Source organism: Brachycentrus maculatus, unplaced genomic scaffold (genome assembly GCF_059751285.1).
Source record: "Brachycentrus maculatus isolate JH-2025_06_01 unplaced genomic scaffold, ASM5975128v1 h1tg000798l, whole genome shotgun sequence".
Taxonomy (NCBI): domain Eukaryota; kingdom Metazoa; phylum Arthropoda; class Insecta; order Trichoptera; family Brachycentridae; genus Brachycentrus; species Brachycentrus maculatus.
This window is the reverse complement of record NW_028281526.1, coordinates 97,501-153,695: the sequence shown is the minus strand read 5'-3', so window position 1 is coordinate 153,695 and position 56,195 is coordinate 97,501. Positions and strand designations below refer to the sequence as shown.

At 33.9% G+C, this 56,195-nt stretch overlaps 1 protein-coding gene across 1 annotated transcript; it reads right to left on the bottom strand.

Annotated features, from left to right (window-relative positions):
- Positions 1-28,105: 28,105 nt before the first annotated feature.
- LOC148300186 (uncharacterized) lies at positions 28,106-33,523 on the bottom strand. Its single transcript, XM_088275133.1, has 2 exons — positions 33,323-33,523; positions 28,106-32,215 (listed from the first exon to the last, which is right to left on the bottom strand). The coding sequence occupies exons 1-2, from the start codon at positions 33,521-33,523 to the stop codon at positions 28,106-28,108; spliced, it is 4,311 nt and encodes a 1,436-aa protein (XP_088131259.1).
- Between the last annotated feature and the right edge of the window lie 22,672 nt (positions 33,524-56,195).

The following is a 56,195-nucleotide window of genomic DNA, read 5'->3' as shown; positions in this document are numbered from 1 at the left end:
TGACTTGGAAGAGCTATCATACATAAACAACCCTTATATTTACCATTCTGAATCATTTTATCCTGATCTCGCTTATTGTTCAATATTTCTGTTTGAATTTGCGGTGTTTATTCAGTATAACTCACATTAATTAGAAGTTACAATAATAATACCAGCAGAAAAAAATTACCATTGGATATTTCGTACTAATTTTAACATACAAAACTCAAAAGGAATCTGTAATAGATATCTATTTTCCAGTCATGTAGCAATATTTAAAATACACAATTAAATCAAATTTTCTCCTGACTTTTATCCAAACACTATGGTGCATAAGGCACTGGATTGAAATCAGTGTTCAAGATCAAGATGACCATACACAGGGTAGGATACACAGGGTTAGGATCGGTCTTTTTTTAAAAAAGGAATAACCTGCAAAGTCTCTACTTGTAAAACTTTGTCTGCAGGTAAGATAGTAAGGATAGGGAAGATCAATTTGAAAAATACATCACAAACACCTAGAACAATTGAAAATAAATCCGTTTCGCAGTCGAGCGTCTACCCAACTACGCTACGGCGCCTGTCAAATCTAGTCTGTTTATTGAAGTGCTTACTTTTCATTTCAAGTTCAAACATTAACAAAGTAATTGTGAATACCCACTTAAAACCAATATTTATGTATAAAATCTAAACACACCCACAATGTTGTTAAAATATGTTATTATTATGTAAAAGTTAAGGCGCTGTTAGAGCTGCCCGAGATAAGGAAAATTGCTCTCAAGAAGAAGAAGAAGAAATGTACTCGTTAAAGATGTACATTACTCCCAGCAAAAAGATGATACTTCTTTTCCCTATCCAGTTAATTTCTCGAACCTAAAATGTTTCATCTCGTCGGCAGTAAATAGTGCCCATGAAAACCCATAAACGTATATTGGTTTTATTCTACAAAGCTACGAGTACGTCTAACCGTAGAATAGATCGAGTTTCGACGAGGAAGGCCTGAAAACACGAAAAACCAACAATTACCTAGTTAAAATCTGAATCGGATTAAATTTCTTTACTCCGATGAGTTCCGAACTCGGGTAAATGAATCAGAAATTTACGGTTTGGATAATAAAAAGTAAAGGCTTGATTCAGCAGTTAGGATTCTATCTCACCTTTACCGATAGGTTCATGAATAGCAAATTGGCTAAATGATCTAGAATCCAGTGCGGCTCTTTTGTGGAGAATATGAATGTCGTTAGAGCATAAGGAGACCCTCAGGGGTGATATATAGGGGAAGCACTTGGCTTCGTGCATTACCTACACATTACACACGTACCGAGGTACTAGACTATTAGCCCGATTCTCCTACAACGAATATTAATTTTAATAGAATCATAAAAAAGCATTTCGATAGATTCTCCTAGTTATTTTTTTCCTAGCTTGTTCAACAGAGTAGAGTACCCTTCACTTAAATTTGAACGGATTCAATATGGCGCCCCTTTATAACAGCTGATTTCTTGTAAATATCTACAACTTGACAACATAATCTTCTTAACTATAAAGCGAAAAGCGGGGAATTTGTCTACGTCAAATATACAAGTGAACGGTGAGCTCTAGCGTCGCGAAATTTCGCGAGTTTACATACTACTTAAAAAGACTGCGGAGTGGAATGAAAAGAAGCAAATCAGTCCTCGGAATTTTGTTATAAGCTCCTTTAAATAGTATAAAAGAAAGTGTTTTATGAATGCATATACCTTTTGATTCATATTTTAAGATTTGAAACATTATTCTGAACTTAAAAAGCATTTGTCGGTAATTATGATATATTTAGTTATTTCAACTCAGTTAAATTATTTTTTAGAGTTAACCCGTGAATGGTACACCTCTTTTAACAAGGCATAAGTCATACAATTCCCACGTCGTTTCATGTGTGAGTTCTCGGAAGCATCTGTGATTGAAATGAGTTAGATTTTTAGAGTTAACCCGTGAATGGTACACCTCTTTTAACAAGGCATAAGTCATACAATTCCCACGTCGTTTCATGTGTGAGTTCTCGGAAGCATCTGTGATTGAAATGAGTTAGATTTTTGTGTAGAATTTATATTTTTTCCTCAATTAAAAAAAATCTTGTATGCTAAATTTTCGACGACATCTGTTATTTATCTCTCGATATTTTCTCGTTTTTTTTAAATAAAGTTAGGACATGAATATGACTTTTTTTCTTTATACACATTTTATTGATAAGTGGTCTTTTTAGTCATTACTTAAACGTTAATGTAGTGGAAAGAGAATCGCACTACATACCTGGTAGGTTAGCCAATATAAGGCTGGAAAATTTTCATCCGTGTACGGAAATTGGTCCCCCGCCCCGCGCCTCCTGCCCCGCAGCATCCGGCTACACGGCCGCTAGTTCGGGCTCCTTCCCTACACGTAACTACACGTGTAGGTAGGAGCATGTAGGCACCAGTGGCGTGCCTAGGGTTTACCAGTAAGGCAAGCCCATTATTTTTCACATTCGTGAATACATGATGTACCTATAATTTCTTCACCTCATATCATTCCCAGTATAGTAAGCACCCTGAAAGTATTATAAATATAAACAATGTATGCTAATCATTGTAAAAATGTGCATACATGTAACTTTTGTAAGGTTTAACCATCACCTTGAAATAAAGAAAAAGTTCACTATAATAAAATATCATCCTCAGATATCAACCATCACCAATAAGTACCATCACCATATAATGGCATGCATAGTGTTTAATAATCATCATCGGAATCCATAGATATGTATACATACAACAATAATGGTTGATAAAGTATATATGTTATGTTTATCAATTTTGATAGGATTTAAAAAAATAATAACCCTAAAAAACATATTTGCTCAAACCCTTTTATGAATTATGAATAAAAGCTTTCGAGAATTATTTATCATACAAATAAATTTGCTCAAATGTTATAGAATAGCAATATACACATATTTGAAATTAGTGAAAAATAGCCCCGCAACGTACTGAAACATTTTTATTTGTATTCTAAAGCGAACCGCCTATCTTTTTTCAAAAACGATTTTATAATATCCTCATAAAAAGTCACTGAATGTTTGAGATTTGCTAATAGTTTTTTTTCTATGGCAATCATAGAGAGTTCGGAAAGGCGATTTTGTCCTTGTGTATTTCTTAAGTACGTGTGTATTCGTTTTAATGCTGAAAATGCGCGTTCTGCTGAAGCACTTGTAGCTGGTATAGTGATCACCAAATGAGTTAACTTTAGCAACTCTGAAAATGCTTCTTCAAGACTATTTTCGTTGATAAAATCTATAAGCTGAAATATATTAAAATCCTTCAAGTCCGAAGAAGAGTACAAACATATTAATTTATTTTTTAATGATTGTTTATCAAAATGAATACCGTAGTGAAATTCTAAAGATTCTAATTCGTCAGTTGGAAAATTCAGTTTATATCTGTCGTAAAGCTTGTTGTTGAGCAATTGAAAAAAATGAAGTTTGAATATTTCAGAATATCTGTCATTAATTTCGGAAGATATGTTATCAATAATTTGGATGAAAATTCTTTTGTATTCCGTACGAGCACACGAAACATTTCGTCTTAAGCGAGGGGCAGTATTGTTTTGAGATGCAATGACATATATTTGATCAAATTGCGATTGAAAATCCGTACTCAACCAGTTATGAAATTCTTTTATCTTATTGCTGCAGTAACCCACGTCGATTTGCGATTTTTGTATGATATTATATAAACTATCGGTTTTTTCAAATATTATGTGAAATACTTGTAAAAAAAATTAAAATTAAAAGATTGTAAAGAATTATTAAAAGATTCCACCGACAAATTTGTATCGCCTTCCCATTGCTGAGGATTGTCAGCCATTTCACTAAATAAGCCAATTAGATTATTTTTTTGTTCAAATATAATATTTACAGTACGCGATGAGTACGCCCAACGAGTAGCAGAAATGTGTGGTATTTTTTTATTGCAAAATTTATCATAATGAGCGGATCTTTTTGTACTGTTGCTAAAAAAATGAACCAAAGCCTGAACAGCAGAAAAAAATGAACTTATTTCACCAATTCTGCTACAAGACTTGGATAAAACTAGATTTAATATATGGGCATTACACCAAATATAAATAGCCTGAGGACAAAACTCTTTAATTTTTTGTTGCACCCCGTTTCTTACCCCAGACATGACGTTCGCGCCATCGTAGCTTTGCGCGACTAATTTATTTTTGCAGTCATAAATATTTACGTAATGCATGATAATCTCGGCAAGTACATCTGAGGTTCGATTTTCGGATACATCAATAAATCCTAAAAATCGATCATGTATATCATTTTCAGAGAAATATCTAAATATCATACATAATTGTTCTTTATTACTAATATCTGGCGTCTCATCTATAATTACTGATACAAAAGTGGACATTTTTATTTCCGATTTTATTTGATTCCTCATTACTTCCGATACGCTGCAAATAATATCGTTTTGTATTTTATTAGAAAGGTAACTAGAACCCTGTTTGTCGCTTTGCTGCATATGTTTTTCTAAAACAAGATCATATTTAGACAACATTGAAATGAGCTCTAGGAAATTTCCTCTATTAAGTGATGTTTCGGATTCATCGTGTCCCCTAAAAGCGAGTTCTTGCTGAGCTAAATAGCAAACAACATCGACTAACCGCTGAAAAACACTTCGATTATGGTTTACTTTTAAATTATGTCTAGTTACCTCCTCAGATAATTGCCGAGATATGGATGTTTCTATTCTATGTTTACCGAAATTATGGAAACTTATTACAGCGTTCAAATGCTTCTGTGTATTTTGATGTCGTTTTATGGCGTTTGTTAAATTGTTTAAATCATCATAACCGGATGAATTCCACACATTTTTGTCATTAGAAAAAAAAACGCAATACCAACAAAATAATTTATTAATATGAGAGCAACCGGCAATCCATCGAGTTTTGTATACTGACCGATTAAACTTCCTGTTATGCGATTTAACAGTTTGCGATATATTTAAATTGGGAGTAGGTCTTAGAGATGTAATCATTTCTTTTTTTTAAATAAAATTCAAAGCGCTAACCTTTCCATTATGAAGTAACTCTTTTAGACACTTCAAATCACTACAAGGAACGACATCGGCCATTTCCGAACTCATTATGAAGTATGAATACGTAAGGAAATAATTAGATAATTTCCAATAATAAATAAATATGTACTAAGTGTAGATTAGGCAAATAATCAACGAATAATAATCGACTCAAATACAAAGGCATAAAAGTCGTTGAGAATAGTTTGACAGATAACCATTATGAAATACGTTCGATACGATTGCAAATTGTGCACCACGTGTGTGGCTAAGTTCAGGCCAATGGAAGCCGGCTTCCAAATTTCATACAAAATGCCATATATGTACCTACTATTTTATGGTTAGAGTTATATTTTTTAAGCAAAAATATAAGACATATTGCCGGAACCAGAAGCCCAAATTGAAGCCAATGAGAGCGAGCGAGATGGCTAATCTTGTGTCGCCTGCACTTGCAACAGACAGGGCGAAAGCCGAATGTTTACACTCGGCTATCTCGGGTAGTACGAAAAAGCGCGCGATAATTTAAAAACAGGCATGCATTAATTATGTATTTTTAATCAATTTAAAATTTAATGATTGTTGGAGTTGTTACGCATGCCGGGCTTTTGGGCTTCTAGGGAAGGTCCGCCACTGGTAGGCACCCAGTGCTACAAACTACACAGTTCAGTCTCGTTACGAGGCGATGAAAAATGAACAAGTTGGTAGACGTATATACTCGTACCTACTTTCTAATTATAAACGTATATGTAGGTACTTGCGTAGGTAGGTAGGTACTTCCCGCACGTACTTAGCTTAACTTCCACAGCTTCGGCGGGAATGCTAATCAAAATAATAAACAAAATTAAATTAAATTTTGATTATGAATTCGTACGTGTACATTTTATTTATGTGACACAAGCCTTCTCGTAAATTATTTTGATAAACTCTGAATTGATTTAAATCAGGAACGAATCCTCAAGAGATTCCAACATAAGAGTAGTGTCACAAAGTAAAACAAGTACTAATATGTTACCCCAAATACCCTAGTCATTTCTGTAACTCTCCTGTTTTTACTCTTTACTCCTCCTTCATGTTCTTTCCCATATAACAGAAGTGCATTTGAGATGGTATTGGAACCTGATCATATATTATTGCGATGGATCTTCCTCGAAAGACGTCTGGAGGAAGATCAATGGAATGGATGCTGCAAAAAGAAAACATGATTCGAAGGTATGGCCTAGGTGACGTTGTCCATGACAGCAGGGCCGACAGCTTAAGGACGAGGAGAGCTGACCCCAACAGTCTACAAAGATGATAAGTTGAGATGGAGCCAGGATAAAATGTAAAATAGGGTTGGAAGAGGTCTTTCGGTGATGAATTGACAAGTCGGATATCCGTTGTTCAACGCCTACATCCTCATGACTTATGAATGCCTGTTGTATCTATCTCCGTAGTGAATTGGTTACCGAATTTGGCTACTATTCCAAAGGTCCCGTGATCTATTCCTAGGGAAGTCAAAATAAACATATATTATATTTCACACTAAAATTAATTTTTGACTGTTACCTGAGACGTAATCACCTTACTTTCATATAATTAACCGTCAACATAACTTTGTATCAATTTGATGCAGTGCCCAATGCACCGTTAGGTAAGGATGAAGGAAAGAAGAAAAAAGTTTAAAAGCAGAGACGGCTTATTTTCGCATAATTTCAGTTCCAAGGTGTACAGACTATCGAATAGTCGCCGTCAAATATTGATACCTAAAATTGATCTCAATTTATATGTGTACCTTAAGATAATATTCCAGAAAAAAATATTTCGAAAGTATTATAAAGTTTTCTATAAAATATTTCGAAGCGACTTTAAGCACCACGGCATCGATTCCCAACGGATGATAACGCGTTATCTAGGTACTGTAGGTAACTTCAAATTTGCTTCTGGAGTTTTACTTTGTGAAACCGCTTAGTTGTCCGAAGTATCTAAAAATAAATGTTACAGAAATTGTTTTCTGCCAAATAAAATAACATAATCTTAGAGATTTAGTTTCACAGTTAACGCTTTATCTTTCCTTTGGAATACACCCTCTTGTATTGAAATATGCAACATTACTTCTTATCTTTTAAGATCTAAGTGATAATACATTTTACACTAGTCCCGGGGAAGAGGAAAGTAGATTAAGGCGTATTTTTATGTACCTACCTTTAATATTAACAAATCTTTTATTTTATTTACAACGAGTTTTTTGTTTGTTTATTTGACTGGATTTTATTGAACCTTTCACTAGTTTTGACTGGATCTCCAATTTTACTTCACTGGTCAAAAAAAATTAGAGTGAAAATTCATAAAAATTATATATATATATATATATATATATATATATATATATATATATATATATATATATATATATATATATATATATATATATATATATATATATATATATATATATATATATATATATATATATATATATATATATATATATATATATACAGTGGGTGGCCAAATTATTAGGGACACTTGTACTATTTTGTAATTTTCAAGTTTAAATGAATTTTTTGGTCAAATTAATTAGTTATAATTAATTAGTTTAAAAAAAGTATGCCCTGAAGTTTGGAGGTTGTAATCGCAGCAAAGGGTGTTATTACTAAAAATTAAGATTTTTTTGAAATTGTTGAATAATCACTTTTTATGATAAAAATGAATTGGTATTATTAAATCTATGATAATAAAGTTTCTAAATTCTAAATAAAGCACCCCAATCAATAAGAAAATATTCAAAAAACCAAATTATTTGCTCATTAAATTCATTTAATAATGAAAATTACAGGAAATTCGAAGTGTCCCTAATAATATGGCCACCCACTGTTTATATATATATATATATATATATATATATATATATATATATATATATATATATATATATATATATATATATATATATATATATATATATATATATATATATATATATATATATATATATATATATATATATATATATATATATATATATATATATATATATTTATGTGTAACTGTTTTTGTGTGTGTGCGTATGTATGTACATAAGTATACTCAATAACCTCATCGTTACAGCCTCTACAATTATATTGAGAAAATCAAAATACTGAGTTCACAAATACAACTTTAGTGTTGAAAACACATCTAGAAGTATGTTTTTCTTATAAATGTTATAATAATATGATGTCTGAGTGAGTTGTGGACGACGACAATATCAACAATCTGTCGACACGACACGCGACAAAGGTAGGATACGAAATAAATAAAAATGAGAAGGGTAGTAGAACGGAAGGAAATGAAAAGAATGAAGGGTATGAGCGTAAAGGAGTGTAATAATATGTAGGGATGTCCGTGCTATTCCCTTTTTCAGCGCATATTTTAAGGCTTTCACAATAAAATATATCAGACGTGTCTAGTGCCTGTCTATTTAATTAAGTGCAAAAATATGTCTCCATTTCTGCTTCATACAATGACGTCAAATATTTCCTTTTTATCGTGCCGGGGAGTTGAAGTGAAACTTACCGAAGATATTTCATAATAAAAATATGATACAAAAATACTAACTTTTTTATTATTTTCCGATGATCAGGTATTGTATCGGATATGTTTTGTAATAACGCGGATGAAATATTTATTATTTTATTTATCAATGACTATAAAGAAATGATATTGATTTTTTTTTCCTTAATATTACAGCAAATTTTAGCAATAATTTCGCCATTTTTGTAAATAAGTTAAGATTTTGATTATTGAATGATAATTAGTTTTTAGAAGATCTGAAATTATCATTTGCATTTTGTGATATTGATTCTCCTCAATGAATAATTTGCATATTGTGTATTATATTCATAACCTTACCATGTCTCATTTAAAAACCGTTAACTAATTGTTTTAACTGCTTTTTACCCGTATTCACAAATGCCGTTAATATTAACTTGTAAAACAATAGAAAAAATCCGTATGTACCGTACTCAACCATCACAAAATTAGATTCATCATATTCTGTAATGAATTCATGTTTTCAAGACCTTTGTGTCAACAAAAAAAAACAAAGCGAACATCAGTTGCCCGAAAAAGTTGTCGAAAATCGGACTTCACGATTGCGCTTCATTCGAGCTAGCCGTGGCGCTCATATGGCCAAAATCATATTTAAACAATGATGGCATTAAATGATCTATTAAACAAAACCAATATCAAAGACAAAGCAATATCAAAACATTATTTGAATTTTTTTTTCATTTTAATTTGTATACATCCAAAAAAAACACCCTATATATCCGGGATAACGATCCAACCTTACGATTTATTTTATGGTAACTACTTTTACATAACGAGTAAAACATATTTTCCCTATTTTGTTTCACAAAGTCCCATCAGAAAATATTTTTTAGACACTGTTATGTTTAAGCTCGAAGCACGTATTTGGTATTTGACGATAACATATTCGATTGAATTGTTTCTATGTAAATAAATTGGTACTTTAAATAAATTGAACTTGGTAATCTTAATTTTTTTAGTTTTTTTTTAAACGCAAGACCATAAATCAGAATTCTTACCTTCACTGAAAATGTTTTAAATAATTTTATTTTGAAACGAAACATTTGCTTAAAATAAGAATTTTTACACATTTTTTTTAATTAGGTGAGATGAATATGAATTTTATAGCAAGTATACATATATCCTCTAATTACGTTTCTCTAACAGTTTTTGGACCAGTTTTTGTATTTCAACACAGATGATTTTTCAAAAATCCACCTGGAACAAAGAATTAGCAATTTTAATCAGTATAACTTCTAAAGCTAGAGAAAGGACATGAATATTAAGAGGTGAGGAATAATTCATAAAAAGTTTTCGTAATGTCACTAAATAAGTTAAATTTCTCAACTAAGATTTTGAGAGTTTTGCGAAGAATTGACAAGTTTGAATATTCTCGACAAAGGAGAAAGGTGACCGTTATCTGTTAATTTCGATTAAGGCAGAATATTACATGATTTATAAGTCAAAGAAAGTTAAAATCGAAACAAATTAAATTAGGTGAAAAATACTTATTACTTAACGTTATCCAAAAATTTACATTTTGATGATGATATCGTCGATAATAAATAAAAAATAAGATTTTTTAATATTTTTATTGTTTTGAAAATACCACTCATTATATTCCTATTTAAGCTTTTTCGTCCACTATTCTCACTGAGGAATAAATTTTGTTTTTGTGTTTGACTTTTATCTTATTTCATCTCAAATCTTATTTGTGCCCTTTTAATATAGTTTAAAGTATCAATTTGTCTGAAGGAAGAAGTTGTTAACTTCGAAACCGTTTGATATTTTCAATTAAGTTATAATAAGATACAAAGTGACTTTAAACGCAGTTATTTTATAAGTAAAGTATGGTTTTTACTTAAGGATTGGGTATTTATTAATATTCGATTATTATTGATTGCTTTCTTAAAGTTTAAAATGAATATTAAACATCAAATTATTATGAAACTTGTAAAAAAAAACATAAAAAGGTGCTTTATGTATTAATTAAATAAACATCATACAACTTCTTGTCGTACGACCCCTGCTTTGAAGATCGGATGATTAAAAAATAACAATGTTGACACGAGATCTTAGGGTACATTGTTAGTAAATGTATTCAGCATTGAATACCTTTCTAATTAATATGGAAAGCTAAGTTGGCTTCCCGGAGTAGTGCCTTGTGATTAATAAGTTCAATAGCGGTTGTGTACCACGACGCCAGTCGCTCACAGAGAGTGCTTGTCCTTCTCTTACACTAGGGGAGGTGCATCGTCGGGTACCAGCGCATCTTCCCGGATTACAGGGAGGGATGGAGATTAAGGAGGAATATTTACATAATTATAACCGGATTATATAAGTTGATCCTAGATGCACGGCGCTTCCCAAACTCTATGACACAACAGAATACAATTCAGCTCTTGATAAAATAGTTTAAATACATAATGCTTTTATTGTTTTGTAGTCATGTTACTTAAAAGGCGTCGCAACGTAGTCTTGTTATAAATATTTCTTTGAAAATTAAATGATCAATTAAATTAAAATTTTGAAAAGAAAATTTATTCTTTGTAATGGTAGCACGTAAATTAATTTAAATTTACGATTATTTGATTATATCTATGAAAAAAATTACAATTTTTGTAATGATGATTTTTGTATGGATATAAATATGATTAAATAATCCAATCAAATTAAACGCGCAGCAGTTATTTTATAGGTAAAGTTTACCCAAAAAAAATCCAAAAATAACTCATCGATACAAGTAGTTTAATGTACATACTTATATGTATTATATAATTTTGTATTTTATTTATTGTTTCGGCATTAACTTTGTGGTAAGACATGTTACAATGATTAAAGAAAACACTTGTTTTTTACCACTTGAGTTTTATTATAGACTACATGTTTCAGAAGTTAAACTTCCATCATTCAGGTCTGTATAATAACTATAGTTGTCATACAGACCTGAATGATGGATGTTTAACTTCTGAAACATGTAGTCTATAATAAAACTCGAGTGGTAAAAAACATGTGTTTTCTTTAATCATTGTAATTTTGTATTGTTGTAAATCATCAAACATAATTTATGACAACATATTTTAACCAACAAAAATAATTATATTAAATAATATAAAGTAAATGTTGGGGAAGGCAGATTGATTAAATTCAACCATGTTCCGACCGCACCGAGAGAATGCCAAACTCCGGTTTGAATAGCTTCATCAGGAAACACTTCATCAGGTTCGTGCAAACTGCACCCCCTTTATATTCTTCCTCACTCGACTGCGTCAGAAACTAACTGACATAACTTTCGACAAATCCCACAAAACACTTTAAAATTTGAATAAATAACCTTATTTTTGTACACAATGAACTTTTATATCAGTTTAAGATACATATATAAACTTCCAAGCACTTTCTTATAAGTAGAATTCAGCTAGCAGAACACATTATATTTCTCGGTTGTGCCGTTATATTTTAGATATTCCATTTTATGAGTCTTTATTTTCTTGTTTATGTGGTATTGTCTTGCGGGAATTTTCCGCTTTGGAAGTTGAAGTGTTTTTCCCTAGATACAGTCAATATTATATCGCTCACTCCTTTCAAGAACGTCATAAATCAAAATTCGTCAATTTTCAGTTGTGCATGATTTCGGAATGCCCAGAAGATGTACTATATCCCAGCAAAAGAGGCATATTTTTAACTAAATATTTACCCGCTACAGGGCAAAAATGTTGTTTCTGTATTTTTAAGAAAATGTATTGTTTAATTATTTTTTAAATAAAGTAAATATTTTTCAAATGGAGAAAAAACCTTCAGGTTTTACTTAAAAAATCTGTTGCACAGTAAAACGTTCAATAAGAGGCTTGATATTTATTTTTAATACATTGTGTTATATTTTCATACTTTAAAAACGTTCTCCTGTAAAATCAAGTTTTTTGATTTATGACGTTCTTGAAAGGAGTGAGCGATATCAAGTCTACCACTCTATTTGTTATCACTTAAAAAGCTTTCTTAATTTAAATTTCAGTTTGATTCTACGCCTACATTACAGTGCCTGCATATACCCTGAATGGCGTGATGTAAGAAGAAAAGCGAAGTTTATGTAAGAAGTAACTAAATATTTTATTTTATTTTACAGGCAGGCTCGGATAGACGCTCGACTTCGTAACTGGTGTTGCGGATTCGATTCCCATCAATTGCAAAATGAATTCAAGAAATATTCATTTTCAATAGATCTGGGTGTTTGTAATGTATTTTTCACAAACACCTCCCTTTTCTAACTAACTTACCTGCATATAAGTCTCTAAAATACAGGTGGGTCATTCCTTCATAATTTATTTATTTAAATATTGAAATACAGAAATGAATATTACGATCGGTGCTTAAAAATAAAATTGGAAATTTTATATTTCTATGCATTATAAATATTGAAGAAGTCAACTATTAATAACCCGGTAATATGTAATCTATTTGGCTTACTAGGATGCTGAAAATAAATAATGAGGAAACAAACACGTTTTACCCCCACCCCTTTTTTACGTTTTTACACCTTTCGCACCCCGGTGGTGCATATGAAACTATAGGTGTTAACTTGATTATTTATTATGTGAAGGTAAGTTGATCCGTCTTGCACTCCAAGTTCTTGGATTCTTGGATTTTGTTTGAGGGAATAGAAATGATGAAAGTGAAAAACAGGATATAAAAAAGAGATTTTTGTTATATAGGAAACGAAAAGGATAGAAGATAGTAGATGGAAAAAAGAGATTCGCAATAATGGTAAGAGCACTCGTGGCTATATATATAATTGTACACGCTTATACTTATACGCTGCCAATGTGTACGAGTCTCACAAGATTAAAAACGAAAATATTGATAAACAAACATAAGAGGAAAGGTAGGATGAAAGAACACAATAAAATATAATTAGACGTCAACCAATGGTTGACAGAAAATATCAATAAATAATAAGTAGACGGAGAGAATAGAACGCCGAACCAATCTATCTTTAACAACAATTCGATGTCAAATACAAGTTAATCAGATTTCTTTTAAAAAGACTACTGTATCAGAACAGATAAGTAGTGAGATAGCTTGCATCATATTTGCATGTTTATTTTTAATTATGAAAGCACAATTTTGGATCGCTATAACGGAGATCATTTTTCTTGTTTAAATAAATGAATAATAATGTCCGTCAGCGTAGTGTAATGTTCAGCACGCTCGGCTGCCGTTCTGGAGGTCCCGGGTTCGATCCCGAAGTGGGGTCAAATAAATATAAGTGATTTTTTTATTCTAATATTTATTCAATATTACCTTGGACTGGTACCCGAAGCGGAGAGCTGATCACCTTTTCTTCGTGTGTATAAACGATCAAGATAAAACGGCGTTTATATGATGCAGTGCCCTATGCACCATTGTGGTGCGGATAAGGTTTGAATGAATGAAAAACAAACAACAACAAAAATATATTTCTAACTTATCTGTCTAAATTTTTGAAGAAATGTAAAAGTTCACTCGATCACCTGCTGGACGGTGTATTTTCTTGAACTAAGAGCAAATATTATTGGATATGTATATTGGAGAGAAATAAAGGACTAGAAAAAAGAAGTTTCTTTTTCGCAGTAATATATAAACATTTTTTCCAATATTCTTCACAAAAGCACCATCTGTATTTCTCTCGAAATATTTATAAGAACTCGTGTTTTATTATGGTTCCGATACAACCGAGCTCAAAATGAAAATTCACAAATTACTCATATGTACCTATATAGGTCAGGCCTTTCACAAGTGTATTATAAACACGTAACATACGTCACGGTTTTTATTGTATTTTTATTACACAATGAATTGAAGAAATGAAAATCATTTTAAGATCCAAACAGGTCATGCAAACAGCAAAGGCTTTTGTTATAATTATGTTTAGTTAGCAGTTTTAAATAAGCGTGGAAAAATAAAAGAAATATGTCCGTAGCAATTTTTCTGAAAAAGTCTATTAATTTATTTCAACATGGTACAAACCTACGTGTTTGTATAGATTATGAACACTAAGTATTAGGTTATATTATTTATTTATTATGAAATAACAACCCAGTAACAGAAAGATTAAAAAATTAATAAACATATTGTAAATACTAATTATTTTTATAACAAAATATTTATAAAGGTGTGATGTAAAAAATGTAAATATGTTGACATCTAAAATATAGTGATAAAAGACATTATCAATAAACATTATAAAGGTGTGTTGATATTGAGATAATTTGGATATGTAGAACGAATGAGTAGTTGGAAATGAGTAGAAAAGGACCAAAGAAAAATTGGCACGATCAAGTATGTCAAATACTTGATCATGCCAAGATTTCATGACCACGTGAGAGAGGTCAGGTCAGGAGTTAGAATAATCGATGGGGACATATAATATTAGAAGACGCATGAAGGTGGAAAAGGTCGAAAATGTTTTCAAAGTTACAATGATAAGGCTTCATTATTATCTCTGCCTACTCCTGCAGCGAAGCGATTTTATGGTCATTATTGTTATCTTGTTTCAAAAAATCTTTTGCTGTTGAAACATTACTATTGTGCATATTTATTTATTGCTTGTAGTGCATGGATAAAAATAAGAAGTATAATTATAATAATCAATACATTATTGTGATTCAAATGAAATTTACTTCATGCAGTGACGTGCATAAATAGTGTCTACTTATCCTACTTTATCGCATAAATATAAAATACTTTCATTTAAATAATATATAATTGATTAATTGAAAATCTAAGAATAACCAATTAATTGCAAAGATTTGCTCGGTTAAAATTAATACCCTAAGTTTTTCTCAGTTTGTTTTTGTCTCTACTTTCAACTACATTCGCCTCGCCTGGCTCATTCGGATCACATATCAAAACCAACTGATAATTTGAAATAATCATAATTTTTGTAATTCTTGTCTCATCTTTCTAATTCTTTCCTTATTTCGCCATTCGAATATGTATGTATCATACCATATATCGTTTTGATGTGTATTCGTCACAGTGATCGCATTTCGACTGCATAACGTGTACCTTCATGCTTCACTTCCATACATTAGTTTTGATAACTGGATTCCATTACGAATATGTTGTTTTTTTTTATGGCCTACGTCGATTTAAAATTCCGCACGCCACTGCCACGCCGTATTATATAACAAAGAGCAAGCAACAAATTCCGAAACGGAAACTCGTCAAATCAAATAGAGGAAACCGATCTTTCGGTGGTGAACACCACTTACAAGTCGAGTGTCAGTCGAAGCTGAGATAGGAAGATTCATCTCCCAACCGTAACCGTAAACCGACTCGGCTAACTATCCCCATAATTTGTATTCGAGTTGGGCAAAATTTTAACGAGAGCCCTCAAACTAAAATTTTACTCTCAAAGCCAAAACTCTCCGACGAAGCTGTTAACTGGAACGGGCAATAATTGCTTTTGTTTTCGTTGAAAAAAAAACTTTCAATCTTTTCTTTTCGGTATTCAATATACTTTATTTTTCAATAGCACTTTACATTTGTACCCGTATATTCTAGATATTAAAAGTTTAAATTAAAATTTAAGAACGTAAGTTTCAAACTTAAAAGTGTTCCGATTTTGAGGTATTAAAAGATTAATTTTTATGATTACAGAATATTTTCTATTCTTGAACGGAGACTCAAAGTCGAGAAAAAGTTAAATCATAATTAATGGATAACCTCAAGATTTTTGAAACAATAAGTCATTTTTATTTTAGAATTTTACCAGTTTTTTGTTTCCATAAAAAAAACCGTAGCTTAAAAATGCCCGATATTTTATACATGGCATTTAATCTTATTGTACATTAAAATTAAGGAAGGAAAATTATTAAAAATATCCGAAAGATAATTTAAAAAAATATATATTAAATACCATTCTATATAACTATCCATCGATAAAAAATAAAATTATGGTTCATGGTTTTAAATAAATTTTTCATTATTGTGAAAGCTATTTCACCTTAAAACGACAAAAAACTATGATAAAGGGTTAAAATTAATCATCTTATCCGTTATTATTTTTTTTGCAAATGGTGTCACTCGTCAATCTTATTTGACATTTGTGAACTAGACAACTGCAGTATACCAAATAAATTGATAAAACGGGCACAAATATGTATTAACACTGGCGATAGCCCTTGACGAATATCATCTATTCCAATTAACAGAAAAAAAATGTAAAGGTCCAAATAAAGATTTCCATCACTCACAATATTTTTTTAGTAAAAAAGTTATTCATAAACATGTTTAATTTTACACCACCCTTAATCTGTTTGTATACCTACTGCAGCGGTCTAGTTCACAAATATCAAATAAGATTGACGCATGATTGCAAACATTGTAACTATCTTCCGATAGGGTGATTCATTTTGCGCCAGCTGTAGTAAGTTCATAAATTGTGAAACAGGCAATAAATCTGTTTTACATATTTTCTTTTTAAAGCAAGCGCTAACGTTATTTTAAATAAAACTTAATTTCTAGTTTGTGACGTTTGATATTCCCAAGGCGTAAATTTGCCAATTGGATATGCAAAATGATATAAAAGAATTTGCATTTATTAAGTACATATAAATGTTACTATAAGCGCGAAAAAAGGCAAGCGAAAATCTTAAATATGAAAAAGATTGAACACTTTTGAATTCGTGAGGTTAAGGAAAAGCAGTTTTTTCAGCAGCAGCAGGAAAAGCAAATATGCGAGATCGAAGATGTCGTTAGGAGGGGAAGGCAACGAAAGAGACATTGGTATGCGCATGTGAGGAGAATGGAACCATCCAAACTTCCGCCCACATTAAACTGTACGGCCAGCCCCAAGGTAGACGACTCTCGTGCAGCCCACTAAAGAGATGGATCGATATCTGAGAATCGACATCGCAGGAGGCTAATCCCTCTAAAAACCAGCCCACAAGGCCTACACCAAGCGGAAAAAGAAGAATTAACCGTGAATTTATAACCTCGTTTATTGTTGCACGAATTTTACAGCTAAGTAGGGTAAAAACATACTAATTTGAAATTATTTTAGGAAATTATCAGGATATTAGGAAATCAGATTAATTATCAAGAGCTAAATAATTATTTATTTTCATATCTCAAGTCGTATTAATTTTAATTCGAATAAAATGTATAAACAAAGACTTACCGCCCTCGGTTTTCAAAAGCACAAAATTCCTGAATTCAAACCCTTCACACTTTGCCAAATAAATTCAAAACCCATATTATTTGTGACTTTAATTCAATTTGTTGACCTTTAAACTACAATGATTTATTTATATTACGCCCAGCAGTAATGACAGACGAAGGAATTAAAGACCGAAGAAACAAAATCTCGGAAACTCGGTAAAATTATTCCACTTCTCTTAGCTAATGTTCATGAGATTAACGAAATGTTGATTTTAAGGCGATTCTCCGCTTTGTTTTGTATTTTTAAAGCATTTCTTTCAAAAGATTCGACTAGCCTATCACACAATTGGTCAATAATATTTTTTTTCCATTCTAATTTATCAAACTTAGATACTATGTATTATTGAACGAAATCAATAATATGACTATTTTGTGAAATTCTGGGTACATACAGGGTCTTACAACTTGTATCGACTGGTTTTAGTGATCACTTTACACGTGTATGAGTTTATTTGAAAATAACAAGGATGCCCAAGAATGACTTGGGGTACGACCAAATCAATTACTAAATCAACAACCTTAAATCAGGTCGAGCCAAAAGTCTACGTTAGATATAGAGAAAGCTGGGAGAGCATGTCGGGAGAGATAAGCACGGCGTTCCATCCTTTCTGCATGGATGGCATAATGGTTGTAGTAGTAGTCTAGTTATTAGTTAATCGCGAACGATTACTCGAATCAATACAGATTTTGAAATTGATTTTACTGGTAATATCAGAAAATTGTGTTATCAGGGTAAAGTAACACAGAAATGCACTTTATAGGGCTGGTAATGATCACATCCCCCATGGGAAGGGTTGAGTGGAAAGCCTATTACTAGCAGGAAGTTCCGAGTCCTCTTGTTACATGTTACTGCGAGGGTGAGTCTAAAAATTTTCACAATGAGAATACAGAATTTATTTTAATCATCATTTATAAAAGATAGATCGTATACATATACTCTGCCAACAAGCTTTGTATTATATTTTCTCTTTTTGTTCGATGGGCGGCTGACTGAGCTTTTTCGTTGATGATAATCTTCGTCATCGTAAGGAAGCTACCAGGGCACCAAGAGGTAAAAACATATAGTCTCTAGTTCTGATGTTCCTCTTTTAGTTTGGCCTGTTGAAACTGTGAAAGTGAATATTCACTTTCATAAAGAAAAAAAAAACGACAATGCATTCATGGCCTACAACTTAAGCTAAAATATTTTACGTAAAAAAATATACCCAGTCCATGGTCAAATAAAATAGAAATGGAAAATCTATCCAGTTGTTATTTTATTTTACAAAATGCAGTTCCATCCAGAAATGTCAGAATACAAATCTTATAAGTAAGAAATAAACGCAACATCAATTTGTATTTTTTTATTTAAAAAAAAATTAACATAAATTTGTAGTACGTATTTTTAAAGTAAAGATAAAAAAAACTTAAAGTGGATCCACTGGAGCACTTGTTCATTATTCGGAGTGGCTACAGACGGCTAAACGTGAAGAGGCACCATCAAAAGGCGCATAAAAAGAAGTACTCATATATTTCAGTTAAAAATTATATTCATTACTCCTTTGTGGATTATCATGTTTCTTTATCAATCAAGTAATCGTTTAATTGAAAAACAATATAGTTAATTAATTTATTTTCTGTTTATTTTATGTCTTATTTTATGTTAATTGAAATCAATTCTACAGAGCCTGGATAATTTTGGACTCACCCTTAGTACAACACGTATACGTAGATACCTACTACAGGCAGAATGTTACACGGAGAGGATGCACTTCTCTAAACGTAACAGGTTTAATGCAACATAGTTTGCTATTGACGATGACGTTACATTTATGTTTCCGCTCTGACGTTAAATGGAATTAAAAATTGCAGTTTGTCTAACATTATATTATGCAAACTTTAACAAAATTATTTTATGAAACACTGTTGCTAATTTTAATTGATGTAGTTGGTTATGAAATTGAATTTCAAGCGTAGCAAACTTCGTGTTCGAAGCCTTCCTCATCAGTTTATTTATTTTTTTAGTACTGAATATACTTAAATAAATATAAATAAATACTAAAACTTAAAATAATCCGGCAGAAACTAATCTTAAACTATTATTTACTTTCATTTTCATGATTTGAATGCGTTCGCCGACTCAGCGCAGTACTTAACATGTTCGGCCCTTCACAAAGTCTAAAGTCGTTAACAGGACTAAAAAACAATTGAAGTGTTTTCTTTTTCACAATAGTATTCGAAATATTTTAACCCTAAAATAACGCAAAATGTTCCAGATTAATTACGTTTACTCTTTTGTACGATAATTTAAAACCAAGATAATGCTACATTACCTAATGTAGGTACTGATAGAGACCGATAGTTTCGATAAGGATGAAAAGAATACGAATTCTTGAATCATGTAGTTGACACGTCGTTTCATGTGTGAGTTTTCGGCAGCATCTATTATTGATTCGAGTAAGCTTTGTATTTACTAGAGACCCTTATTTAAATTTTATTAAAAATATGTCAATATATTTTTGTTACTTATGTTAAATAATTTATTGTAATTTTTCACTATTTTCGTATTTTACAATACTTTTTCTTATATTCTCCTTATTTACGCTATTTAATTATTTTTAATTTTATTTACTGTTTTTTTCTATACATTTTTGTTTTTACAACCAGCTTCAAACGATATTGTATATATATTGCATTATTTTGTAAATCCACGAACAGTTGTATTTTTATTTGTATGCTTTAAAGATAAAATACATAAATATGTAAAAAATATTAACGTTATGAAAATTTTATTACAATATCATAACTACCTTTTGCTAAATGAGTAGGCAGGTACCTATATGCTTCAATTAACATAAAATAAAATTCGAATAATATAAACAGGATATCTCGACAAAAATTCTAAGGTTCCATGGCATAATGAAAACCTGTTTTGAATATTGAAAGGATGTTTAGCATCAACCAGAATATTAAACTTATTATTAACATCTAGAAGGCCCTGCGTAAACCACACTCATTACGGAGACCAATAATGGTTATTTAGTGCTTATATGATTCCACATTAGCCCTCATTTGTCCATAGTTAGAGCAATTAAGGGCATACCTTAATAAAGTAATATAAACTCAGATTATTGAATATCAGTAATTTGGTACAAAGCGGTTATTGAAAAACCATATTCCAGTTTTTTAGAGATGTATTTTTGCAGTGTTGATGGGTTCCTTTTATTTGATAGATTGATAAGTATGGCTGATATTGACGACACATATATTTTTTTGTATTAAAACGACAGATGTTTCATCGTAAGTGGAGAGACCTGTAATATTGATTTATCCATAGAGTGAATAATAAAATGTTGATTTTTTCTATACAAGAACTTTATAAAAGCATTTCAGAAATAAACAATGTATATGTTTCCACTCGGTATTCATCCAGTATATAATTCTCCGTTCTTTCTTGGTTACAAGATATTCTTTTGACACGTTATCCAGAATAATCTGAAGCGTTAAAAAATAGATAACGCGCCCTCGGTGTGTTTGCAACGTTATTGCGAGAGTTTCGAGTGATGTTCCACGATGTTACTCCATACAGTACAATATTATGAGTTGATATAGTCTGTAGTTGAGTCCACAAAAGGAGCTCGTTTCGCGAGAAATTAAATTGCTTTCAGGAATATGTCCCATATCCCGCGTTGGCGTCGTTCAATTGGATTCCATTCGAATTTCTTTACAGACCCGGAATGGCTTCAGGATATACCGTCAGCGTCGATCTCCTACCCAACTGCCCTTTCTCCGTTAGTTTACGTTTTATAGGACATGGTTTTTTTTCACCCCTCGTTATTTTAACCGTTTATTTCAACTCAAAACTACGAGTCAAGGGCAGACTAAATTTTTCATCGTCTTTGTTTATTAATCAATATATTTTTCAAAAAGTAAGATACTTTGAAATAAAAGGGTCTGTTAAATAACATAAAAGCTTTCTCAATCCAATTTAGATTTAGATTTAGATTTTCAAACACAGGTAGAATTATGAATGTTGCACGTTTGTAAAGTAATCACTTAACTTGCTTATGACAGGTCGTAAGCCCTGTAAAATGAGATGTGAAAAAAATGTAAGATTACTAGTTTATATAAGATGGAATACGCAGGTGTAAACCGCGATTCAGGCCTAATCACATTTTTTTTATTTGAGCCCTATCCGCACCCAAATGGTGCATTGGCCACTACATCAGATTTATGTCAAAGTCAACTTGATAATTAATTGTATAAAGGCTAAGAGATTAGTCCTGCGCTCAATAGAAACGAAATAAATTTGGGGTGATACAGTTGATGAGTATGAAGAACATTTCCGCTATGGGAAAGGAAATGTAGATGGAATCGTGTGTTGGAAGAGAAGAATAGAAGCAGGGCTAAGGCACCTGGAGTTACATACTGGCAATCGTTGCAACTTGTGTACCGTATACATTTCTGTGTGTTCGAGTCGAGTCGAGAAAGATTCACACAGCACGTGCTATTTCTACGACGTGCATTTTGCGTTCAGTTCCCAAGGAAGCCGCGAGTTTCCGACACGTGACACCGTGGATCACTTCCACATTGTATCGCATGTTTGTAACCTCGCTTCTCTCCTGCACATTCGCACACCGCGGGTGTTTGAGCACAGTATGAATACATAACGTCATGTGAACATGGACATGAACACGCGGATTACACCGCGTGAGAACTAGCCCTTAACTTTTTATTGATTTAATAATTATTTTGGAACCGATAATAGATACAGGCAGATTATTTGATGAGTTTAGAAAATCTAAATAAAACTTTTCCTAACCGAAATAACGTAAAAATGTCATTTTTTGACATCTCATTAAAGATGAAGAAGAATATGGAGGTCTGGGCATTTACGGGGCTGACGACCGTCATAGGCTGGTTTAAGTAATCACTTTACACACGTGTAACATTCACCAATTCTACTCATTATTGACAACCACATTACTCAAATTCTTGGAAGTTGTGAAAAAAATATGTGAACCAATTTTGAAACATTGTTCTTGAATCACTAGAACTTCACTAGACACATCTATTGGTGAGATGAAAAGAAGCTTAAACCAGCCTATGACGGTCGTCAGCCCCGTAAATGCCCAGACTTCCATATTCTTCTTCATCTTTGATGAGATGTCAAAAAATGATTTGAAAATAACTCCTGTAATTGGAGATAGTCCAGATTTTGTGAAAAAGTATTTAGACACACTCAAAATGTTGTAAAAATGTCAGTTACAATCTTTAAAAGAGCGACGTTGTGTGTACAAATTCTCCGGGATCTACTGACATATAGCATAATACACGCAATATTTGCATTTAAAGGAATATACATAAAGGGTTTACCGAGACGTTTGACAACTTCCACGTGTTATTCTCCTGAAAGTGTGTTACTTGATAAATCGTTATTTTTTCTTTTAGAAATTATATTGGCTGGATTTGATGTTTTTTTATCTTTATTTTTGTGAGTTAGTGAACTTACGAGATTGCCGATTCATCAATCAATTATCTCATCGACATATCACTTTGCAGTTTGCAGGAGGAGTAGGTGGTTTTTGAAATTTTTTCGACGAATATTCCGATATTTTTATTGAATTTCAAATTCATATAATTTGTTAATTTCGTCCTCTTAATTTAATTTGCTTACTTATGCCAAAATAATTATTTTTATTTTATTATTTCTTCTTTTACATAAAATTTCCTTAATAAATATTGTTAACTATTTATTTTATTTTTTCACCCATGTTTCAAGTCTGAAACTATTACAATTAGTTCCATACTTTGATGAAATATATTGTATACCTACCCACGCAAAGGTAAGTATTTGTTTTGATTAAGTAAGATTTTGTTTTAAATCTATGAATAAATACAAACAAAATATGAGAAGTGAAATGTAAAAAAAAGTAAATAGCGCCCTTGAGGCGATTCTCACGTAAATCCGATAAATAAATACATTTCAATTATGAACTCAATCTAGCCTCCGTACCTCAAGGGATTCGTGCATTTATTTGTATTTTGTTTTTTTTTTCATTTTTCAATTCGTTTTTTTTTACGAAAAACAAAATATTATCATATTCATGGATAAAATCAATGAAATTAAAAGATCGGGTCCATTAAAAAAAAACTTTAATAAAAAACTTTATCATAAGGTTATTAAATAAGGACGTCTGTAATGGAGTTTTAAGGATAAAAATAACTTTGTTTATGGTAACCGTTGTCTTTTCAGTATAAATAGTAATGATGTGCTCCTGTGACTTGGTGTTCCCCCCCCCCTGCCCCCCCCCAGCCCATCGGCTGCTGGCGCTAATTGCAGGAAGTCGTGGCTGAGAGCTTCCTCAAACCTTCATCCCCCCCCTCTTCACAACCCGCAACCCCTTCGCCATACAAAGGACGTAAAAACAAATATAAGTAGACCAACCGAACGCATACCTTTAAAGCTTTTAAAATTGCTAAGTAGTACTACCTACTCAGGTGCAGCAGAAATTTTTGACATATTCAGCTTAGGTTTTTGATGTCAAAAAGTCTAATTCAATAGTTTTATAACCGGTGCTCCGCGAATTTGTTGCAAGTGCTCCGCGAAATTATTAAAACCAAAAATTAATGTTGGCTCATTTACTGTGAGATTTGAGTTGCAAATATCATGGCTAGATGGCAGCACCCTTGCAAAGTGGAGTTGTGTGCGCTCATCTAACAACAGCGGTCAAAATATCTTTGGTTCTTTATCATCATACTTAGAACTCGGAACTCCTAGATGTATTGATCAGTCTCATAACACAATGCGTATGAGTTCACAACAACCATTTATGTTGGATTGAGAAAGCTTTTATTTAGCAGAGACCTTTTACTTTAGACTATCACTTAGACTAAAAACTAATTCATTGATTTGGCGTTTAATTTTTAGAACTCCATTTTAATTTATGTATTAATTGTTAAATCAAACAAAGATTTTTTGAATCTACAAAGTTGTATTTTATTTTTTAAAAAAACACATATAAATGAATATTTTGACAATTGTTTCGCCTAGTTATGGTATTTTCAAACGAATGTATAAAAATTATATAGTTTTTTTCTTCGTTTTTTTTACATGACTTAAAAAATCTGTGTTTGATTAAAAAATTAATACATACAAATTAATTATGAAGTAATTGATATTACCTTCGCAAAATGTTTATATAATCTGAAAAAATAGAATTGGCAAATATTTGTTGCATGTCTTTATAAGAGGATATCGAATCATATGAATTATAGAAAACACCCCGTAAATTTCAATAAAAAAACGAAAGAAGATCTCGGCAATACCAAGGCGTTATTTTTCTAATATAAATCAAAATTATCCTCACGTTTTGAAATCGCCGAATCGTGAGTTTAGAGCAAGGACCTACGTGGGATTATATAAAATTAAAATGTAAGTCGGGTGTTTAAAATTATATCAAAAGACAATAAATTATACAAATTTATTCCATTGTACAATTCATATCATTTATTTAATGCAATAAATCTGTAGTCATTGGATTGAAGTATTGTACTAACATTTTCTAGTAAAACTACATTTTGTTTAATAAAGTAGGAACTATACAGTTTTTTACGCATTTATTTTATGAGACCTGTGACTGGGTTTCGTCGTTACCGACATCATCAGTCTGATAATATCGGTCACTGGTCACGAAACCAGATCACTGGTAAAATAAGATAAACGAAGAAAAGAATAATATAAAATCTATTGTTTTTAAGTTATACCTTGTGTAGTTAAAATGTTATCTTCCGTGTGTAATCGATACCCAGGAGTACATGAAGCGATTAAGGTACATTATACGTATTATTTAAGGTCCTAATGAAGTCTGACATCCCTCTGCTACCCTCTTCCGCCCAGACTACATCAATCTTCCTGGGACATCAAATTCTAATTTACGTGATAGATTTACTAATATTCTTTTAAAAAAATACCAATATATGAATTGATTACGCTTCGCATAACTGTTAATATGACGTGGTTTAAAATTGACTGTCTGGAGACCACCTTGTTATTGATCGCCCAGGACTCGATTCAGACACAAGGATCCGATCTAATAGACTTATATAAAATTACGCGAGAACATCGTTTTACATTTTGCAGTTATTTCTCGAAATAAATGCCAGTGAATTATTAGGGTATTTCGGTTTCATGGGACGGCTTTCAGTGGGTCATTACTCACAAAGACATATTTATACTCGTACACTACGTCGGCTGTCCATTACGAGATATTTAAGGAGAACAATAATAATAATTTCATATGATGCCTACCTATTACGATTATTTTCTTCGCCTTTTACAAATGGGCATGTTAATCATTTTTATTTATATTTATTGAAATATGGAACTTTAAAAAAAATATTTATTGAAATAAAGGATGTTTTTATTATTAATATTAAATATAATAAAATAATTGTTTGAAAAAACGATCAACTTTTGAAAAAAAATTGTTTATCATATATATATATATATATATATATATATATATATATATATATATATATATATATATATATATACTATATATATATACTATATATATATATATATATATATATATATATATATATATATATATATATATATATATATATATATATATATATATATATATATATAACGTGGTAATATTTTCCTTTTGAAAATTAAGTGTAAATAATATGTAAAGTGGGTGTATAATAATAAAATAAACAATGTGTTGCTTTGTAATTAAAGTTTATTCTTAGTTTATCTTTATAATAATTTTTATATCTATCTATCTATCTATCTATCTGATTCTGACAGTTAATTTTTTCCTATCGGATCTCTTTTGTTTAATTCTGTGCGACGCATGCGGCATCTGGTGGTAGAACTGTTTTATGTAGGTACTATTTATAAGTACTTAATAAAATGTATAGGTAGGTACCTAGTTACATTTTATTACATCTCCCCCCTTGGGGATGAAAATTCATAGTAAAATTTTCACTCGTCCTCCGGATCATCTTCTTGTAGTGTTGACTGGTATAAGTTGACTGGTATAAGTTTAGTGATATGATAAAGTTTTTTCTTTCTTCTTCTTTCTTTCTTTTTTCCTTCTTTTTTTTTTCTTTTTTTTTTTGTATTTTTTTTTCTTGACCCTTTTAAAGTAGACACAGTTTTTTTCAATCCATTTGTTTTTTTCTTTTGAATTCCTTCATTTTTATTCAGATCTCTTAAAGTATCTTCTAATATAACCAAATGTACAACTTTTAATTGTTCATCTGCATTTTCATTCGATTCTAAAACTGGATTCCTGCTTAGACAATCTACTTCTAAATTCTTCTTTCCTGGAGTATATTTTGTTTTATATTTTGTAGTATTTTTTTCTACTTTATTTTTATTTTCATTCTTCAAGCACTGTTTCTGTGTTATTTGTATGTCTTCATTTTTATTCTGATCTTTTAAAATATCTTCTAATTTAACCAAATTAACAACTTTTAATTGTTCTGTAACCGGCGTGGGTTACGTGCGATGACTCTCAAAAATGTACACGCCTGGTCTTCTTCGGAATCTCCCAACTATGCCACCGTTGTAAGGGGTGACGTTCCAGACGGCCCCGCCGTACCGAGTTACCGAGTAAGCTGGATACGGACGGAGGTGAATGGATGTATGAGCCGGGAAGAGCGGGCACTGGACCGACAAGTCAACCTCAATAGCCCTGATAAGGGCTTTCCGAAACTGGTCCGTGAATCGGTATAATGAGGCGAAGCGGTCCAGGCTGGCGGCGCGGCGAGTAGTCCAAGGAGCGGGAGCGGAGAAATGAAACACAGGTTTCAACAGTCACACCAGAACTAGTTTATTCTCAAAAAATGCGCCCTCTATATACCCGGCCGTGATCGCGTACCGCCCGACAGTGGGAAAGTACAGCCAATCAGCGGCCGGGGGAGAGAGACAGCCATATCTCTGTCTCTCTCTAATGGGCACCGGACGGGCTACACTTTCATACCGTACCGGTGCCGTTCCAACAGTTCGTTATTACATTACAATTTACAAGTTTATTTTATCAGTAATCTATTTATACAACTTAACATCTAGGCGCATTTAATATTAACATTGTCTTATTCTTTCTTACATCTAATACATTCTGTAAATACATGAGAAATCGGTAGAATCCATAGAGGCCCTTCTTCGGGTCGCATTCCGACGGGCGACCGTTTCGCTCGCCGCCAGGCGCCTGGAATTCTTTTTCAGGGCCGCCGTACGGGGTGTGCGATCCGTCCGTAACACTCCCCCCGTGCAGCTAGTCTGCACCTGAATTCTCGGGGACGGGTCGCGCGCCTTCTCTTCTTATTACCGCGATCTTTGCGGCCGGCCTGGTGTAGACCCCCCTAGGGGTCTTTACCTCCACGACTCGTACTTGGCCGTCTGCTGCTTGGTCGGCTCGGGTCACTATTCCCCGCGGCCAACAGTTCCTCGGCAGGTTCGGGTCGACAATTACGACCATGTCGTCCTTCTGGATCGGAGGCGCGGGATCGCGCCATTTCTTCCGTTGGGCCAACGTTGGGAGATATTCCCGCAGCCAGCGCCGCCAGAACATATCCGCGGATCTCTGGGCGATCCGCCACTGTTTGCGAAGGCAGGCTCCTTCGTCGTCTTCGTCGTAATGCGCCAGCGTGGGGTGCGCATTAGCGGTTCCGATGAGCAGGTGGTTCGGGGTGAGGGGTATAGCTTCCTCGGGCTGCAGAGTCACCTGTGTAAGTGGACGGTTGTTAACTGAATACTCTGCCTCGGCCAGTATCGTTTTCAGGGTCTCCTCCTTCGGAGCCTGTTCGTTTAAAGTCGCCTTGAGAGCTCGTTTTACCGACCTAACGAGCCTCTCCCATGCCCCACCCATGTGTGGGGAAGATGGCGGTATGTATTCCCATCTTATGTTCCGAATTGTCAGCTCCGCCAACAATTTTCCATCCTTCCGTAGTTCCGTCACGGCGTCGCGCATCTCTTTGTCGGCGCCGTGGAAATTGGTCCCGTTGTCGGAGTACAGGGCGATGGGGCACCCTCTCCGGGAAATCATCCGCCTCACTGCCATTATCGTGGAGTCCGCTTGCAGTGAGGACGCGAGTTCTAGGTGGATGGCGCGTGTAACCATACACGTAAAAAGAACGCCATAACGTTTTTCCCGTCTTCGGCCGACAGTCACGGCTATCGGCCCGAAGAAATCTACTCCGCAGTGCGCAAAGGGCGGTGCGCCGTACGCAAGCCGGGATGCGGGCAACTGTCCCATCAGTGGGATCCTTGGTCTGCTCCGAGCTGTCTCACATGTCTGACATTCCCGTGATATTTTCTTAGCGGCGTCCCTCAGCCGCAGGATATGATACTTCGTTCGTAGGTCTGCTACAGTTCTTTCTGTTCCTGGATGTCCACCTTTCTTGTGGACATGTTCAATCAATAGCCGCACATATCGGCATGCTCCGTCGAGGACGGGTGGGGCAGTGAGGCCTGCCGCGAATTCGGACGCGGCCTTAAGGCGTGTACCCATTCGTATTATTCCATTGCTGTCCAAGTACGGCGTCGCGGCGTACAGACGGCTTCCGGGCGGGCTTCCCTTTCCCTCCCGCAGCATTTGCAGCTCGTCTTGAAATGAGCTTTCTTGTGACCTCCTAATCCACATGTTTTCAGCGTCCTGCATCTCCGCGGCGCGCAACTCAAACCCCCCTCCGGGTTGTCCTGTGACCGAGTGCCGCCGGCATCTGGAGATGAATCGTAGTACCCAGGCGGTCGTGCGCACCAGCCGGGTCCAGGAGGAGAACCGCTCCACCTGCGGGAGGGCCTCCTCGTTCCTTGTGTGTCCGACAAACTGTCGAACCGGTTTTTCTTCGAGCGCTTCTGCGCTTGGTCTCGTTCGCCCAACTTTCTCTGTGGGCCATTCTGTCTCTTCCTCCCTCAAGAAACGCGGGCCCCCAAACCACAGTCCGTCTCTTGAGAGGTCAGGGGTCCCCTTGTCGCGGGTTCCAATGTCCGCCGGGTTTTCCTTTGTGGGGACCCATTTCCATTCTTCACGCGTGGTCAACTCATCGATCTCTCCCAATCGATTGGCCACGAACGTTGCATATTTCAAAGGATCATTGCGTATCCAACACAGCACCGTGCTGGAGTCCGTCCAGTAGATCGTTCTTACTATCCTCGCCTGACTCTCCCTTTTGATGGTGGCAGCCATCCGTGCCGCCATCAGTGCCGCCTGTAGCTCTAGGCGCGGTATGGAGAGCGGCTTCAGGGGGGCCACTTTCGATTTGGCCATCACGAACGCCGCGTCGCCGGCGTTCACAAAGTAGGCTATAGCACAACAAGCCTGTTCAGATGCGTCGCAGAAGATGTGCAGCGTCACGAGTCGCCCTTTAGACTGTAGCACACATCTTGGTATTCTGCATTCGTTGTTCTCCATCAGCCGGCGCCACTCTGACCATCTCTCAGAGTGCTCCGGCAACAGCGTCTCATCCCAGCCCGTCTTTGATCGCCAGACGGCCTGTAGGATAATTTTTGACCGCACGGTGAGGCACGTAATAAAGCCGACCGGGTCAAAAATACTCATCGTCGCGCTCAGCATTTGGCGCTTGGTGGGGTTCTCGGGGATCGAGGCCATCTCGGTCCCATATTCGAAGAGAAACGTGTCGCTCCTGGGGTTCCACATTAAACCCAGGACTCTTTCCGTTGTATTTGCTTCTCCTATTCTGATGGCATTTTCCGCCTTTTCCTTTTCCGCAATGCCTTTCAGGACTCCTGGCTTATTAGACGCCCACCTCGTGAGCTCAAAGCCTCCCCTTAGGAGCACCTGCCTCAGGCCATGTATGAGGGATGCGGCCGCTTCTTCGCTGTCGGTCGCATCCAAATAGTCATCCATATACATTCGTCCTTGTATGGCCGCCGCGGCGGCCGGAAATTCGTGTGCGTACGTTTGGGCGACCTTGTCGCGGACAAACTGGGCACTACTGGGCGAGCATTTCGCGCCGAACATCATCGATGTCAACATGTACGTTTCGGGTTCATCCCGGCTATTCGTTCGCCACAGGAACCTTTGCGATGGCTGGTCAGCTTCATTGATCCTAATTCGCAGAAACATCTCCTTGATGTCTGCGGCTACCGCCACGGCCCCTTCCCTGAATCGAAGGAGGTTCCCCAACAGCGAGGACAGGAGGTCTGGTCCTGTCAGTAAGTGGTCATTCAATGACGTCCCCCGGTGCTGGGCGGCAGCGTCAAATACCACTCTTATCTTACCCGGCTTGTTCGGGTTACTCACAGCGAAGTGAGGTAAATACCACTCCCTCGGGTGGTGCACATTCTCTTCTGCGGGGTCGAGCTTCACAGCATATCCTTTTCCAATATATTCACTTATCTTGGCCTTGTAAGCCGCTGCCAATGCCGCGTCACGTCCTAGCTTCCTTTCTAGAGAGTGAAGCCTGTTCAAGGCTGCCTGGCGATTGCACGGCAGTACGTCTCCGTCCCGAGCCCATAATAGCCCGGTCTCCCATTGGCCTGACGGGAGCTGTCTTGTAGTATTCTTCAAGAGTTCCAATGCGCGCTTATCGGTTGCGCGATTCCTTTCGGCGGTGGAGACGCCCAATGACTCCACGGCGAAGTTTCTCTTCAATAGCTCGTCCAACCCTTGCTCGACCCGGTTGTTTGGCAGATTGAAGTTGGGGTGTACGGTACCCCCGTACGTTACTGGCCCCAGTGTGGTCACTATGGTCAGCTGACCATCCTCCCGAAGCACTGGAGTGTCGATCGGGAACATGAGAGACGCGTTATCGAGGCCGATCAGCATCTGCGGTCTGATGACGCGAGCTCCAGTCCGCGCGGGCGCGCCACTTTTGTGTACAAGGTCCAAGTCCTTGATGGTCCTCGCCCCGATCTCGAATTCCCCGTTGTGATCACTTATCAAGGTCACCGTTACACGCTGCGACCTGTGTGTGTTGCTTTGTCCAGTCGCACCTTTTATCGTCAGATTCCTTGCTATCCCCGTAGCACCTATCGCGCGGGCGACACCCTCCTCGAGGAGGGTCACAGACGCAGCCTCGTCCAACAAGGCGAACACTTTTGCGGTCCCCCGCGGTCCCTTCAAAGTAACCGGCAGCACTTTGAATGTGACCGGGACCTCACAGTCATTTGTCCACAGCACCTGCGCATTGTCCACAACTTCCTCACTTTTCACGGCTTCCGCGGCACCATCCGTGCGGTAGTGCAGGATTCTATTGTGGTGTCTCCGGCAGATTTCACACTTTCTTGCTTCACACTCGGGCACCCTGTGCCCTGATTCCAAACACTGGAAACACAGTTTGGACAGCCGCACAAATTCCCAGCGGTCGTCCACGGTCTTCTTCTCGAACCGTTTGCATCGGCGTAAGTTATGCCCGCTGGCCTTACAAAATACGCATTCCTTGTCACTCGTCGTGTCGCGCGTCGCAAACACGTGACTCCTTGGCTCGACGCGTCGAGCGTTCTCGCGGCGGGCGGGCTCGGCGCACTTGTCGCGCTGACCCGCGCGCTCCTTGTCTCTGTTCCTCGCCACCATTCTGAACAGACCTCCGTGGCGCGTGATGCCGGCGGTGATCTCGTCAAGCCAAGCGGCGAGATCGTAGATACTGCTCCTCGTCTCGCGGCGGCGATCGCGGAACCAATCCCACCGGAGTTGCGTCGGCATCTTGGCAACCATCTCCGCTAGCAGCTGCGGGTTGTCGAGATAGCAAGCGTCCATCCCGTCCACGGTGGTGATGACGTTGCGTATCGAAACCGCAAAATCCACGACTGCTTCATCCGCGGGGTGGTCGGCGAGACTCGGCATCCTCCGGGCGTCTTCCAGTATCTGCGCGATGATGAGTGTCGGGCTGCCGAAGGCGTCCTCCAGCGTCCGCAATATTTCCGACACGTTGCGCGGATACAGTAGCAGGCCTGCTACCATGTGACGCGCACGCCCTTCCAGTGCGCGCGCCAATCTTCCGATGTTGTCAGCGTCCCCTATCCCCCATCTCTCAGTAGATTGGAGATATGCCGCGTTGAAGCGGCGCCATTCCCTCGGGTCTCCGCTGAACTTGGGCAACTCCGGCGGCTGCCCCGACCATCGAAAGTAGTCCCCGCCTCGGGGTGAGGGCTCCGCGTAGATTGCTCTTCCATCATCTCTGCGGTGCCGTTCGTCCGGTCGAGCTCCGTCGACCCATTCGCGTACCGGGTAGCGATCGCGTTCGTCCGGTGCGCGCCAACGCAAGCCAGAGGTTTCCATACGCCTCGGCTCCGCGTTGCCAGTAGGCGCCGGGCCATGTCCCCCGGGCGCTTCTCCTCTGTGGCCGGTCAGTTCGTCCCGCGATTCCCCAGCGAATCGCGTAGGTTCCGGATCCAACACCGGAACCGGTAGAGCTGCGGCCGATGTCCTGAATCCCGTTCTGGGCTGATTGGCGGCGTCGTCCTGCCGCGTTCGTAGGTGGGTGGATTGTTCGACACCCGCGATAACCTCCCCCCCTGGGGAGCTTACGTTAGCTGCTGTGCACTTCGACAACAGCTCACGGAGTTGCTGGAACTGCCTCTCGTTGCTGGCGGCTAGCTCCGCCATCTGGCGGCGCAAGTCGCTACTCGTATCAGTCCGGACTGAACTGACAGAGTCCCGATCCTCCTCACGGCGCTGCTCTTCGGGCTCCATGGCGACGTTGCGTCCCGACCTCAGGGATGCAGGCATCGTAGCTGGAGACTGCGTTGAAGGATCCGGCTCGAAGGACCAAAATGTAACCGGCGTGGGTTACGTGCGATGACTCTCAAAAATGTACACGCCTGGTCTTCTTCGGAATCTCCCAACTATGCCACCGTTGTAAGGGGTGACGTTCCAGACGGCCCCGCCGTACCGAGTTACCGAGTAAGCTGGATACGGACGGAGGTGAATGGATGTATGAGCCGGGAAGAGCGGGCACTGGACCGACAAGTCAACCTCAATAGCCCTGATAAGGGCTTTCCGAAACTGGTCCGTGAATCGGTATAATGAGGCGAAGCGGTCCAGGCTGGCGGCGCGGCGAGTAGTCCAAGGAGCGGGAGCGGAGAAATGAAACACAGGTTTCAACAGTCACACCAGAACTAGTTTATTCTCAAAAAATGCGCCCTCTATATACCCGGCCGTGATCGCGTACCGCCCGACAGTGGGAAAGTACAGCCAATCAGCGGCCGGGGGAGAGAGACAGCCATATCTCTGTCTCTCTCTAATGGGCACCGGACGGGCTACACTTTCATACCGTACCGGTGCCGTTCCAACAGTTCGTTATTACATTACAATTTACAAGTTTATTTTATCAGTAATCTATTTATACAACTTAACATCTAGGCGCATTTAATATTAACATTGTCTTATTCTTTCTTACATCTAATACATTCTGTAAATACATGAGAAATCGGTAGAATCCATAGAGGCCCTTCTTCGGGTCGCATTCCGACGGGCGACCGTTTCGCTCGCCGCCAGGCGCCTGGAATTCTTTTTCAGGGCCGCCGTACGGGGTGTGCGATCCGTCCGTAACATGTTCATTTGCATTTTCCTTCGATTCTAATACTGGATTCCTGCTCATACAATCTGCTTCGAAATTCTTCTTTCCTGGAGTATATTTTATTTTATATTTTGTAGAAATTTTTTCCACATTATTTTTATTTTCATTCTTCAAGCACTGTTTCTGTGTAATTTGTAAATCTTCATTTTTATTATTAATCTTATCATCTTCCTTTGTTTTAAACCAGCACGTTGCTTCAGGGTGATATCGAGTTCCCTTATTTAAATTTTCACAAATCTTACATGGACTTTTATCTTTAATTTTATCACTAGTTCTTAGATTTCCACGTCTTCTTTGATTATCTTCTAATCGTTTTCTTTGATCATCTTCTAATTTTTCTCTCTCACTCCGAACATATTGTAGTAATTGTTTTAGTACATCTAATGTTTCATAATCCATTTCCATATTAACAAAATTGTCGTTTTATAACGTGGTAATATTTTCCTTTTGAAAATTAAGTGTAAATAATATGTAAAGTGGGTGTATAATAATAAAATAAACAATGTGTTGCTTTGTAATTAAAGTTTATTCTTAGTTTATCTTTATAATAATTTTTATATCTATCTATCTATCTATCTATCTGATTCTGACAGTTAATTTTTTCCTATCGGATCTCTTTTGTTTAATTCTGTGCGACGCATGCGGCATCTGGTGGTAGAACTGTTTTATGTAGGTACTATTTATAAGTACTTAATAAAATGTATAGGTAGGTACCTAGTTACATTTTATTACATATATATATATATATATATATATATACATATATACGAGTATGCTAAATTATAAAATTATTTACATATATGATTTGTCATGAATCCTGTTATTGAAAAACAGACATCCTGTGGACCGTATAATAAAATATGACCTTGTAATGAAATCTCCGAAGATCCATACCCCCTGAATCCTACCCCTAACTATTAAATCATCATATTCATAATCAATTATCGGCGCCCAGCACCCATGTGTCAAAACCCCAGAGCGAACGTGGCCGCCGTATTTATGACATTACATAACGACATTTACAATGATAGTTTAGAAATTGTAGATATATCCATAGCTACCTGTACAGTATTTCATAAGTTGGCTGATGTGTTTACTTTCCAATTGGTGGATTCAAGATTGAAGTCACTTCACACATGACTAGCCATTTATTTAACTAGGGTTTATGTAAACTGTCCAAATGTAATGATTCGCTGAATGATAAAAAAAAATTCTATGAGTTATTACTGTTTTGAAAGAAGATTATGTGACTTCTTCAAATTTGATAACGACCTCAAATATGTTCTAAAAAGAATCCTGATATAAAATATATTATTTTTTTTGAGAATATTTCTTTCTACTGCGTGAATGACCATAATTGGCCATTAAAAACATTTTCAATAAATGTTACGTTTTCACATCACTACAAATATTTTTTAAGGATATTATATTACACAGCTTTAATTAAATCAAAATATAATTGTCAAAATGAATTGATGAAATATTTCAATTTGTTGCTGAAGGAATTTAATATAACTTGAAAATACTATCTATAGCACGATATCAGAAAATAAACGAAGTTGAAGCGATGAAGACTAGTTTAATCAAAATCTCGTTAAATGAATTTTATTATTATCACGTAAATTCATAATTGATCGAGTTTGGAAGTTAATGATGAAACAACCTTCCAGAAGATGAAGGAAGGATAAAGCCACGTGGTGCCTTGTGGTGAATGCTAATGCCATTTTGTAGAGGGTTTACAGGTCAATAAGTATAAGTCACATTTTGTCGTCAAGGGGGTTATTGGAACGTAAAATTTAAAAAAATCATATCTTAGGGATCAAAATGCGTTAATCAATTTAACACAATTGTAGCACTATATTATACGACTTACTAGGATACGGAAAAAATATTCTAAATTTTTCTTTTCAACGGAGGGTTATGATTTTTTGTGCTTGAATAGTTACGTTTTTGCTGATATTATAAGGTGTTACACATAGGTTTTCGCTAATCACATAAAAGACAACAATGGTACGTAAAATAGTTATTACGAAGAGATCCTTAAAATAATAAATACTTATAATTTCAAAGTTCAGCATTCTAAAATATCGAAAATCAAGAAGGATAGAAATAATAAATCTATAATTTACAATATGACAATGTCCAAAGCTTCCCCTTACCATTTAAACTTAAACTATTAAAAAATAGCAAACAGCTCTCACCTCCTACATATCTTACACCGTCTCAAAGGCGCAACTCTCAAATTCAGACAAAGTGTGAAATACATAATGAATGCATCAAAACACGTTTCACAATAGACATTAAGAATGAGTGATGTTAACCAATAAAATGTAAAATGTTATTTTCTTGTAAACTATAAAATGAAATAAATAATACATCTCTACTTATCTAAATAGTGAAAGTACCCTCAGTTAAGGCCGTCGCGGACTTATATCGATTGACCATGGAAGCCTTTTTACGAAACCTCAGGGTTTAGTCGAACGAACGCCTCGGTTCGAGAATTTTCTTGGAAGTGCCTAATTACAAAGGAGATGAAAGTATAAGGCTGACAAAATCGGTGTGGGTAACAACAGGACTCTACCCTTTCATTAACAAAGGAATGGTTTTCAGTTGGCTTCATTTGAGGTGTCCTTTTCTTATGTGTTCATTACTCCCTGCTGTGTCGGACCTTTTCTCACGAACGTTTCTCGAATGAGTTGTAAAAGAAAATAAATTCTCTCCCAGTTAACTAACGCGCATAAAAATGTTTCGTCATAGAATATGCAATGCGTACATCGCTAACATTTTCAGGTCAGGAATCACAACTTTAAACGGACCAAAACGAACATAACATTATATTGTTAAAAAATTAAACGATAGTATTGAGTTTTATTTGGTTTTATATGACTAGTTTATAAAACCTCATGCGTTTTTATTTACAGGTGATCACAAAAACTTACGAGCAAAAATTATTCAGGTACTGGTAGAGGTAGGTGGAATAATAACTGGAGGGAGTTTAAAGGCGGGACTTGGTTTAATAGGAACATAGACAATAATGGTGATGAGTTCTGGAAAAGCATATTTTTTATTACTGTTTTAACTGTATTTAAATTTTGATCTATTTCTAAATTTTCTGAACTGTTTATTACTTGCCCTTTACATCGCACAAAGTTAATGCTAAATCAATAAATAATATAACTATTCATTGTTATTACTTTTACCACAAATTTATTTTCTTACAAATGATATATGGTATTTAACATAAGATACAACCAATTTCGTAAATGTAATTTAATTTCCGTTACCACTTTTATTAAAACGTTTAATATACATGTTGAATTTTTTGATATTTAATAAAATAAAATAAATGTTAAGTTTTTCTTAACACCACTTCGGTAATTTGATTCGCGGTAGTGATATTTATTGTTCATCAAAAGTCAATCTTGTTCTCTGAATGTATTATCCATAATTAAATAATTTTTGGTATTTATGAAAATATGATATCGTGTCCCCCCTTAATGACGTAAATATCATTACTTACGTTAATCTGTGGAGTTAAAAATTGATAGCGATTATGACTTACTACTCTCCATTGAATCGATCTGGAATTGGAAATGAAAAATAATAGTGAAATTACTTTCACCCTAAGCTTGGAAATATAAAATTAAGACAACATATCCCAGTCATATTCAAATAAAAACAATTCTTAAAGCTCGGCTGTTTTTTTTCCGTATTTGTTGCTAAATTTGTTTAGAAGTAAAGATTTTAAAATAAGAAATCAAAATAAAGCATGTAAAAATTAGTGTTACAAAATAAATCAGCTTGTAATAATATATTTTTGTGTTGCATTGTACATAAATCGTAATTCTAAATGTTTTTTCTTATTAATCAGGTAATTTGGAAAAAACCTAACACCTACGTTTAATGTATATACCAATAAATTGTAACGGCATTTAGGGGTTTCAGTTATATCTGTAAACTTTAAAACATAATATTTTGTTAATTTTAATGAGTTTTCGAATGTATTAAAGTATTTTTAAAGGAATTTTACGAAGTTATAGTACATTTTTTTTTGTTTTACTTTACTGCGTACATTTATTATAATTTTCAATGAATTTAACAGTTTCTAACTGAATTTGAATTTTTTAAAGAAAGTAATTATTTAACTTATATTTTACAGCGTGACCAAGGAAAGTTTCTAAAACGATTAATTAAAGATGATTAAGAAATACTTAATCGCATTAGATCTTCGATTAGATATGTGATGACCTGGCAAAGGGGTCGGTAAGTAGGTGTTGATTTAAGGTTACGAAATGGTTTGCCTCAGGGGAAGGGGGTAGGGTTGTTTCAAACCTTTCCCACTCTTCATCTTCTAATTCCCACCCCTTTTCCCCTCATCCTCACCCCAAATTGACACCCCGACACGTTTGTTCTTTTATTTGAGGCACTAATGAAAAGTTTCCGCAACTTTTGCCTTCTAAAATATTTCTTTATTGTGACAAACATTGTTATTTTTCTATCTGTACCTAATAGTCTATATGGTACTGCATCTGGCTGATACGGTGTTAACTTGATCATCAATTATGTTAAGAAGCTTGGAATGAAGATATAAGAGTTACTAAATAAGATGAAAGTAATGTAAAAAGGGTGAAAATTTGAAATGTCTGTGGTACTAATTGTTGCATCCCCGATATTTCAGTTATATCACTCCACGCGTGATTTTACTGTTACCATCCCAAAAGCATGAAATAATATTCCACTAGCAGGTAAAAACACCATTATTTACCCAAATAATTAATTAAAAAATCTTTTCCCCATCACAAATTGTACATTTATTGTTTCATCATCAGATTTTTCCAAAAAATAAAACCGTTAACCTTTAACCGCTCTGCTCTGTATACACAACACTCTTTACAGAAACATTTATTTAGCCGGCGATGACGTAGCGGATTACCATTCCCGTCTTTTCATATTGTATTTATATTTTACTTTCTGCTCTTCGCCGTATTTTAGAGAAAAATATTTTTTCGTTTAGCTGAAGAGTCGCTTGCAGTGTTTTATTTATAAATTGTCCTTTTATTCCAGCCTATACTATACAACTAAAGCGGGATGCTCGGGGAACAGGACAACTCGGGGAGTTTTATTGCGAAGGATTATTTGAAAATCTCGACTTAATCTTCGCCAAGGGAATTGATGTAGAGGTCGAGGATATAAAAATAACTCTTGTAGGTTTTTAAGGGACTACAGATTAGCACTGTATAATTATGTTTATTTATTAAACTTCCTTTACACAGTAAAATTACATTATCTGGCTTATTGCTAAGAGAAAATATCTTCTTACCAACAAAAACAGAGTAGTGATAGAGGTCAAGGTTTGTGTCTCATACAGCCTCGCTAATATCTACAGTCTCGCTAAAAGTATTACCAATATTTATGTATTCGTGGTTTGTCATTTTTTGGATAATTTAATGACTTAGTAAGGATACACTGCATCCGGTTTCTTTTAAAGGCACTCTAAAATTTATAAAAAAAAGAAAACTTACCAATAACATAACTAGAGATGAGTAGATAATCGCGGTTGACTCTCTTGCGTTCACAACTCACAAGTATTAAAGGAAGCTTACCTGAAAAAAAGGAGATACAACATTGTAAGTCTTAAAAATTAGATATATTCACATATTTTTTCACAGTTAACTCTAATCTATGTATAATAAAAATCTCCTAGGGAAATAAACAGTTTTGCATAAAATGTTCGTAATAAAAAATAATCACCATTTTGTTAATTAATTCGGCAGTCAGTTTCTGGTAATATACTCGTACATACCATTTATCCATTTGAAAATTTTATTCTTACTCGGCAAATACTACTAATGATTCTACTACATAATAACAAGTCTTTTGATGCATTCGGCATCATACACTATTTGGTAATGATATTGAAAAGGTTGCCACGTATCACAATATAGTTTTCATACTATTACTTCATTTTTTATTTGAACGTATTTGACCATCTTATTTATATTAATACTATTATTCTCACCAATCTTCCCGTTCTCAATGATACGAGTATATACAATAAGTCAACAGTTTCTTGGTAGCTTTGAAATTAGAATAATTTGTAAGTGATTTTTTTTTATCAAAGTATCAAAACGTTGTATGAAAAACATAAAATTATTTAATGGAAGTTAGAACCAGATAAACATGATGATTTTTTTCGTAAAAAGTAATGCATCGAAGAATAGGTAGTTGGAACATAGTGTTCGTAGTGTAGGCTGTTTTTTTTTAATTTAAATAAAAAAAATCATATTGTAACAAAAGTTTTTTTTATAATTTTAATTCATTTTCTAGACATTTTTACTTTTACAATCTTAAAATGTATAACGCAGTTCTCTCCAATAAAGAGACTAAGCTCTTGTGCTTGAAGACGGTCATAAGACCGTAAATAAATAAAAGTATTTATTGTTTATATTTATTAGTAATATGATATATTTTTTATCATTTCAATGTCTTCATTTTTTTATATCTGTAAGAAGGTTATTGAAGTACTTGGTTGACAAATATTTAAAGTTCTATTGGAATTGTTTGGTATTTCATTTTGGTATTGTAAAGTCATGTTGGTACCTCGAAAATAAGCTTTTCGTTATATTTAAGTATTTTTCACCCTTAAATAGTTGGAGAATTACTGTTTTTTTAAATGGTTTCTAATTTTGGAACTTGAAATAATGAAAAGAATAAATTTGTTGGGTACGTTTTTTTTGCTTTTTAAAATGTTTTTTGTTTTAATTACACATTTTTGATCACATCTTTCCTATTCTTCTTTTCCCCTTCAATTCGTATTTTCTCGCTTTCTTCTGATGAAAAATCAAGCCACAACCCTCGTAAGGCGAGTGTTTATTGTTATAAAATGGAGTTGTTAAGAAATTGGAAAAAATGCTCTCTTGGCACCTGATTGTTCTCCCAGGCAGTGCTAAATGAGTTTCTCTCTTCTCTCCTTCCAGCCTCCGCCCCCGACCACACTTCCAACCCGCTAACTTCAGCCATTCACATCTTCAAACATTTATATAGCTCTACCCGTCGCTTTAACTATCTCTTTGCTATCGCCTCCGGCTAAGGACACTTTTCCAATCAAGAATCTATTTTTCGAGATAACTGGGGAATACAAAATATTAACTTCAACAAAACAAAAGCTTAACATTACTTTTAAACATTAATTAAATTAATAACACTTATATATCGATGCACTCAACAACATTATCAGACACCACAATCAATTATTTTATTAAAGTGCATGATATGCAAGTAAATCAACCATTTTTAAAGTATTTTTTTGATACTCAATTAGAAAATAACCAAACACATATCATACACAGTAACCCCACTTATAACGTTGAGATAGGTACCGCATTATCGGAGGGAACATTATAGAGATCACTGAAATGAGTCATTATGAAATAAAATACAATTTAAAACATAAACCCCCTTTAACGTTTTCACCGACAACGCGGGACATATCTCAACGTTGTAGGGGGGTTTATTGTACCGAGGTAAGTTTTTCCTTAAAAGGGTACTATCGATATGGAAAAAACAAACAAAGAATTGAACCAAAATATAAATTCACTAATTCATTTAATCAGTTAATCAGGAATCAATGAATCAGTAAATCACATATCAGTGAACTAGTAAATGAACGAATCAGGGTTCATGAGCGAAATTTAATAAAAATTAAGATCCGGTCACTTGATGACTGTTTCTGAACAAGTATACGTTGAATTTTTCGAGATTACTCTAATTTGAAACATTGCAATGTTCCCACTCCAATGCATTGGTGTGGGAAGCGTGGAAGATGCTTACTTATCAATAATTCAGGTTCTCAGAAATGTTACTTTATTTTTCTCTGATATATGAAAAGAATTGTGGGGTTTAAACATTTATTACATATTAATAAGAAAGACTTGAACGAGGATTTTATGAACAGCTTTGCATTATTAAATATTCTCGTATTTTAGAAAACAATATTCTACAAGAAAGGAACAATTACTGAGAACAGAAAGGAACAATTATTGTTCAAAAAATACATTTTGTATAATATTAGTATTCAACAGTAGATACAAATAATAAATATCGGTTCGAGGTAAACAACGGTAAATCCAAAACATCAGTTGTTAAGTAGAGACTCTTACACATTGTAGAGTGCAAATATGCAACCCCGAACACCTTACAAATTAAAAACATCTATCCAAAATGTTTAAAGCGTTAACTACCGTAAGCAATCGATGCAATAAGGGCGATATATCGATATTTATTAGGTGTCTTAACCCTGCGAGCTCTGTGAATGCCCAGATCCTATATACATATTTGCTTCGTATGAAAACATCGACGTCTCTGTTGAGACACTCAATTTATTTATTTTTTGTATTATAAATGGTTTGATTTTTATTATTTATAACATAAGTAAAAATAAATTTTTATTTTTTATCATCCAGTTTTTGCAAAAGTGATTGCTTTATGACGAGCGATTTGTACGGTGAAACAATATTTACATTCTTTTGTACGCATTTGGAAATATTTCCTTTATTAATATTTACTAAAGGGTATGTAGGCGTATCCTCGCAAGTTTTGTGGTTGATAGAGCGAAAATATCACCCTAATATTCATGTAAGGGAACCAAGTGTTATTGTAAATGTGTGGACAGAAGGGATTTACCACTAAAAAGGACCCTTCTTTCCGCCTAGTAAAGGACAAGGGAGAACTTTTTCATAAAATAAACACCACGATATCAGAACTCGACGTCATCATTTTAGAAGAAGAAAAATTGTAATTCATGTATACATATACATATAATGTAAAACAAAAAAAAATGTTGGTACCAATAAATTTAATTATCAATGTAACATTCCAATGCCTTACACTTTAGTACAATTAAGAAAGTAACGAACTAATAAACTATCACGCCATTTCTCCGCAGGGGTAGGCAGAGAGAATATATCGCCGCATTAATTTGTCTTTGGAAAGAATCTTCGCCATCCATTTTCTTTCATATTAAAAACGACAGATGTTCATCTGAAACTGAGACACGTGTAATATTGATATATATATATATATATATATATATATATATATATATATATATATATATATATATATATATATATATATATATATATATATATATATATATATATATATATATATATATATATATATATATATATATATATATATATATATATATATATATATATATATATATATATATATATATATATATATATATTATCCGTTTGATGAATTATCAAGTTTCTAGATAAAAATAATAAATGGTCAATGTGACGTTTCTTGAACGAAAGAAATCAGTAAAAATATACCAATTATGGTGTTGAACCAAATGCCTACTTTTAATCTTTAAAAAAATTGTTGAGCAACGTTTATATTGAAATAAAAACATATGGGAAACTATGCGACGGTAATTACTCAATTATAATATATATTCTTATATCTCAATTATAATCTATACTCATAGAAATCATATATTTAAAAAAAAATGATGATGAAGAAAGGATACAGTTGTGAGGATCGACCTTATCTATTTTTTTGTATGCACTAATGTTATAAGATAAATACTAGTCAGCTTACATTAACCATTTTCTTAGTGATGGAACTAAGACCTACTACATACTACTAAAACGAACTCAATAAAGCATATCGTGACAACTGGTTTCGACAGCTGACTGAAGGCAAAGGATTCATCAAACTAATATAGGTTTGGAAACCAAAAACGTTGATTATTTTATCAGTTCCCTAACTACTTACATATTTTCATCGAATGAGTACAGTACTAATTGCAGAATAGTATTATACGGACAACCATCCAGGACAACGAGTGGTGGCAATTACAATAAAGGACAAATATCATCAATGATGATGACTTACCGAAAAAAACCGAAATATTTAGCAGTAATAGGTGAATCCACTTCAATTTCATGAATATCAGGTTTGATCTCTATAATGATATCATTAGACAATAGCCTATTAAGAATGAGCAGTAAAATAAATTGTAATAAAGCTTCCACCTGACTTTTTTTTATTTCATATAAATTACAAGAAACTAAGTAATAGTTGTGTTCACTAATTCGTGGATTCGGTCATTGTCCAAAAAATACCATTGTATGTTTATTTTATTGCCTTTGAGATAACCAATGTTTGATATTTTAGTATCTTTCCAAAAATCACCACGTGTGATGAATTTAAATGGAAACAATTGGGAATTACTCTGATTTTGGATTACTTTGACTTTGAAGATATATAATAGTTAGTTAATAAGATTAGAATAGGTAGCCAATGTTCCTGTTTTTCTTCGCATAATCCGGAATGTATCCATTTAAGAGATTATTTTTATTTTTATCATAATGATTCAATTGATATTTCAGCAAATGTGATTTTCACCGCAATATTCTTCTTATAAACGCTGAGGAAAAAGAGCTGGCCCGTATCATTTCATTACAAGATGACTTTTTAAATCATTTGTGGATGAGCGCAATAATCTGTGTATACACCATAAAACATTTGTACGTAGTTGGTGTAAAATAGAGCAGCCAGTTACTGACTCCTTGCTTTTGGATCATGGCTCATTGGATGAAATTTTAATGATCAGTTGGTGTGATAGTATTGTGTTGAATAATGTAATGGGAAAAAAACGTAATTGGATTTCTCGGGCAGTCAATTTAGGTTGATATTTTTTCTTCATACATCAACGTATAAAGTATTTATAATGATTATATAATTAGAAACATACATTCGTTTTCAGAAGATAATTTGAAAAGAGTATATATAAATTCCAATTAAGAAATACAATACATATTGAAGAAAAAAATATACATTTTTTTTAACTGCTTACCTTTCAATAAATCTTTTCTCTTCAAGCCAAATATCTTTTAATATTAAAAACTTATTTTTCAACACAAAAATAGTGTTTTCAATAAATTTAATCAAATGTTACCAGGGTTTAAAGAAAATTAAGCGAGCTACTGATTATCCCACCGTAAGGTTGGCAGATAAAAAAAAACTTTGGACAAAAGTTTAAATTAGCAATTCTTACTTTGCAGAAACTTCTTAAAATAATATTTTAAATTAACGAGTTCTGCGTCGATTCGTTTATTTTATTTATTGTTCATGTGTACGAGTACATCTTTGGATCATAAAATAGAAAGTTCTTTTAGTAGTTAAATTGATGGTGTAGATATTTTGAGCGGGCGATGCATGATTACATGAACCGAGACCCGTTTTATAGGGGTTCGTGGATAAAGGGTTTATAGACGTGACGTATCTTTGTTGTATTTTTTTTTGTAAAGGTAATTTTATTTTAGGGACAGCAAATTTAAATGAACGCCTGACGCATGTAAATATCTCATATCATAATAAGACATGCTTCCGTACAAAAATTACATGGACATATCTTATTTAAGAAATAAAAAAATGCTGAGTATTCAATTTAATATTTTGATCTATGTATTAATTAGATTAAATTAATTTACGTGTTTTGTATACATAAAAATAATTATTACTACGTTGTGACTTTCTAGCAAAAAGGAAGTATTGTAATATTTTATATTTAGGATTTATGACGAATTATGACAAAAAAACTTATTTTTTACTCTTTTGTGTCATTTTATACATTTGTGATTTTAATGGTATACATTAATAAATATGTATTCGTATAATATTGAAAGGTCAATCCCGGGCGTATCCTGTGGGATACGTGGGCTTTTTATAAATCCCGCGGCAAAACTGTCCTTTGTACACGTCTCTTAAGGGACACTTTTGTAGAACCGAAAATAATCTAACTGTATTTCAACCCAATTAAGTAAAAACAATTATTTATGATATGTGAGACGCCTCAATAAGGAGACAAAATTGAATTTTCTGTTCACCTTACGTGATTGCTTTGATATTTGAGAAACAAAAATATCAGAATATAAACAAACTCGCTGCTAATATTTTTCCTTAAAGAACGTTTGAACCAAGATCAAAAGCCGTGAATTTAATTTATCATTAGCAGCAAAGCTAGTACCTACCTATGAAAAGTTGGACTCGCTGAGGAAAACGTCTCTAATGAGAAGCACATTGTAAAAGGAGAGTGTTCTTTAATATGTACAAACGGCGACGTGAAAGTATTTCTCGGAAAGTTTGTATGAATAACACTGCTTTCAGATCGAGAAATGACGACGTTAAAAAAACCCATGTATTTAAACAAAATTTGCACAAAGTATAAAAATTAACCATCTCGCAATTACATCATGAAAATTGACTGCAAAATAACACTAGATTGAACCTGCGTATATAAAAAAATCAAAAATATCCTGTTGACGAAGGAAATTCGAATCTGGGCATACAAAGGGCATGCATCTCACTGATTTAGGAAGTTATGAAGAAGCTTATTGAGATGCAATATGATTTTTTTAAGTATTTACAGGGATTATAACTTTTCTTTTACTGGTTTAAGCATTCACGTTATACAATATATTAAATCCACTATTTCACCAATTATTGATAAGCGAAGATTTTGACAGACTAAAAATATTGTTCAAAAAATAACCGGTCTAAAAAATAATAAGTTTATGTAAATTGAAACTGATTTTTTAAACTATTTTCTAGTACATAAAACTATTCTAAAAATATTCTTAAATGCAGAAAAGGACATTTCTGATCTCAGATGCCGCCTATAAAGCCTGTGATTCTTAAGAACAAAGGCAAAACGTTTCCTTTATTGGACGATGCTTCAGTAATATTGTAAATAATATTATAAATACCCCATCAATAAGGGCTATAAACGTAACATAATGTTTCATCCCATCCGATGGTCTGAGACTTTAAGATCTCAGTCGTTAGCGCCAGCTCTTATAATGTATCGATTTATGATAAATATCCATTACCCAAACCACAACTTTGATCTTTTTAAGAACAGACACGGTAATCTCTTTAAAAGTATATTTATTACTATATTATGATATTTACTTACATTTAACATATCAGTAACGTGTAAAAATTCCTACTGCCTGATTTTTTAATCAGGCAGTAGGAATAACAAGGGATTAATAAAATATATTAGTACAGATAGATAAAATATATATGTGGTTTCATCAATTTCTCGACTAAGGTAAGACACTGTTTAATCGGTAAAGCAGCGGACGTCACACCCAAATATTACGGCAATCATATTTTTTTTCCGACATGAATAAAAAACTATTATTTTTTGACATCTCATCAAAGATGAAGAAGAATATGGAAGTCTGGGCATTTACGGGGCTGACGACCGTCATAGGCTGGTTTAAGTGATCACTTTACACACGTGTAACATTCACCAATTCTACCCATTATTGACAACATTATTAAAAATAATATGAAAATAACTCCTGTAATTGGAGATAATCCAGATTTTGTGAACAAGTATTTGGACACACTCAAAATGTTGTAATCAAAAACTAATTTTAAAAACTATTTGACTAAATTGTTTTCATTATATTGTACAACAGATATGAAAACGTAATTCGATCATCATAAATTTTGGATTAGATTAGTTTACCAGTGTGAGCCATGTACATTTTATCCCATTAAATCGAGAAAAAACTGAATTAAAACTTTTATAGTCACCGTCGACGATAAAAATATTAGCATATAATAAAAAGCAAACGCTCGTTGTTTTAAAATCTATCAGCCATTTAACATAAATAAATATATAAAATATTTAGCATTTGAATGAGATGAAACAGTATTTTAATGGGAATATGTCGAGAGTGCAACGGAGTTAAACATATTATAATATCTATTTAATATTTAAGTAAAAGGAAATTTCTCTCCGTTTGAAATTCCCTTTCCACGAAGAATTTTCTGTAAGTATTACATTTCTTTGAATGAAATAGAAACCACTTTACTCCTTTCATTAAAACGCTTTTCATACGTCATATATGAAACACTTTATCAATGGCCTTATTCTTAAAACCTGGCCGGTAATGTTAAAAAAACATGAAAAAACCTTATTTTTTTTACTTTAATATGATTATTCTTTAATATGAGCCAACAAAACGAGAAGTGGTATTTTATACATCAATAGCCTCAAGTGATATAAGTTAGTACGAGTGCAGATATGCAAGCTCGGGTGCCCCAACCATTGCTGCTATTTTTTCTTCCTACTTTTAGCCCATAGAGGGGTCGCAACAATGTGTATCATAAAATTCTCAACAGAGACGAAGACGATTTTACGACAAAAGAATATGGATGTCTGGGTCCAACTAACATACGAATGGTTTTATGTACATACATACATTGCATGTGTATATTAACCAAGAATCAAAACGGTACAGCTATTCAAATAAAGTGAGAATAGTAAATGTTCAAAAAGATTCCCCATAAGAGCTGATGACTGGTTGTAAACCCTGTAATAGGTCAGAGTTCTAAATTCCAATTGTCATAGAAAAGCTTTATCTCTGTTAAAACATCTATAATATATCGTGAAATAAAATACAGCAATAAAGCACCCTAATCCTAGTTAAGAGTTCCTGGAAAATATAGGGTCCGCCATCTAAAGTTTTTTTTTTCAACTAGTGCTTATTTCGTGAATGGTAACACTTAGCTCATGTCTGATTTGACAGATAATTAGTTTTATCCTTCCGCTGAGCGAATATGGTTGTGTATACGCTTGAACAACGCTGGGAAATATTGCGACATTACTTTGAAAATCATGGTAATGTTGCAGAATGTGTGCGAAAATTGCGTACGGTTTTTGGAAGAAGAGAAGCACCGTCAGCTCCGTATGTTCGTTATCTTGTGAAAAAAGTGAAAGAAACTGGCATCCTCATCGATAAACCAAAGCGTGAAAAGCCAAAAACAGTGCGTACACCCGAGAATATCGATGTTGTGGCAGAAAGTGTGCGTGAAGCGCCATCAACATCAATTCACCGTCGTTCTCAACAATTGAACATTTCGGAGACATCATTGAGACGAATTTTGCATAAAGACCTTGGTATGACGCCATACAAAGTCCAATTGGTTCAGGAGTTGAAGCCAACTGACCATCCAATGCGTTTTCGCTTCGCTGAGTGGGCCTGCGATCGACTTACAGAAGATGCCGATTTTGCCAAAAAAATCATCTTTTCGGATGAAGCTCATTTTGATCTTGGCGGGTATGTAAACAAGCAAAATTGTCGTATTTGGGGCACAGAAAACCCGCACGCATACATTGAAAAGCCGGTACACCCAAAACGAGTCACTGTTTGGTGCGGATTTTGGTCCAGAGGCATAATTGGGCCATTTTTCTTTGAAAATGAGCAAGGAGTGGCCGTTACAGTCAATGGCGATCGTTATCGGGCCATGTTGAACGGATTTTTGTTCACAAAAATTGAAGAGGAGGATATTGGCAACATTTGGTTTCAACAGGACGGCGCTACGTGCCACACAGCCGAAGCTACACTCGATGTTTTTTATAGCATTTTAAAAAAAAAAAAGTTATTTGGCGGACCCTTTAGTATAAACATCACAAAAACTAAATATAATCTCGAAACATGATCTCTATTTTTTTTATACTAATGAACAAACGATACCCATTTCAAATCAGCCGTGACAGCTGGAAAATTGCGGTTGAATAAAGGTAATTTACCTACTCACTTTCAGTAAAGAGCGGGATTATATTATACATTAATATTCAACGATTTGATTCTGAATAGGTCTTAGTGAAATAAATCATACATATTTAAATTAATGAAAAAATATGTGATGTTAACATCAACCGCATTAAATTCAAGAATACTTGAAAGTTTCTGAAAATATTAAAATGGTTATGCCATTCGAAAAGCATATTATGTATTTTTAAGTACCTACAATATTTTAAAAATATTTTATATAAGATATTTTATGATATATAATCTAATATATGATATAATCAATGGCGTTTTCATTTTATCGTTTTGAATGCGTTTAGAAAAATCAACACTAAAATTTATAAATAAACATCCTTACACAATATATTATATTTAAATATAAAATGACAATGAAATATTGTCACTTATTCATTATGTCAATGTTTTGTTTCGTTTAAAGTACGTTAGACTATCCATAATAATTATCCATAATAACGAGTTTTTTCGTAAACTTAAAAGATAAAAGTAATCGCGGAATTGTTAAATAGGAGTTTTAGCTCTGAATCCACATTAATATGAATTATGGTACAGCGGTTGGTATTTTTTGTTGTGCGAGATTTCAAAAAATAAGCTTTTAAAAGCTTTAAAAGCCGTTCTTACTTAAAATTTTATTCTATTGCCTCTCGAGACGTAATATGCTAGAATATAAATTGCTCTTACATCTGAGAAAAGATATTTAACCAATAATAAAATGTCCATTACTTTTAACAACATGCTCAATTCACAGTACACAGGTCCCGAAAGGATATGTTTGTATGTATGTATATAAATACATACATATATATATATATATATATATATATATATATATATATATATATATATATATATATATATATATATATATATATATATATATATATATATATATATATATATATATATATATCTATATATATATATATATAAATTATATATATATATATATATATATATATATATATATATATACATATACATATATATATATATATATATATATATATATATATATATATATATATATATATATATATATATATATATATATATATATATATATATATATATATATATATATATATATATATATATATATATATATATATATATATATATATATATATATATATATATATATATATATATATATATATATATATATATATAAATATATATATATATATTTATATATATATTTACATTTATATATATAAGCACATACATATATTTAAAAGTAAAGGCAATATTTATACACTGCATCTAAACCTAAATGAAATTCCCATCGACAGTTAATACAAATTTTAAGAAAACTCCATAAATTTGGCATAAAACAAAACTCATAAAAGATCGAAAAACTGAGAAACGTTTTTTTTAGTGTTTCACGTTATGTGGAAAATTGAAAAGTAAAAAATATTTTCCATTGCGTAGTCGACGAAAAGTTTTGGCATGGAGGCACTAGGCAAAAATATCTTGGGAATCCGTGCACTTGACTGATTACCTTGTGTCTTAGCGTAATTGATTAAAAAGTGAAGAGGAATATTTTGTATAAATATTTTGAAATATTGTGGTGATAAATAACCTAAAATTTGACGAAAAATTACGTAACGGTCCTTGAAACGCGACCTTTACCGAAAATCGAGCTAATTATGTATAACTAATTGAAAAACCAAGGTAATTTAATAAAATATAATTAGGAAAAACGGCACGAAATTTTCCTCGTTACAAATTAATTTATACAATCATTCTTGTTTAGTCTGGACGAGATAAAATCTAAATAAACAAAGTGCTATTATTATCGTAAGACCCGAGAGAAAAATTACTTCACTTAATTTACTGAGCTAAATTTTCCATTTGCCTACAACTGCAAAATGAACACCGCAGAACTTAAAAACTCCAAATAAAGTGCTTTTTATAAAATGTTATAAGAAAATTTTCTAGGACATATTTTGAAAAGATCTTTAAACTCTGTAATAAACATGTCGCTGTCACTCATACTTTGAATAGAGACATTTCAGAAACCCTTAGTTTTCTTTAGAATTCCACGGTAATCCTAATTAATACCTTCGAACAGATTTATCGGTCGTTGAGATTTCTTTTCAATTCCTTATCTGAGGTTTTCCCAAATAGTTTACGGTTACTTCGGAAGTTTCTAGAATGTTGAAGAAAACTTGAGCAAATGATATAAAAATTTTAACTTAAGCTTCTTTTAAACATCCTGATATCGTGGATTTTTTTAATGTATAAGAATTCAAATGAATAATTTCAAAAATAAATAAATAGTTGGTAGGAAAAGGAAGATAGCAATAATAACTAGAGCACCCAAGATATATAACCAAAATTCACGTTTACGTATATGTAAAGTTTTCTTCTTCTAGCCGAAATAATCGGCGGGTATGAATGAGGAGATGCTTGAATATGAAAAAGGCGAAGAATGTTTTCAAATACAGAGTGGTGTGGCATTCTTTTCTATTTACCTACCCCTGTGGTGAAACGGTGTTATGGTTAGTAAGTCAGTATTTTACTTTGTTATGTCAACTACGTGTTACATTTATTTTTAAAAAAATTAAGAAAATATCTCATTATGCTTGTAACACTACTAGTGTGGAGGTCCTCACCAAAAAGTCACATTTCCAATATTGCACAAACAATCCTTAAAATGCGAATCTGTCCCGTTTATTGTATTCTATCGAAATTTAAATTGAAGTTGCGACAAAACGTGACCAATCCAGTGTTAAACCAACATGAAATCATTAAATCGCACCAAAACGTAATAATTTTACAAGCCAGAATTCCTGATTACTTAAAATTTATATGGAAATGTAACGTTTTGGCGAGGACCTCCACAATTGACAATTCCCAAAACTTATGCAGCAATCTACTTAGAAGGTATGTTCTCTGAATAGGAATTCGGCGGATTGGGAAATGGCAACACCAGCGCACTGATGACGGGGGTTGGGGTGCAGGGGCTGGGAGCGGGGGACGGGGGGTGTCTAGAGGGGATCGGAAGGCAATCCGTCTCAGGAATTGCGGGTGACAGGGAGGTGACCTTATTTTAATATTTAAATGCCTATTTGTGTGTTTGCAAAGTGCCACCGATAAGGCGCGAGGTTTTGATAATAATCAACTTGGAACATACACTATAAATGTGTCACCTTAAATGACAAATCGTTATTTTCTTGCGATCCGTCTCTGCTTTCATCCCATAAACCATTTAGTGACGAAATTTACGACCTCTTTAAAGCAATATTAAATCCATTTTTCATTGTCTTCAGAAGACAGAGTTATTTTCCTTTTGACTTTTTTTCTATATTTCTTACGACGTGTAAAGTATTTATTTTTAAAATACAAATATTTCATGATGGACGATTGTAACATCAAGTGTCATTTAATTTTAAAATGATCGAAACTGCTACAATAGACAGAGAAATTAATCAATCAAACATATATTTTAAATTAATGTTTTACTAATATATTATTAGATTAAAACCAATATTTTTAGCTTTTCCACTTTTTTAATTTGACCAGCGACCGGGTTTCGCCGTTACCGACATCATCAGACTGGTGATGTCGGTAACGGCGAAACCCGGTCGCTGGTCAAATAAAAAAAGTGGAAAAGCTAAAAATATTGGTTTTAATCTAATAATATATTAAAAATGCAATTCCATCACGAAGTGTCAGTGGATAATATAAATCTATTAAAAAATGTTTTACTAAGTAAATATCACTATTTCATAAAATCTGTCACAGTAAATTTTAAGAAATAGTAGTATTTACTAAGTAAAACATTAATTAAAAATGGATAGATTTTACCACAAAGTGACTGCCGAATCAATTAATCAAACATATATTTTTAATTAATGTTTTACTAAGTAAATATCACTATTTCTTAAAATCTGTCACAGTAAGTTTTAAGAAATAGTGGTATTTACTAAGTAAAACATTAATTAAAAATGGATAGATTTTACCACAAAGTGACTGCCGAATCAATTAATCAAACATATATTTTTAATGTTAATTTTGTTTTAATAATTCACCACATCTTTGGATATACTGGTATACATATATGCATATCACTAAAACATATACATAACTTTTCAAAATGTGAAGAATGGTGATTATTTAATAGTGTACCAGTTAAAGTGATCACTGAAAACAGCCAATGATATATTGCAAGCCTTGTAAAACCCAGACTTTATATTTCCAATAATAGGATACAAATAAAAATCTTTCATTGAATTTGTAATAATCCTGTCGCATTGAGAGTCGACGTTGGATGATCAACAAATTCGATTGAACTTTTGTGAAAAATTAAAGTTTAATTGTTTGATCCTTGAAAGTTATCATGGAACGCTATCCTCGCACTTAACAACTTTTACAGCCCGTTAAAATTAGCATATGTATGCATAAAATAACATTAGCTCACCATCCCCTTCTCTAGAAATTATTTATGGTGTATGTTATTTAGTGAACAAGTATTGTGCCGAGTTAGTGCTAGATAGGAATATTTTAAATAAAAGACATAAATTTACATACACAATGAGTCTGCTAAATCATTTACAAAGATAACATTCGCCGTAATTGTTAAATTATTTTCTCATACGGCCAACACAGCAGTGACATTTTTCCACATGATTAATACAAACATATAATATTATATGTCTTTCTAACTATTTTTTAAACCAATTTTCTTACCAAGCTGCTTCTTAAGGTAAAAAACTGATTTTACTAGGCATCTGTTACATTCTTATTTCTATATATCAAAACGTGCGTATTTGAATGACATTTTATGTAAAAATTTCAAAGTAATTGGTGAATAACTTAGGGATATTTAAGGTTTTGAACGGATGAATATTTACATTTTATTTATAAAGTTTTAAATTATTAGAAAAATATCAATCATATATTTAAATATAAGATGTTTGATGTAAATAATAATAATAACACATTGATAACCTCTTGTTTCCGAATGTCAAGCGTACAAATTAAAATATATATATGGATTTTATCAGTGTAACTTATTGGCATATAAGTTGTCTATTTTTTAAAATATTCCAAAAAATGGAAAAGATTTTTTCTTATAAAACTTTTATTTTTGTGTCTACAACTAAAATAGATATTTTTTATTGTTTGTATAAAATTTAATCCGAAAATATTTTCCGTCCTGTATACTTGAACCATTCTAACGAGTTAGTATAGAGCGGTGTTCAGTTATATGCCAATTAGCATATCAGTGAAATCCGACATTTTAACGGGGTTATTTGATTTCCGAACCCGCACACGAGTATCGGGCGAATCAAATCGCAGTCAGTCGCATGCATACACTACTAAACGTATGCACATTGAGTGCAAACCATAATGCAATCGCATTTCGTCGATCGCTTCGATGGGCGGTCATTGAATATTTGTATATTCAACAAAATCTATCGGGGCTGTTGGTTTAGTGACCGATGGCACCATTGGTGATTAAAGCCAGAATAGAAAAGGCGAGACATTGTTTCTTCAAAATGTGCGCCCCGTTATACATAGAAAAATGAACATCAGTATACTATACTACATGTTATCACTACTATATGGCTTCGAAAATTAACTTTGGACTTCTATCCAAGCTGCCACAAAACAATAATGCATTCTATATGTGATACCAATTATAAAAGAATAGTTAAAATGTCGTGGGTTGAAAGAGTTCGGAACAAAGATGTTTCAAGACGCATTTGAAAAATGAGAGAAGTTATCGACACTCTAAAGATAATAAACTTTAATACTTTGGCCATTAATTTGACCAAATAATTGAGAGTAAAAAATACGAAATATACAAAGCTTAACCAGGTAAAAGTTACATAGGTAGAAGACGTACAATCCGTACGCGATTCCACCATAACAGCGGGTCGCTATTTACAGCGATTTCAAGCATAGTAAAAATTTCCAACCCGCAGTGTGGAATGCCACAATAATAAGAATATAACCAAATCTACACCTCCAGCACACTATTAACGGAACGGTTAAACCGCTAATTTAATGCTAAAACACCCCTCTTCGTTAATTTCATGTTACATTACACAACACGTCACAATGGTTTAACTATTGATGACTCGACGTTTTGTAACATAACAGAATGTATGGTTAACCCCTATTTCAAAGTTAGCTCGAGCGTATAAAATATTACAATATAACA

What these genes read in the sequence shown, in the direction of transcription:
- LOC148300186 (XM_088275133.1), bottom strand. Translation starts at nt 33,523, where the DNA reads ATGCCTGCATCCCTGAGGTCGGGACGCAACGTCGCCATGGAGCCCGAA. An exon ending in CGAAGTGCACAGCAGCTAAC is followed by an intron (nt 32,216 to 33,322) that starts GTAAGCTCCCCA and finishes GTATTTTGTAAG; the next exon opens with GCCAGCGGGCATAACTTACG.